This window comes from Lissotriton vulgaris, chromosome 6 (genome assembly GCF_964263255.1).
Source record: "Lissotriton vulgaris chromosome 6, aLisVul1.2, whole genome shotgun sequence".
Lineage (NCBI taxonomy): Eukaryota > Metazoa > Chordata > Amphibia > Caudata > Salamandridae > Lissotriton > Lissotriton vulgaris.
In genome coordinates this window covers 1,063,608,595-1,063,680,683 of record NC_141694.1, presented here as the reverse complement: position 1 = coordinate 1,063,680,683, position 72,089 = coordinate 1,063,608,595, and positions in this window count along the sequence as shown.

The following is a 72,089-nucleotide window of genomic DNA, read 5'->3' as shown; positions in this document are numbered from 1 at the left end:
ATGCCATTCCATGACTAACTGTGAAGGCTTGCTGCCCTGCCATACCAGACCTTGTGGCAGCTAACATAGCACCTTTGTCTAAAAAAGGCTATGATGGGCATTCCAGTGTTGGCGTCATATGGGTACAATGTCCTTCATTGCAAAATTGACAGGGGTTGGAGAGTTATAAATGTTGTGGTGTCAATAGAATTGGTTGCCCGGGTGCCAGAGAAGGGAGATGAGTTAACTAATTGGAGTTGGGCAAAAGGTACATTGAATGATGCTGGCAACATCACAAAGTATCCGGTTCTGCTGAGGTAACCCTTGGGGCAATCTAGTATCTTAGAATATGGCAGGCCTTGGACAAGCTGACTTGAAATTGAATTCTGTAATGCATCTTAGCGCTATAATCTTATATTTTCAGGAAACGTGGGTCTGCACTGACTTTGCATATGATACATAGAGATGTTGAATGAGATTTATGGCACATTTTCCTGTTCTTAAAAAATGTTTGATACACAAAACTAAAACACTTCTAAGCACTTTTCTTTTTTTAAAGATCTTTATTAGGGTGTTAGACATAGATATAATATGACAAAAAAGAGAAAAAAGCGTAAAATAAACAACGATGCCTTAAGTCCTGTTTTTCATTATATACCCCCCCCCCCCCAGGTGGATCCTCTCAGGGTACAGAGGAAAGCATAAAATCTGAAAAAAGCGAATAAGTGCATAAGCCCAGTCAAACTAAACATTCTTCCTGGTTCAACCAATTAGTTAAAGATCCCCATATCTTTTCTCCCTCCCTCCGAGCCCTATTTCCTCTTCTCCTGGACACAGAAATCTCCCAGTGGTACACAAATAAAAGTTTACTAAACCATACATGTATCGAAGGGGGGGGGTTGGGTCAAGCCATAACGTGGCTAAGCAAAGCCGCAATACAGGCATTGGAACAAAAACCATCTTACGGTCTGGTTCAGCCATGCTTTGATTCGAAACTCCTAACATAATAACCTGAGGGGTCAATGATACTGAGTATCCCAGAACTTGTTCTAAGGGCTGTTCAATTCTACTTAGCAATTGAAACAAACTATGGCAGGTGGCAAACATATGCGTACTGTCCGCAGCGAGCAACCCACATCGTGAGCAGTTTATCCCGGAAGTCCCCCCCATTTATAAATTCGAGCAGGAGTTATATAAAGATTTAGCCAGGTCTTAAGGCATTGTACCTGTAAATTTGCATATATACACACTGTTTGACTATACAAAAGAGAATCTTCATACTCACCTTGTCCTGCTTGTAAAGCCGATTGCCACCTGTCAAAGTGCTTAGCTAAATCATCGCTCCTTTTCTCGTTTACAAGTTTATATAAAGAAGATATTGACGATTGAACCCATTAATCAAATCAACTAACGGATGTGTGTCCAGGTAACAGTTCTTTTACAGAGGAAATACCTAATCTGTAGATATTTAAAAAATTGTTTGTTCTCAATCCCATATTTCTGTTTAATGGCCACAAAGGTCATTATATTGGTATCGGGTATAATATCCCCTATACACTGAACCCCTTTGTCTACCCACTCTTTAAAATAGACATCCCGAAGTATTTCTGGAAATAAGGTGTTCCTGGCAAAGGGAGAGTAAACATGAAGTCGCCCAATTCCGAACCTTTTGCGGACCACCGTCCAAACTCTATAGGCACTTAGCAAAACCTTAAATTTCACCCTTTTGAAATATGAAAAATCTATATGACGCAAAAAAAAGTCCCCTAGCCTCTGCCCCATAAATTAAATAATATATCGATTTGTCCGGGCTATCCGAGATTCCTCTATCCAATAATTCCCCTATTTGTTTCAATGTGATAGACCAGTAGTACATTTGAAAATTAGGTACTGCCCATCCTCCCCTATCTCTAGGCAGAGTGATAAATTTGAGGGCCCTTCTTGGGCGTTTCCCAGACCATAAAAACCATGATACGATCTGATCCCATTTTTTAAACCATGAGTTATCTATCAGCAAGGGAATTGCTCTAAAACAATATAAAATTTTGGGGAGGAATATCATTTTGACAACATTACATCTGCCAATCAATGTCAGATGTAAATTTTTCATTTGACGGGCATCCACGCCTAGTTTTTGTATAAGTGGCTTAAGATTGATCTCCACGATTTCTTCAGGTTTGGAGCTAATTTCTATGCCCAGATATTTGGCGTTTTCTACTATCCGGTGTTCCGCTAAATTAACTTTGTCATGACAAATTATTTGAGTTTTACTCTCATTTAGATGGTAACCAGAAATCTTGCCAAACTGTGAAGTTAAAATATTAATTTCTAATAGGGACGGCTGTGGGGAGCAAGTCAAAATAGCTAAATCATCAGCGTAGCCTAGAATTTTTACATCTCCACCCTTAGCCTGCGCAGGTTGAATTATTGGGTCATCCAGTATTTTCCTAATTAAGGGATCAATATAGATGGCAAATAGAAAGGGGGAACACGGGCACCCCTGTCTTGTTCCTCGCAGTATATTTATTATTCCTGATTGAGCCCCCATCACCGACACTTTGGCAATAGGCTGTTCATACATGCTCTGAATATCTCAAATACATTTTTTTCCCTAGACCATAATGCTTCAGAGTGGCCCATGAAAAAGGCCAGGAGACCCTAGCAAAAGCTTTTTCCGCATCTAGCAGAATTAAAGCCATAGAGTCTCCTGTAACCTTGGTGTAATTGAACAAGGTAATTGTTCAACGTATGTGATCAATAGTGTCTCGCCCTGGGACACAGCCATGTTGTTGAGGGGAGACAATTTTTTTAATAATCAATGCCAGCCTGTTAGTGAATATCTTTGAGTACATTTTAATATCACTATTGATCAACGTGATGGGTCTATATGAGCCTGTATCTGTCGCTATCTTGCCGTTCTTTAAAAACGTAACTATCCTTGCCATCCGCCAGGATTCTGGGTGTTTATCCCCACTCTGAACTGCTCTAAACATCTCAAACATAATAGGTGTAAGCTGGAGTTGAAAAATCTTATAAAATTCTCCAGGACCCACAGCTTTTCCAGATGTTAGAGAATCTATAGCAAGAGATAATTTTCCCAAATTAATCAGAGCATCGAGCATATCCTGGTCATCAAGTGACAATGAATCAACTTCAATTTCACTGAGATACGTTTGTATTTCCGCCTGTGTCTCATTATTATCCCTAAGGTCCTCTGAATAAAGTTTTTGATAACATTTCTGAAAGGCCAACAAAATTGCCCCTTCCTCGGATGACCAAACACACATCCGGGTCAATTATATTAACAATCTGTGAAGCAACCACTTTTTCCTTGGTCCTTATTGCTAACATATGGCCCACCCTTTCATTGCTCTCATATAATTTGGATCGCTAGGCTAGATATTTACCTGCAGATTTTGCTAAAGATATTTCGGCTATGGCAGATTTTGCAATTGTAATCCTAGTTTGTGCTATTCTGACCTCTCCACCCACCGATAAGACCTTGAAAAGATTAATCTCTGCATCTTCAAGTACTCTATATAGCTCCAAGATCTTTTCTTTCTCTTTTTTCTGAATCTCCCACCCATACTGCGTAGTCTCACCCCTAATCCCGGCTTTAAGGGTATCCCAAACATTTTGTATATCTGTGCTACCAATATTTTCCTTTAGAAATCTGGTTATCCAAATCACCATGTATTCTGTACATACATTATCTCTCAACAAACCCTGATTGAAAGTCCAACTATCTTGTTTTTTCCTAGCTTGGCTATTAACCTCTGATACAAGCGGATTGTGATCGGACATTACTCTGGGGTATTTAGTTATTTTGGCACCCTGTGTCAAGCATTGAGAGATAAAAAAATAATCTAATCTAGAATGAGTTCTATGTGGTGCAGAGAAATAGGTGAAACCAGGGTCATTGCTCATAGCTTGAGCCCACATATCGACCAGGCCGTGCAATTCTTTCATTTGAACCAGAGACTTCAAATCTTTAGGCTTCCGCCCTGGACACCCAATTTCTGGGTGATTAGCCACCCCACTAGCTATATTGATATTAAAATTGCCATATAGTATGATCGGGGAGGGCCAACCAACCAACTCTAAACGTAGCCAGTTATAAAGTTCGGGATCATCTAATACCGGGCCAATGATAGAACAGAGTGTAAACATATTATTATGAATATTGCATTGTATAATAACCCAACTACCATACCCAATAGCAGAGCAACGAACAATGTTAGCCAACCCCCGACGTACCAGTATTGCAACCCCTTTCGTCTTTGCTTCCTGCTTTGTCCAAGAAATTAATTGAAACCCCTCAAGTTCCAAGAGTTTATTACGACTGGCTTCGATATGCATCTCTTGGAGGCAGATAATGTCTGCCTTCAATAATCGGACATCTTCTCTCACCCTGCGCCTTTTCACTGGATCATTTAGCCCGCAAATATTAATAGAAGCTATCCTAATGCATCCCATTTTGTATAAACATCAGTTCCATGAAAGAAACCAGGACCGAAAAAGAAAAAAAAAAGGACCCCCATCCAAACTTCCCTCATGCCCCCAAAATGCACATCTATTATGACACCCCCCCCCTCCCTGACACAGATCCACCACCCCCACCCCCCCAACCCAACCCCCAACACCCTCCACTAAGGCAAAAAAGGCCCTCAGACCCTTGCAATGCCTCCTGCTTACCTGAGTGTAGCCCCTGCCACTCCCTGACCCTCATAAAAAAAGGAAAAAGAAAAAGGGAGAAAAAGGAGAAGCCCACCCTTGAGAAAAAAAATATCCCAACCCTATTAGGATTAACGAAGAACCCAAGAGAGGGACCCCTACCAAAAAAACACATCAATCATATCCGTCCTTTTCTTCTAAAATTCCCAATATCCAAACATAGTTACATAATAAGACGTGATCCACAGGCAGACCACAAGCAGACCACCGGTGTACCCCATTGGCTATAAACAGCTAAAGTCCATTAACCAACAGTTAGTTCTTTCAAATAGCTTTCGGCTTGGATCTCAGAAGTGAACACACAAATCCTCCCCTGGTATATGACCTTCAACCGCGCAGGATTCATCAGATACACCTCACATTCGTTTTTCTGAAAGGGGCTAATCATCTGGCGTAGCCGCCATCTCCTCTCCACTGTTGAGTGGCAGAAATCAAGCCGCACGAAAAAAGTCTGCCCCTCAGCTGATTTACCGGCGTCTGGCCTTGCCTTCTCGAATACAGCCTGTCTCAGCAAAAAGTTTCCCAAAAAAATTAGAATTGCTCGGGTTTGGAGTCGGAACCTGGATTGTTTTTCATCGTTAGGGGGAATCTGTGTGCTCGCTGGATCTCAGTTTCCCAATTCCAGTGCGATAATTCTGGGAATGCAGATTTAAACAATTGCAACACAAACCCCCTTACATCATCCCCCTCTGCTTTTTCTTCAATCCCTAATAGGCGTAGATTATTTCTACGCTGTCTATTTCCGGAATCTTCAACCTTCCACATAATGTCCGCCAATCTTGCTTCATTTGCAGTTGTCTTTAGTTCTGTATTTTCTAGCCCAGCCTCCAAGCCGACTATTCGTTCCTCAAGGGCAGTAGTTCTAGCTACAACTTCTGGGCAGACTTTGATGTTTTTACAAATAGCCTCTTGAATCTTCTTAGTTGCCACTTGCGCTCTTTTGTGCTCTTCACGAGCTTCTATTTGCATGGCTTTGAGTGTAGCATAGATCAGGCTGATTGAGGGAGGTGGATCCAATTTACTGCCGGGGGCCCTTTGATTGTCCTCTTGAAATCCCGGCTTGCCTGTCACTGCTAAATTAGTAGTAGCATAGTCCCATTGGAGGTTGTCACTAGCTTCAGAGTGAATGCTCTCTCGTCGTAAACTAGCAGAGGCTTTCTTCTTAGCTCTACTGTGCCGACGAGTGGCCCTTTTTAAAGTATCTGCGGTTGTTGGGGGGCTATCACTATCCTCTCCAGTTGTCTCATCAGTATTATCAAAGTCAGTACTATTGTCTGAATCGGACTCCTCTGCAAGCGAAAAGAAGTTCTCTCCATCTGGAGTATCTAGCGTGTCCCCCCCACCCCCCACCCCGGTATCCGGTAGACCCCCAGCAGAATCTTGAAGAGAAGAAATAGCGGCAGAATCTGTCTCTTCCTCTTGTACTCGTTTTCTAATATCTCCCTCAGCCCCCCTTGCTGCAACTTTTGGGGGGGTTCACAATCTCAGAGCTCCCTAAAGTCACAGCCATGCTGATAGAATCTATCTCTGTAACACCCGCTACAGTGTTGCCAGCATTGTTGCCAGCATTGATGCAGCTTTGCTTAATGCATTTCGTCTGAGCCCCAGAAACATTAGTTGTATTGGCAAGAAGTTTAGCCACCAGTTTAGCGCTAGTGGGCTTACCAGAAAACATTCCTGGGACGATTAGCGTTTTCCCTCGCCCAACACCGTCAGGTTGTTGCAATGCTTATTGCCTGCAGTTTCATCTCTCTCCTGAGAGGGGAAGTGTACCACGTCCGTGCCCTTAACCGTGCTTGCTCTGATTTTCCTAGAACTTGCCGCTGTCGCTTTCAAGCAGAGCTTATCCCCAGCCTTCTCGTCTTTCTCATCGCAGGGAGACAGCGTAGCATCTACGTCCTTGCCCAGCGGCATTTTCTTTACCACTCCAGCCACCGTAGCCGCCTTGGTGCCGAGCACAGCTTGACTTGGATTCCTCTGAGGCGGCATACCGTGCTTCTGACTCCAGTTCTCGTAGAGCCGTGCTTTCCCCGCAGACCACGCCCGCCAAGTCCATAGGTGAGTGCGGCTTCTGAGAACCGCTATACTGAGCCACGCTGCCCGGAGCCACGGTTTTTGTCTTTCCAGAAGCCCGATCATCCGGCTCGCTTCCTCTTTTTCACCCGCAGATTCACCGTAATTCCCCATGGTTGTACCGTGGTTCAAACTTGAGGGATGTATGACGTTACACGCATACCTTTACCACGCATGCCTTTACAACGCGGTTTTTACAACGCATGCATTTACAACGCATAGCGCTTTGGGGTGCTGGATAGTGAAAAGTTTAATTTACTATTCCAACTCCAGTCCCCGTGGACACTAGGGAAGGTGTTGGATAGTAAATTAAACGTATTCCCTATCCTAGAGCGCCCCCCAGCACAATGCGTTGTAATGGTTTGCGTTGTAATGACTGCGTTGTAATGGTAGTGCATTGTAAAAGTTTCGTTGTAAAGGTTGTATACCAAACTTGAGATCACACAGGCATTTCATCTCCCAAAATCATTTTGGAGATAGCAGCTGTCGGGGAGTGACACCCGCTCAGGTCACACAGCCGCCATCTTGCCTCTTCTAAGCACTTTTCATACGAATTCTATACCACTTGATTATGGTAATGTAGCTCCTTTTCCTCACCATGGCTTGTCTATTTTTGGCTTCTTTATTCCCAGAATCTGCCTCCTGTTTTTAAGAGATCCCTATGTCCAAGCTGCTCAAAGTCAGATATGCTATCAGTGCCTCTGGCTTGGCAAGGGGAAGTTGAGCCTGTCATGCAAAACGATGTCTTATAAAGATGGAACTGTTCTCTCGTTTCTGCTTGCCATTTCTGTACATCTTTTTTTTATTTGCTTTAAAGAAAAGGTTCTTTACATACTCAGAAATTTCATGTTATAAGTTAAATAAAATAAACCTTTAACCCTGGCAAAACAGACTCTACCCTCCATCTTTCCGAGTCCTGTAGAGCCATCTGTTATTTTCAGTGCTTTACCAACATGCGTTATAAAGTACAATATTATGGCATATCATTTTTATTCTTAAATCAATACCTATTCATAAGCTGCAGTTCATTTTGATGGGCAACAACAATGGAGGCAACCGAGAATGGAAACTTATTACCGTAAAGGAGAACTGCGGATACTGTGGAGATTTGATCTCTGACATCTCCTTCTGAAGTTATGAGGCTTGCCTGCAGTTCATAATCAGCATGTATACAACTAAAATACTGGCTCTTATTCCACTATCTGTCAGGACTTTGAACAAAACAATTTACACATACCGAAATTCAATTAAAGGAAGTCTGCTTTCAATGTTGATCTCCAGATCGTCCTGGAAAGCCATTCATTATATCTGCGGCTAATCAGAAGCTCAATGGTCTGAGATCACTTACAGCTGCTCTATTTATGTGTAAATGAGCTTGTTAGTCAAATCTATGCATCAAGCTCACAGCAGCACTCTATAAAGTAATGGCAAAAAATTTGAAAATAAAGATCCCATTCTAGAGCGCCATTCAGTCTTCAAATTTTGAACCGCCAGGGTGCACACACAAATGCTAAACCTTTGCTTCACCCGCCACCCCCCCCCCCCCCCCCCGCCTATTGGATGTGTGGCGGTCACACAGCCGTAAGGGCAACAATTTCACTTTCTTTTCAGCTCCCCACTCAAGTTTCTCTCGTTTTGATTATCTCCTTGTAGAAGCCTTACTCCTTAGAGCTGCTTCTGACCCAAATAAGCACCCCATTCTAGTCTCGGACCATGCTGCCATCTGCGTATCTACCTTTAATGGCCCAGATATAGGTGAGGACTAGATTTGGTGGTTAAATTCTGACATTTTAGAAAATAAAACTGATGTTGCTAATTAAAGAAGGAAATAGAGCTCTTTTTCACCAAGGTAAACATTCAGTTTCTTCTCCTGTGACACTTTGGGACCCATTCAGATGTGTAATTAGAGGCCAAATCATTAAACGAATGTCTAAGAAAATAGCTCCAACACACAATTCATACAAACCCTAGGAGCTGAAATTAAGAACATAGAGGAAGCCTTCAGATCAACTATACAAATAATAACATTGTTAGTAAATGAGCATATTCATAAGTAGAGACCCAAAAAGCTAAACAACTCCTCTTTCACAACAGAGCAGGCAAAGATCTCAAAAACACCCTCAAATTCAAGAATTTTAATAACCAAATTACAAGTATTATGGCGCATGATGGTCCTCAAAAAGTTCAAACAAAAGAGATACTCAAAGTGTTTGAGGATTTTTCTGAAAAGCTTTACACCCCTCAAACAATATACGATAAGACAAAATGCTTTGAGCTTCTAAATTCACTTCCTAAATACTTGGTCTCAGACTCAGGCAGAGCACAATTAAATGAGTCAATAACCACAGAAGATATTATGAAGGCCATGAAATCAATCCGCTCAGATCAGATTATATCAGACATCTTACGAATACCATTGATCACTTTGTTACTAGTGGAATGGATTGCTTTGATCAATGCGCCGAGGGATATCGCTGCCTCTGACTTGTGGGAGTGCTGTGCTGTTCGTTTGGCCCCCTGGTCTCCAGCCCACTTCTCGCGGCCCTGCTCCGCGGGCGCCGCTCGAGAGAGGAGACATTGCTGCAAGGAGACTCACCCTGGACCCCTGCGGGACTGCGAGGACCAGCGGGCAGTGCGTGGCTCAATCTGCCGCAGCTGGTCCTCTTCCCGCCCCCATCTCCCGGATCAACTAAAGCGCCGTGTAGACCGCACTTCGGCGGATTGCTTTGATCAACGCGCCGAGGGATATCGCTGCCTCTGACTTGTGGGAGTGCTGTGCTGTTCGTTTTGCCCCCTGGTCTCCAGCCCACTTCTCGCGCCCTCCGCTCCGCGGGCGCCGCTCGAGAGAGGAGACATTGCTGCAAGGAGACTCACCCCGGACCCCTGCGGGACTGCGAGGACCAACGGGCAGTGCGTGGCTCAATCTGCCACAGCTGGTCCTCTTCCCGCCCCCATCTCCTAACCCTATTTCATTGCTCAGAGCTGCGCGAACGCGCGACGCGTGCGGGCAAGCCGGGCTAAGCCTGGGCAAAGGGCGGGCCCTCCTAGGCCCTCACAGGCCAGAGGAGGCCGGGCTAGGCCCCCACCCTTTGATGTGCTAACCACGGTGAGGATAGACTGACTGTTATTACGCGTACCTGTTTCCAGTAACCTGATCTATTTACGCCTTCTCATGGTATATTTGATCAATTTGAGTATTGTGTACTGTGTGTTTACTGCTTGGTCTGTGATTACATTATAGCCTAAGTGTGTTTTGGCGAGGTATTCACAGTATCAAGTTGGCATAATGACTGCACCTGTCCCCATAGTAACATCCTCAGTAGGCGGAGGAGAAAAACAAGGGACATTAGACAATTATTTTACCAGGGCTGCTACAGAAACTGATAGGGACATCGCACTCGCTGAACGACGGGCCGAGATACGTCGCTCTGTTGAGCTAATTAAGAACAAACACTCATCTCTGGGCCCGCTACAGCTAGCCATGTCTCCGCTTCCCGGTGTGCAATGTGAAAGCGAGGGTCCTGATATATCACCTGGAGATAACATTCCATTACTATTTCAAGATATAACCCCCCCTCCCGATCTAAATAATGATTTGCTCATAAACCTCTCTGTCTCTTCAGGTAACATGACGTGAGCGGCAGAAGCCTTGGTAGATATATCGTTACCATTGATAGAACCTGTTAAAAAACGTAATAAACCTTCTAAAAACCCACGACCACAAGGTCCTCCCCCGAAAAGAAGGAGAAAGGGGGGTAGTAGATCCCAGACAAATAAGAACAGTCTCATTGATTCTGCCAAATCCAAGAGCTCTTCATCTAATGCACCTATATTATCTGTACCAGTTATCGAATCACCCTTCCCATGATTAGATCCTTCCAGTATTGACTTAATGGGAAGCATTGAAAAACTAGTTAGATCTTTCATATTGCCTTTAGTAGCGAGATTACAAAAAATAGCCCAACAGCTGGAGAACTTAGAACAGGCAATCGATTAAATCAAAGAAGGAATTAAGGGAGTCCCAGTGCCCCCACCAGTGCCCACAAGTACCGTACCACCCCTAAACGCTACTGATCATTGGTGGCTAAAACTACAAACCAAATTAACTCGAAAACCCCAAAATCAAGGCCCTCCAAAACATCCCGGCAAAAGGCGAAAAATAGTGATAAAGTGGCTCAGGTGGGTGGAAAACCTAATCCTCCTGGAAAACTTACTCCTCCTGGAAATCTTCATCAAACTATCGACCATGAACATTCTGTGAGGCCATCCTTTTCTAAGAGGCACAATGTGGAACTACCTCCGGAAGCAGCTCCGCTTGTGGTGGTCCTTACTGTAGTCCCGGTTTTGGAGGATGGTAAAAATGAAAACCAAAACCAGTTAAAAAATAAAGTCATATTTTGGCTCAGGAAGAACTGACCACTTTTTCCGAACGTGAATGGTGAAATTCTATGCGCCAGGCGCCTTTCCTGGCTAGGTCCTAGTATAAAGAATACCACGGGGGACATCATTATAATACATTTTAGAGATACAAGGGCAGTTAGACATATTTTAGATTGGTTTCCTCACAATGGCAGTAATGCAATCACAGCCCGTGATCTGACCTACTTTTATCCAAGAAATCTGATAACCCCTGCTAATAATTCCAGGCCGCCAGTCCACCGCCAGGATGATTACATTAGACCATTATTCCAACATGAGGTCGATCGCTTTAGGCCTCAATTTAATCATCGAGGTCATTACCAGAGCCCTTCCTATGCTAGAAACATGTCTACATTTGGATTCCTCTGCAGACCAGATTTTGACTAGTTTTATTAACATTACCAAGGTAATTAGCAAGGAGTTGCATCGGAAACAAAAGCAGAATTTTTCGCATGAAAAAGGGTGGTTTAATTCTGAATGTCGTAAGGCCCTTTGGACCCTAAAAATAGCCTTACGCAAACCCGAGAGAGATCAACTTGAAGTTAGGAAGCTGAGAAAGCTTTATAATTTGGCCAAAAAAGAATGTAGGCAAGAAAGGAAAAAAGATCTGTGGGTGAAGCTCTATGAGAGCTGTAATAGAAAGGATAGTTTAATGTTTTGGAAAGTGGTAAACTCACCCTTCTTGAATGATGGGAACTCTGGCCCCAGCATTGAGGTAGCAATTACAGCTGAGGGATGGGTCTCCCACTTCTCAAAAATATTCTTAGCTGAAGGTGCCAATCCAAATGAAAGTGGGGAGGGAGTTATTACATATTCATCACCTTATCCTATTGAACTGTCCTTCAGTCACGATGAAGTAATTAATGCCCTGTCATCCTCGAAGTCTGGCAAAGCCCCCGGGCCGGACGGCGTACCCCTGGATATTTACACTCATACTCAGGAGCTCTGGTCACCAGCACTGACCAGAGTAATTGAACCAGCTCTAAAAGGGGGTCTTGTAAAATCTTGGTCAAGCTCTATCCTGTTGCCCATTTTCAAGAAGGGTGATCGCAACAACCCCGCATGCTACAGGCCCATTTCCCTCCTGGATTCTCTTGGTAAAGTCGCTGGACGCTTGATCCTAGATAGATTGCGGGCCTGGTCTGAGGACAACAACATCATGACAGACCTGCAATACGGCTTCCGGGAGGGCCTGGGCACTGTGGAACAGGTGCTGAATCTCTTCCTTCTTATCGGGAAATATGCCCAGGCTAAGAAAGGTAATCTCCACTTAGTCTATGTTGACTTGACCTCAGCCTTTGACTGTGTCTCACATTCAAAGCTGTGGTCAATCTTAACAGAACTGGGCGTAGACCCACCGATAATATCCTTCCTACGTGAGTTGTATTCGGAAGCATCAGCCAGGGTGAGATTTAGGGTGAATGGTGAGCTTACTCCCCCTTTCGCAGTCACCAAGGGAGTTAGACAGGGGTGTGTCCTGGCTCCTTTTCTATTTAACCTCTATACCAACGGTCTTGAGAAGGCCATGCTAGAGGGGAGTCAAGACCTGCCAGCAGTCGCCCGTCGTCCCTTTCCTGCGTTACTTTACGCGGACGACGCAGTGATTATGGCGCGTACCCCATTACAACTTCAGAAACAGTTAAACTCCTACTGTAAATTTATGGCCTCACTGGGCCTAATGGTCAATATTAAAAAAACCTTTGCTATGCATTTTGGTAAAAAGATAGCCAAGAAAAAATCGATACTTATTGAAGAAGCCAAGCTGGACTGCACTAAGACCTACCCACATTTAGGTATTCTATTTGATAACTCTTCTTCTTGGAAACCGGCCAATGTTAGTAGAAACCTCTTATTCCTGAGAGCTACTTCTGCCCTTATTGCCTTTGCGCGTAAAATAGGGAAGCCTCCCCCAAAAGACCTTATACAAATATATTATGCAAAGTGTCACAGCGTAGCTGTTTACGGTGCTGGGGTGTGGGGCCACGTACCCGTGGACATGTTACAGAGGGTAGAGAACAATTTCATTCGTTTTTTGTTGCCCGTTCCACAGTCTTCTCCAACGTTTGCTTGTCATGTCGAATTGGGCATGGATTACATTGCTGATTATATTAAAATTCAGCCAATATTATTATGGCACCGTATTTGGTCTACGGAGCAGTGTAGTCTAACACGAGTGTTCATTTTAGACTGTTTGGGCCTAGACAACTGGTCAGATATTCCGTGGCTGTCCTTTGTACACAACTTTCTTAAGGATTTGGATCTTTCTATTTATTTTAAAAAACCTGCTATTTTATCCACTATTACAAGAAAGACCTTGAGGATATTATGTATGTCACATTTAAGGGAACTACGCATAGCCCATGAAATTAATAAAGTTTCAAACCGACAAATTTTAACTATTCAATGTACTCAGGGCATTCAACCATATCTCACCTTTTGTCTGACCAGCTATGAAAAATATTTGTTGACATGGTTTAGGCTCAATATGTTTTTCCGTTTGGTTACATTCCCAAAGAGACAAGATTGGTCCTCTTCAATTACCCGGTGTCCTTGTGATGGTATATCTGAACAGACCAGTAGTCACGTACTATTGTTCTGTAAATTTTATGAATCTCCACGCAAGCGTTGGATTATTCCAATATTGTTATCCCAGGGTTTGCGTAGATACCGCCCTGCCCTTATGGCATTACAACATCTAGAATCAGTATCAAATGCTAAAAGCATAGCTATGTTTCTTAAAAACTGCTTGAAAATTCATCGCAAACATGATCAACTGTAGTTCCAGTGTTTTACTAACTTTTATGGCTGAAAACTGAAATGTGTATAGCAATTCTGTCTGGCATTATACAAGTATTCGGCGGAAACAAAATTTTTATCTAGCAACTGTAGTTATGAAAGACTTTACTCTGCTAACGTAAACTCTATGTTTAATACTATTTTATTGTATTTTTATGATTGTGTATGAAATTGTTCATTATGATTGTTGCTTTTATGATTTTATCCTGTTTTAAAATCGAATATAGCTTTCTACTACTAGTACTAGTAGAAGTCTCACTTTTGAATATGGAGGCCAAAATATTTGCCAAAATTCTTGCCAAAAGACTAGAACCCTATATCCCCAAACATATTCACAAATCTCAATCAGACTTCCTTAAAGATGACTTACTACAGACAATATTCGTACTTTTTGCCAAATCATTGAAAAGGCTTTCCTGTCCACATCTCCGACTGCTGTAATCGCCCTAGATGCTGAAAAGGCCTTCAACAAGGTCTTGTGACTTTTCTACAAGCAGTGCTTGAGTCCCATAACCTTGGAAGTGCATTCATTCACATGGTTATGGCTCTGTGTGCCAATCCCAGAGCAAACATTAGAATTAATGGCTCCACTTCCACTTCTTTCAGTCGTCAACAAGGGACAAGACATGGTTGTCCCCTTTCCCCATTGCTCTTTGTCCTCACCATTTATTCCTTACTAAGATTGCTCAACTTATCCCCCCACATTAAGGTTCTACAATATGGCGCTAAATCCTGGAAAAACTGCAGCATATGTGGATAACATTCTCATTTTCACAGAAGACATTGAGAATGCGATCCCAAAGATCATTAACATAATTCAGGAATTCTCTTGGTGTCTGGATATACTCTGAACAAAGATAAAATTGAGGGTTTCTTGCTGAACTCTTACCGCTTCTTCTCACTTTTAGGCGACTCAGGACTTAAGCGGCAACCTAAACATCTTAAATATCTTGGGATTTGATTTTGAAATGATTTATCTTAAACTCTACAATATAATGAATCCCAAACAGTTCTAAGTTAAAGATTTGCTACCCTTCTGGTCACCTAAACATATTAAGTGGTGGGGTAGGCTTCAAATTCTCAAAATGGTGACTACTCCAGTTGTGAATTACATTTCTGTCATGCTGCCAATTAAACTCTCTTCTTCTTTCTTTCAAGAAATGTATAAAATGACATCAAAATTCTTATGGACTGCAAAAGGGTGAGAATGTTATAGAAAACCCGTAGAAAGGGCTTTCCACTAAGGGGCTGCAATTTCCCAGATTGGAGCTTATACCAATCTGCCTTTCTGGGGGCACAGGGTGCTCTATGTTAATACCTGATTCCCTGAATGCTCCTTGTTGGATCGAGATAAAAGAAGACCTCTGTTCTTCCCTCCATCTATCCTTCATCATTACTATGCCAAGATTCAAAGCTCTGCACTCTCTTTGTATACTTTCAGACCGTGGCTGCACTAAAGCTCCTGGACAAACACATCCTGGTATCTTTCCAAAACTCTAAGATGGTTTCTCTTTAGCACAACCGTAAAAGTATGGCAGATGTATCAGCGACCATCCCTTTCTCTTGAGCCTCCAAAAGGCATCAGTCGGATCAAATACTTGTATGGTACTAATAACACCCAATTTTCATTCTCCCAACTATCACAGTTAAATAACTAGACTTCTACAGTTTCTTAAAGATCAAAGTCAAATTGTCCAAGTTTAGCCAATCAGACCATCCATCCCTTCCAGGATGGTTAACTACATGACTACATGCAGGCCATATTGCCTCAAAAATGTATAACTTCTTATCGAATTTTTTGCAAACACAAACTTCGGTCCTTCACACAAAAAGGGCCAAGCATCTTGGTACTGAAATATTTTATAACATCCCTGACGAGACCTGGCAAAAGATTAGCAAGCTCTCATTTTGTAATAAAATTGCTCCGTCGCCCCTACAATCTAAATTCTATACAATAAACCTACTTCATTGGATGCCAGCCGGACTTCATAAGCTAAATAGCGAGACAATGACACCTGTTGGAACTGTAATTGGGAGACTGGTTCACATCAGCACATGTTCTTCCAATACTCCCTCCTGGACCATTATCGGGGCCCACTTAAGAAGCAGCTCCTGATATTTTTAGGATACCTGTTGTCTTTGACTTCCCCACTGTATTTCTAGGTCCCTGGGCCTCTAGATATACATTAAACCTAAATGCCAATGATATGGCATTACTTGACATTCTATTGGCAATTGCAGTGAAAATTATTCTGAGTGGAAATCTTTTAATAATCTTTCACACCCCACCTGGTGGGCATGGGTTTCATTCCTCGGGTGTGCGCACATCTCTCAGTGTACCCATCTGGTTTACCCCAAATATCCAAGGTGATCTGGTGCTCATTGGACTAATACATTACTTCGCTGGCACCCCAGTTGCCTCGAATCCTTGTTTCTATCAGTTGCTTCCATTGTCCCCCTCGTCTTGAACAACCCTCCCCTTCTATTTCCTGTCTCTCTCCACTTTGTTGACAGGACTCCTTCTCTTCTTTCAGTGTGCAGGGCAGAGACATCAGCCGCACCCAGGAGGTGGAGCCAGCATTGTGGGAGGCAGGCACAGCCCTATTCAAGGTTCAGGTGCAACTCCTCCCTCCCATCTAGATGCAGATCTCTCTATTCACCACTGGGCTGACTCATCCTGTCTCTTGGAATCCCCCAGCCCTGTCACTCACAAACTCCAGACAAGGAATACACAACCTAGCAGAGGCAGGCTTGAAAGGTTAGACAAGAAAATACCTACTTTCTAAAAGTGTTATTTTCAAACACAGAATGTTAAAACCAACGTCACTAAAAGATGTATTTTATCATTCTGAGTTCAGGCATATTAAACTCGAATTTCTACCATGTTCCCTGAGTCAGTTAGGATTATAAGATGTAATAATCTAACTGTCCATTCTGGCCTATGGAGAACAGGTAGCCTTGCAATAGTGAAAAACAAAAATGGCATTTTTTCACTATTAGGACATGCCACACACACCAGGGCATGTAAATGTAAATGTAAATGTAGAGTATTTATATAGCGCACTTCTACCCAGAGGCCTCGTAGCGCTGTATTCATACCGCTGTGGAACCCATCCTGGCTTTCCTGTGAAAATGTTCACTCCTGGGCACCCCTAAGGTGAAGCCAGGCATCCACAGCGCTGCTGGGGCCGTTGTCCTACCTTATACTTACAATGTACCCTGCCCTTGGGCCTACCATATGGGTGTCTAATATGAAGAAAAGGGAAGGTTTATGGACTGGCAAGTGGGTGCACTTGCCCAGTCAGCATGGCAGTACCAGACTGCACACAGGCTCTGCAATGGTAGACCTTAGATACACTTTTACAGGCTGCTTCTGTGGGTGGCACAACCAGTGCTGCAAGCCCACTAGCAGCATTTGGTTTACAAGCCCTGGGCACACTCACTGCACTGCACTAGGGTCTGACCAGTAAACCAAATTAGCCAATCATGGAATCACTTATTCATACATTAATTTACAAGAGGGAGAGCATATGCACTTTAGCACTGATTAGCAGTGGTAAAGTGCCCAGAGTCATAAAACAGCCAACAACAGGTCAGAAAAAATATAGGAGGAAGGCAAAAAGTTCAGGGATGACCCTGCAAAAAGGGCCAAGTCCAACACCTTACTTTACTTGCATTCCAAACTCTAAGTGAAGTTGCTGTTGGTTACGCTACAGTGGTGACTGGTTGAAATCATCACCAGTGGTCAGTTGACATTCAACAGTGGCATAGGAAAGAGTCAAAATTGCTCTTGCACTTAATCTAGAAATAGTTCTGAAAAACAGAAAGGGAATCCTTCCTGCAAATTCATTGGTCTAGGGCCACAATTGATACTCTATACTGCCTCCCAGGTACTGCCTGAGGGGCCAAACAGGCTGTTCAGACCAATCACAATGCTGCTCGTGCAGCGTCTTCATTGGCTGGGAGAGTCCGGGAGCCTGGGTGCTTCCAGTGGCAAAGCGAGGACGGAGGAGAGATGTGCGGCGGCGGCGAAGAAGATACTTTTATTTTTCATGCCTCCCCCGCCTCACCACCCACACACAGAGGCAGCTGTCCAAGGTGCATACTGGCATCAATCATGCTCAACCTCTATTGAGTATAGAGGGATCTAAGTCAGAATCTGTAGAAAGCAGCAATTGATGTGCCACGGTTGAAGGGGTGTTTTGTGCTGGGTTTTGCTGTTTGTCAATGATGTCGTTCTGGTGTTGCCAGTATGCCTTAAGAAAAATGCTCAGGTCTAGGGTGTCTCTAATCGTCGTGTTGCCGTGAGTGCGCTTAAATTCCTTTTTGAAACTCAAAGACAATGTCTTTTTTATGCCTGAGGGTTTTTTTGAATGTTGGTTTTTGACTCTTTAATTTGCCCATCATTAATGACCCCTGAGTAAATATGCTATCCAAGTGCAATTAAGTAGCTTGAACTCGATTTCTTGAGTGACAGAATTATTAGTATTTACCATTTCGTGGTGAAGTGCTCGCATAAACATTCAGTAACCTTTTTCTGGCATCTTCTATACTTTCAAAGTGTGTGTTTGGGGATTTATAACAGCACGAGCACAACCAAGAGCAACGGAGCGCTGTTCAGTCCCAAAGGAATACTAACAGAAAGTGTTTCGGGGAGGGGGTGGGGCTGCTGAGTCCTGGGAACCACCTGAAGGCCTTTTCTAAATCCTAGGGGGCTGCGGGGACCTGTTTTGGCAAACAGCAGGCCTCTGATAATCTGGAAGCATATGCGAACATCTTTGCGTAACGAAAGGTACTGTTCCCAGGAAGGCTTCGGCCAAATGAAAGTTGTGAGAATTGGCGACTGTCAATAGGAGGCCCTCATCAATCATTTCCAGCACAAGCATCTTCCAATTACATCTGCGCCAGCCCTACTCGGGACCTCGAAAAATGGCCGGCAGGACAATCAAGCCCTCCTGACCCGGGCACAGCAGCTGCCAGGTCTCCCTCATTCTTTTCTCTGCCCCGCAATCTTTCCCATTACCTCGAATCCATCAAATTGTAAGCTTCTCTGTTTTTTGTTATTTTGCTTAGAGGTCCACCAACTATAAATTGTTTGGATGGCTCAGTGAGTTAATGCATACATTAGCGGGATGAAGCAACAAGAAAACGGGTATCACTATGCTTAACTCCTTAATACATAAATGATAAACAGATATACATCTGCTTGTCATCTCGTGGTTAAAGGTTCGAATCCAAGTGATTGAGGTCCATTCTTTACTCCTCACAGGCGTTTTAAAAAAATATATTTGTAGGAGTTTGTAAATGCTTTTTGTAAAAATTACAAAAGTTGATTTCATTCATAATAAATGGGATTAGGCTTTTCAAGATGGCTACATCGAGAGGCGGACTCCACATATGCACTTCAGGCAGCATAGTGCTACATGAACATATGCGAAGTTCCATTGCATGAAAAGTTAACAGTTGCGCATCTCCAAATTTGCAAAGATTATGCTGTTGGCAGTGCAGAGATGACAATTTTAGCGCGATGCTAAGGCTCGTTCTAAGGTGCAAAGGTGAGTTAGGCTGGTTTACCCTTATGAGACATGTATACTCGAGATAAACCCCCCTCTACAAATTTCTATGCGGCGACAACCGCCCATAGGTACGTCCAGGCGCGCAACACCCATTGGACACCCCCCCCCTTCCCCCCCCCCCCCCCTCGTGTGTGGCAGCCCGGGATGAGACAGATCCCGGGCACACACAGAGCCACACCCGAACGTTTCACAGGTCTTTAAAAGACCATTTGAATGTTAATGAGGCCTTGCAGTTGTTTCACCCCTTCTAAGAGCCCCTGCAGCTCCACTCTGCCTACTGATTAAAGGTTCAGCCCCCCCCACCTCGAAATTTTTTCTTAGACCCACCCCCGAAATTTGGCTCTAGTTGCGCCTCTGGGTACGTCGCATAAACTGATTTTTTTTGTATTACAAATGTTACAAGCGTGAATACTAAGCAAAAAGTCGCTTGCCTGTAGTTAGTTTCCTCAGCACTAGGGTTTCAGGGAAAACCATGTCATGGTACTTTAGTAGATGTGCCTTTGCATAGAATCCTATGAGTCTGCAGTGTTTCCTCCCCGTTACACTGCAGTTTAATTCATTATTAGGGTGGGGGGAGGGGGTGGCGCTACGCGACGTTTAGCCATTTGGCGCTGTGCCAACTTTCTGAGGCAAAATGTATTTTGCGCGGGAAGGTTGACAAATCCTACTGGTTGCACTCTTTTTCGTCAGGAGTCTACACTTAAAAGCACAGAAACCCTGTGCTCCAGCCTGTGTCTGACCAGAAGATTCTTAGAAGGCAGGTTATGATGAATGATAGCGTGAGCACCCACGTACGAAATCAAAACCATAAAATACCACAGTCCCAAGCAGAAGCAAAGCGCACCGGTGTACCTTTTATGGCACAGCAGATGACGCCGCATTGCTGCATTTTCCTGAGGATGATGGCAAGCGATTGCTGTATATAAAAAAATTGCCCCACTCTTTGGCTGCAGGCCCGGCTCTGGAATGTTTTCGTTGGGAGGGCCATAAAGAAGCATCGGTGGGCCATGAAGATGAATGTGTACTCGCTAACTTCAAACCTCTCCCCAGACCTGATGAAGGAAGTGACCCAATTAGGGCCACCCAGGTCACTTGCGACCACCTCTCGGCCTTCCAAAGAAATGACGAGTCGGTTGTACAGTAGAGAATACAAACCAAGTTATTTATTAGTATTGCGCTGCAGCGGAGCCCAATCCGACCAGCCTCCTAAGGTGACTGACTGCTGAGGGACTGACTTTCCCCAACATAATATCAGATATTATACATTTCCAATTCCCCAATAACACTCCCAGACTGGAAACTTCCGGACCGGGCAACAGTGAACAAAAGGGGCAAGGAAGGATGAACTATGGCCCTGGGGCCGGGTGCATGTTATCTCTACTCTAAGGTTGCTCTGTCCGTGCCCGCCATTCTAGAAGGTGGGAATGGGTCTATCTAACAGCAAAGGTATGCAACAATAGAAAGGGCATTCATTAGTGCAGCGAAACTCAGCCTTGGAGAGATATCAACTAAGGAGACATTGAAGCAGTTTTCTTTTGAGGCAAGCGATGTGAGACAAAAGATCAGCTCCGATCATGGAACAAAATGGCGTCAATTAATAAAATGGCGTAATGAATGCTAACTTAATACAGAATTAAGTATGAGCAATAAGACAATTACATTTTCAGTTCTAACACTGATAGTATCCTTTGTCAATGGTGCTAGTTATTACAATAACTGATAAGGGAGAGCCCACCGGCCTGCACTCCTGTGAAACATTAAGGTGAAAAAAAACGTTTTTTTTTCAGATCTGAACGGCCTTGGGTGGGCCACAGTATTCCTTGGGTGGGCCTGGCCCACCTGTCCCACCCTCTAGAACGGGGCCTGTTTGGCTCTCAACATATAGCTCAGTGAGTTAAACAGTCTGCAGATGTTTACTGTGAGCTACAGATTGTTAGTTCAAATTCCAGCAACACCAGCAAGATCTTACATGCTTTGTACGTAGGTAGCTTTAGCGTCACTAAATTGAATGTTGGCACCACCTGTTACACGCAGCATGTAGTGACTGAAAAGCTCTAATATGAAAAATTAATCTACACTATCCAAATAATTGAAAATAAATTTGATCTCAAAATGAATAAGTGTGTCTTTTCTGCAATCTGCATACATAACAGGAATCTCAAGTCTTGTACGCCCCGCCTTAACGAATGATGAGTGGCTGCACGTGGGTCATTAAGAATTAGAGAGCGACAATCTTCTTGATTCTGCCCAGTGTTTTTGTGAACGACAGACATACGTTTTTTTTTGTGCAGATTTATACAGCGCAAGCTCGACCCAAAGGTGTACCCGAAGGTATACCCGAAGGTATTGGAGCGCTTTACATGAGCACCAGTTATATTACAGAAGGACACATTCATTTTTTTTGGTAGGCACTGGGAGATTAAGTGAATTGGTCAGAATCACAGGATATGGACACGACCCAAAGGCTTGAACCTGGGTTTCCAAGCTCCAAAGTCGGCAGCTTTATCCTTCAGACCACATCCTTTGCCGGACATAGGCTTCTGTCAGCAGAGATGAATATTCAAAATGCACGTATAGATGCACAATCGGGTCGTGAACTGCACCTGATTATAAAGCCAAGCTGTGGCTTCGCTTAACCTATAGGAACCACCTATGTCTCTTGAGGGCTCGGCCATAAATTACAGAAAAAACTAAATGCAAAACACCAGCCTCACGGGGAGGTGAAGTTCCCATGTTGGTGCATTTGCAGGATAAGAAAAAGCCTTTTCCTCAACGAATAAGGACATTTGTAAAAAAAAAAAAAACCTTAAAAAAGGGGATAAGAAAACAAATAATGAGAACAAGCATTGGCAATGCCAATAGGTAAGGTCTTAAAGTAGTGTTGTACGTTAATGTGAAACATTACAAATAAATAGCATGGCAATGGATAGGTAATTGTGTGGAAGCAAAGAACTGTCCAATAAGGTTAAAAGGTCCTGTGACAGTTGAACTTTCAAGACAAACCTAAACAACCTAGTAGGTTAATGGCTACCTAACTCCCATCCATGTTTCTGCCAAGGGAAAGAACTTTATTACTTTTCTAGTTATCTAAGGCACTTTAAAAGCTTTACAATGTCATGTGACAACGACCCCCAACAACACCAACTCTGCCAACCTCTGGAAAGCATGAGCAACATCAGACTCACGCAATTAGTCACCGGCCCACACACTGTGCAGGACACCGACACACCTCAACCCAATCTTCACAGCTAGCGACAGAATGAAATTCAGACACATTTCTGAACCCACCTGGACAGACCACACCATCGTCCACTTCACCATACCAGGTTTACCATGAGCCACCCCAACTCCTGCCCGCTGCAGAGGGAACAAAATCACAGAGACCTCAACACCACCAGACCCATCAACACCAGGAACATGGAGCTAGCCATCAAAGACGTCTCCGACTGGATCTCCAAATGTGCCAAAACCATCGCCATCGCCCCTTGGAAATTGCCAGCACCGGCAGAACCATCAAACATACCAGCTGGGTCACCCCTGAACTCCTGACCTTCATTTGTTAGAGTAAGCAAGTGGCACAACACTGGCTCTCCTACAGGATTCCATCAGTCCTCACCACCTTGAAATCTGCCCTCAGAAAATACCACCACCACCTCAAAGAAGCCAAGAAGGATGCCCTAACCATCCGCATCCGCTAGCGCCAATCACACAAAATAACTCTTCAGCATCATCAGAGAATTCTCCTGCCCCTCTGCCACCAAGACCACAATACAACCCTCCCAAGCTGTAGTGTAGCTGCTATATCAATGATAGGCTCTGCGCATTGGAATAATATACAATATAGTTTTGGCGTAGGACTGAGGTCAGTATGCCTCTATCAAGTACATTAAACGTAATTACTTGTGTGCGCCAGATAACTCAGAGGTCATTAGAAACTTCTCGAAAGAACAAGAAGGGATTCGTTTCTGACAACCGCATAAACATAACAACTTTGTTTCCCTTAGAATCGGAACAAACTCAGAATCGTGGAAACAATAGATAACCGTTTCACTCAGTCATCGTGCATGCTTCGTTTCTACAGAGTTACACAGAAATAGATATACGGGCGTTTCAATAAAAAGTGTTTATTCAACAGTCTTATTTCTCATGCAAGAGATATGAGCTGCTACAATCGTAAGACAGAATGCGAAGTATAATACGTACAGCGCCAGCCGTAAGATTAGATAATACTGCAAGTATGGTTTGTAGCTATGACATATATTCATAAAAATAAATACATAAATAACACAGTTAAAATACTCATCTGGTGCTTCTAAAATAATCCTACCCCAGTGTACCTAAACTGAGTGTAGTACGAGGGAAGAAGTAGGTACTGTTTAGCTATAGTCTAGTTTAGCTATAGTGCGAAGATTTGCCAAAAGTCCCTCTAGGTTTTAGTCCGCTCCATACCTTAGAATGAGTGAGGTTGGAATCTCTTTCCGAGTCTCGATCTCTAAGACCCTGCAAGGGGATTCAGAAACACTGGAGCTGGATTCTCTTCTGGGAGGATGACAGCGTCTGGTCGGAGCGTCAGGCGGGGACTCGACTTCCTTCCGAACTTGCCATGCCGAACCGCGTTGTGGAAGTAGGCAGCTGAACCATGGACCGTACCGTGGTTTGACATGGCAAGTGAAGGTATATTTATACCTTGAAGGTGTTTAGGAATGCCAGTATTTACGTAAAAGTCGAGCACAAGAACGTCATGAATGAACCCCTAAGGAATAGATGTTCGTGCATAATAAATGAGATCGTGGAGAAATCAATATCCAAGAAAGAGTCTGGTTTTCCAAGTACTAGTTGTGAAGTAGATGAACGGATGTAGGTGGCCATGCCTGTATTTGGTTAGCATGGAGAATGCCTGAATAAGAGGTGGATTTCTATGCCTAAATATGGGCAATGCGAATTGTGCTTATATAAGGTCATAAATCGGGAAACCTATACACGGTATCTAAACCGACACACAACACCCACTCCACTTTTGTATGAACAACATTACTAAATTATAAACATGCTAAACATATCTAAAATATAGCTACATATGGATGGCTAAGAACATGTCTAAAAATACATTGTAAAATGCATAAAAACTGTTGCCATACATAAAAATGCATTGGTCTGTACATATTAAAGCAATGTTTCATTCTAAGCATATATTTACATTGAATGCTAAATGAATTAACCTATATATATGTATATGTATATATATAAATATATATATATATATATATATATATATATATATATATATGTATATGTATATGTATATATATATATATATATATATATATATATATATATATATATATATATATATATATATATATATATATCAAGTCAAACAAAGGTTGCCCCTTGGTTGTCCCCTTGGAATAATGCCACACAGCAGGTAAGTTTGTTCTTCGCTTTACTGTAAGAGCTGCAGTTCCAGATACAGAAAACGGCATTCAAATAAACATAGTCCAAAATGCCGACGCGTTTCGTGCGCTGAGCGCACTTCTTCATAGGCGGACACTGAAATGCGTTAAGCAGTCCACAGCACCTGAAATACTTGGGACACTCATTAGAATGGGCGGGAATAACCATGCTGCCTTCTGGTCCTTCGAGTGCCGTGATATCTAATGCAAGTGAATTGCTGTTGCGCCTTCAGAATAAAACAAAAGTGTTGTCTCCAGTGGATTGATGCACGCTTTGTATATGAGGGGCTGCACCATCTGACTCTCACACAGCTCCTACCTGCCCCAACAGCTGGCGTCGTTTGGCGCCCTCCAGGACTGTGCAAGCACAGCACGCATTTCAGTGTCCGCCTATGAACTTTTGAAAAGCTCACCAGAATCTGCTTGTAAGGGTAAAAGGAGAGATATTGAGCTGTGACATAATTCTGAGAAATGACTCGAACAAAACAAAAACACGACAGCAAAGATAATCAGGTGCGAGAAACAGAAACCATACTCACAGTCAAGATTGAGAAAAGTGCTATACTACCTCCGAGTGGGCATGACAAGCTGAAGCACAAGGCAGGTGCTTACAGAAAGTGCAGATTCAAGTGCACAGCAAAAGCCGTCGGAACAGCACGCCAGCAGAAGGGAATCTGAAATACACTGCAGCTGCATTCCTGAAACCACCGCTACCATTTAAATGGCGAAAAAGCTGAATATTGGTGCCAGGTGAACAACAGGATGTGGGAGCACACCGCTGACCTCTCAGGCAAGGTTCGTCCCTGTCATCCTGGTAAATGCAGTCTCTTGTAGCTCGCTCCGATATTTTCGAGTATTTCGCCAAGGTTGGCGCAGATAGTGCTGATCTATAGACACGTGTTTCTGGTTTATTAACTGTCATCAGTAGAGAATACAGTCTTTATTTTGGGGTTTGCTGAGTAGGTTGCCAAACATTATATCAGGTTGGTACCTCTCACTGGCGCGCAGGTGCTTCATCCACAAGCTCGTCAGCTCAATGACTCATGGGAGTACTTTAAATAGACAACAGGATTTGGTAGCACACCGCTGACCTCTCAGGCAAGGTCGCAGTCTCTTGTAGCTCGCTCCAATATTTTTGAGTATTTCGCCAAGGTTGGCGCAGATAGTGCTGATCTCTAGGCACGTGTTTCTGGTTTATTAACCGTCATCAGTAGAGAAAAGGTTCTGGTGTTAACCTGGGCTGCTATGGGAATTCCCAAGGGCATATTATCAAGCCCATTATCGCCGTTTTAGCTGCAGTTTCCTGCCGCTAAAGCGACGATAAAGTTATCGTAGTTCTTGATAATATGCCCCATAGTCTTTATTTTGGGGTTTGCTGAGTAGGCTGCCAAACATTATATCGGTCCAGTACCTCTCACTGGCGCGCAGGTGCTTCATCCACAAGCTTTTCAGCTCAGTGACTCACGGGAGTACTTTAAAAAGACAACAAGATGTGGGGGCACATCGCTGACCTCTCAGGCAAGGTTTGCCCCTAGCATTCTGGTAAATGCAGTCTCTTGTAGCTCGCTCCAATATTTTCGAGTATTTCGCCAAGGTTGGCGCAGATAGTGCTGATCTCTAGACACGTGTTTCTGGTTTATTAACCGTCATCAGTAGAGAATACAGTCTTTATTTTGGGGTTTGCTGAGTAGGCTGCCAAACATTATGGGCCATATGTAGGTAAATTATATTTACTGATTCCTAAATACCGAATTCTACCGATTCGGTATTCAGAAATCGGTAAATGAGATACAGGTTAAATTTCGGTAACATTTACTGATTCGGAAAAATTCGAAAAATGTGTACCGAAATGGTATTTTCCAAATCGGGAAATACCGAATCGGAGATTCAGAAAACAAGCAATTGAGGATTCAACCAATCCTGTGCACCCACCCCACAACCAGGAAGTGGCCACACCCATGCATGTACAGACAATCAGAACCTTCTGGAGAGCTGGGAGCAACTGAGCCACTGGCTGAACATTGCTGAGGTGAACTGCAGGATGGCATCCAATGAATCAGAGAGGGAAGGAGCAGAAAGGAAAAGGAAAATGAAATTCAGTGCAAGTAAGCTTCAGGTCCTTGTGGAGGAGGTGGTGAAACACCACGCACATCTTTTTGGAAAACAGTCCCTGCAGGTATCTGAAGCTGTAAAAAGGAAGATCTGGCTGGCAATCCAGACAAAGGTCAATGCTATTGGGGTGAGCCCACAGGACAAAGTTGACCTCAAGAAAAGGTGGTATGACCTTCGGATCATCACCAAGAGGAAGCTGGCTGCACATAGGAAAGAGGCCAGTCTCACAGGGGGAGAAAGGAGCAGGGCACCTGCCCTCACTAACCTGGAGCAGCTGGTTGAGTCAACCCTGGAGCCCGAGAGTGTGTCTGGAAATGGAGATGCAGACAGCTTAGCCAGAACTGCCACAAAACAAGGTAAGACGCATGTACTGCAATCCCCCCCTTCCCTATTCCCATTCCCCAATGTGGCTGTGTGACTCACTCTCCAGTACTGGTTTTAGTATGCAACTGCAATGCATTATGGGAGATGTAGTCAGTGAAACACCCATCATGACAGTCATCACACTAAACAACAAGGCATGCCACACACATCAGTCAGAAGCAGCAGAGGACATTGAGATAGTGTGACACAAATCTAATTTAATATTGAAATGCAGGGCTGGAGGAGCACTGAGCTAATGTCCAAATCTGTCCACAGGAGAGTCATTGTGCAGGACTGGCCAGGAGAAGGAGGGAAGGGCACCCCATAAGAGAAGAACTGAGGATGCCAGCACTAGTGCAGGTCACAGCACTCCACCACCACTGGCACCAACACCACAGGCGGCTGCACCAGCAGAGCCAGCCGCAACAGCAGAGCCAGCATCGACACTGCTGATTGACTCACCACCACAGCAAGCCTCACAAGAACTCTTAGCCTCACGAGCAGCAACACCACCTGTAGTGGTAAGGCCCAGGAGGCATGCTGTTGCCACTCTCCATGTCATGGAGTCGTCCTCTGAGGAAACAAGGGGAGGGTGACACACCAACTTGTCCACTGGAGTTAACAAATGCTGGGCTGAAGTCCACCTCCAAGGGTGCGCACACAGGTGCGAGACGCCGCAGGGCCCAGGAGCACAGCACAACTCGGCAGGGTGATGGGGTCTTCGGAGGGCTGGAGGCCAATATGGTCAAGGTGCAGCGCCTGAAGGCGAAGGCGATTCAATCAGTTCAGAGACAAATGCGGCACCTAAACCACAACATGGTTTACATTGACAGGGGCATCAGCTCTATGATGGAGGGCATCAAGGAGATGGCTGAGGGCATGCAGGACAAACTGGACAAGGTCAGGGCAAGAAGGTGCAGGGCGAGGCAGTATATGGAGCAGCACACCAGGGCAGTGAACCGCCTGGCAACTGCCACTTCCCTGTTCTGCAGGCGCTCCATGGCAATGCAGGAGGGGCTTGTGCACTGCTGCACTGATGTCACCAGGGGGATGGGGACGGTGAGATCTGCACTGGAAGTGCTGCTGACCACCCATTCAGCCAACGCTCGTGCACTAGGTTTGGGGGAGAGTGATTAGACCACCAGCAGGAGCAGCATTACCCCCCCCCCCATCCCAGACACCCGGAGGAGCAGCAGGCGGCATGCTGCGGGCCCTGGCTCAGCAGACAGTGAGGAAAGCCAGCTGCAGGCATTCGGCACTGTTGTGCGTGGGCGCAGATGTTAATGCTGCCCACACATTTATGAACATATTTAGGGTGAAGTAACCAATTACTACCTATTAAGGTTGTCACCATTTGGACTGGCATGGTGTGCCATTTGTTCATTGTCGTAGTGCCCAGTTATTAAACTACGTCATGTACATGCAACGCCTGGCTGTGTCTCCTTACTTACTTAGAAATAGTTGCGTGTGATCTCTGCCCGTCTCTGTCTCCCATCTGTTGCTGGTGCCACTCCTGCTGTGTTGGGCTCAGGCTGTGCATCTTCATCATCCTTATCCTAAATATCTCTTAATTCTACTGCTGTTCCTTTCCTAGTGGCAAGGTTGTGCAGCATTGCGCAAGTTGCAATGATTTTACAGTAGATGAGGGGTGAGTACTGACGTGCGCCTCCGCTTTTGTGGAGGCAGTGGAACCTGCTTTTTAACAGCCCAAAGGTGCGCTTCACAACTTGCGTGTAGATTTGTGTGCCACGTTTAAACGTCTCTCACTCGGGGTTGATGGGTTCAGGTAGCGAGTGAGGATGAATGAGCGGACGGCATATGTGCTGTCGCCTATGTGGAAAAGAGAGAGCCATTACTCACATGCACAACAACACCTACATCTGCAATATCTATCAGGGTATGTCACAGTGTTTTACCTAGCAGGTATCCTTCTCCAAATTCCCCCGCTGCCAGGCGTGTGTAGATCCCACTGTTCTGGAAGATGTAGGAGTCTTGGGTGCTTCCTGGGAATTTGGCCACGATGTCTGTGATTATGTTGGCAGCATCACATATTACCTGCACATTTATTGAGTGGGTGGACTTTCTGTTCCTGTAGATGTACTCAGTAGCTGCAGGTGGGCAGATTGGGATATGTGTGCCATCTATGCAGCCGATGACATGTGGGAACTGTGCCATTTGGTAAAAGTCAGTCTTGGTCTTCAGCAGTTCCGCATGTGTGTCAGGGAAGCTGATGTAATGGAGCATTCTCTGCATCATGGCCTCCACGAAATTCCTGAAGAAACGGAACAGGCAGCTCTGGGACACCCCACCTATCGCAGCTATCACCCCCTGGTAACTGCCAGATGCAAGCAGGTGTAGACTACAGAGCACCTGCACATGTGGTGGTATGGCGTGCGCCCTTGATGTTGGGTGCTCCAGGAGTGGGTGCAGGTCCCTTATCAAGTCCAGGATGGTGTGGAGGTGTAGCCTGTATCTTTCATGGATCTCTGCTTCAGTATGTTGGAAGAGTGTGATCCGCTGTCTGTAGAGTTGCTCCTCCCATCTCCAGTTCCTCTCTCCTGCTGCCTGTAGCCATAGCCGCCTTGCTATCACATACAAAGCCGCCATTCTGATCACACTGTTGCATTTTGGGGCCTGTTTTATGGCCTGCACCTGGTTACCACCTGCTTTCAATCCATGGTGATTACCGACTCTTAAATATGGAATTTCATGAAATTCTGTATTTTTGAAGTTACCTACATCTCTATTCTCATTTTTACCGATTCTTAATTACCGATTGGGTAAATAAGGATTCGGTAAATACCGATTCGGTAATTTAGAATTCGGTAATGATGAATCGGTATTTACCGATTCATATATACCGAATCCTTACTTTTGGCCTCCTACATCTCAAATGTCTAAATACCGGTCTGTAACGGCAAATTTACCGAATTTCGGCCGTTATCGACCGGTATTTAGCTACCTACATATGGCCCTAAATCAGGTCCGGTACCTCTCACTGGCATGCATGTGCTTCATCCATGAGCTCGTCAGCTCAATGACTCACGGGAGTACTTTAAAAAGACAACAAGATGTTGGAGCACATCGCTGACCTCTCAGGCAAGGTTCGCTCCTGGCATTCTGGTAAATGCAGTCTCTTGTAGCTCGCTCTGATATTTTCGAGTATTTCGCCAAGGTTGGCGCAGATAGTGCTGATCTCTAGACACGTGTTTCTGGTTTATTAACCGTCATCAGTAGAGAATACAGTCTTTATTTTGGGGTTTGCTGAGTAGGCTGCCAAACATTATGGGCCATATGTAGGTAAATTATATTTACCGATTCCTAAATACCGAATTCTACCGATTCGGTATTCAGAAATTGGTAAATGAGATGTAGGTTAAATTTCGGTAACATTTACTGATTCTGAAAAATTCGAAAAATGTGTACCGAAACGGTATTTTCCGAATCAGTATTTTCCGAATCGGGAAATACCGAATCGGAGATTCAGAAAACAAGCAATTGAGGATTCAACCAATCCTGTGCACCCACCCCACAACCAGGAAGTGGCCACACCCATGCATGTACAGACAATCAGAACCTTCTGGAGAGCTGGGAGCAACTGAGCCACTGGCTGAACATTGCTGAGGTGAACTGCAGGATGGCATCCAATGAATCAGAGAGGGAAGGAGCAGAAAGGAAAAGGAAAATGAAATTCAGTGCAAGTGAGCTTCAGGTCCTTGTGGAGGAGGTGGTGAAACACCACGCACATCTTTTTGGAAAACAGTCCCTGTAGGTATCTGAAGCTGTAAAAAGGAAGATCTGGCTGGCAATCCAGACAAAGGTCAATGCTATTTAGGTGAGCCCACAGGACATAGTTGACCTCAAGAAAAGGTGGTATGACCTTCGGATCATCACCAAGAGGAAGCTGGCTGCACATAGGAAAGAGGCCAGTCTCACAGGGGGAGGAAGGAGCAGGGCACCTGCCCTCACTAACCTGGAGCAGCTGGTTGAGTCAACCCTGGAGCCGGAGAGTGTGTCTGGAAATGGAGATGCAGACTGCTTAACCAGATCTGCCACAAAACAAGGTAAGACGCATGTACAGCAATCCCCCCCTTCCCTATTCCCATTCCCCAATGTGGCTGTGTGACTCACACTCCAGTACAGGTTTTAGTATGCAACTGCAATGCATTATGGGAGATGTAGTCAGTGAAACACCCATCATGACAGTCATCACACTAAACAACAAGGCATGCCACACACATCAGTCAGAAGCAGCAGAGGACATTGAAATAGTGTGACACGAATCTAATTTAATATTGAAATGCAGGGCTGGAGGAGCACTGAGCTAATGTCCAAATCTGTCCACAGGAGAGTCATCGTGCAGGACTGCGCAGGAGAAGGAGGGAAGGGCACCCCGTAAGGGAAGAACTGAGGATGCCTGCACTAGTGCAGGTCACAGCACTTCACCACCACTGGCACCAACACCACAGGCAGCTGCATCAACAGAGCCAGCCCCAACAGCAGAGCCAGCATCGACACTGCTGATTGACTCACCACCACAGCAAGCCTCACAAGAACTCTCAGCCATCAGATAGTGCTGATCTCTAGACACGTGTTTTTGGTTTATTAACCGGCATCAGTAGAGAATACAGTCTTTATTCTGGGGTTTAGTGAGTAGGCTGCCAAACATTATATCAGGTCCGGTACCTCTCACTGGCGCGCAGGTGCTTATCCACGAGCTCGTCAGCTCAATGACTCACGGAAGTACTTTAAATAGACAACACGATGTGGGAGCACACCGCTGACCTCTCAGGCAAGGTTTGCCCCTGGCATTCTGGTAAATGCAGTCTCTTGTAGCTTGCTCGGATATTTTTGAGTATTTCGCCAAGGTTGGCGCAGATAGTGCTGATCTCTAGACACCTGTTTCTGGTTTATTAACTGTCATCAGTACAGAATACAGTCTTTATTTTGGGGTTTTCTGAGTAGGCTGCCAAACATTATATGATGTTGGCACCCTACTCAGAAAACCCCAAATTTCAAACACTTTAATCTCTACTGATGATGGTTAAAGAACCAGAAACACGTGTCTAGAGATCAGAACTATCTGTGCCAACTGTGGCAAAACACTCGAACACTCTTGAAGCAAGCAAGGAACCGAAACTGCATTTACCACAATGTCAGGGGCGAACCTTGCTGGGTGGTGAAGCGGTGTGCTACCACCCCTGTTCCTATTGGTGCCAGGTGGACTGCATGGATCGAGAAGTTCAATGACTTCATAGATTCCCTGGAAGAAGTAGATAATAAAACAATCATTAAATACTTAAAGAACCTTGCTGTTGACGGAGTAAAACTAAGTGCTGAAGAAAATCTTGCAGACTGTTGCAATGTCGTACCATCAGCTAAAAGGAGCATTAAGAACCAAATTCAGTTTGTTGCTGAATGTTGACTATGAAAGTACATTTTCAATCAAACGAGACAGCAAGATGGTGAAACGATGGACAAGTTTGTTGAAAGATTTTAAATGCTAACCAAACACTGCAAGTTTAGTGGTGATGAAGCCATACACCTCAGAGTCCTCGATGACTGTCTTTTAGACTCATTCAGAAGACGCATGTTGTGAGAGACGCTCAGTCTGGAGAAAGTACTAATGACTGCAAAGGCCGATGAAAAAGAAGGTTAAAAAGCTGCGGATATGGAAGCTGGAACACTGGAACAGCAAAAAAAGTGAATTAGCATTAGTAATGACAAGCAAGCAAAAATACAAGGTAGATGCACGCAAGTCGATGTCTTCAAAATAGAAAAAGTTGTTTCCAAAGTGGGGTTTCATTTCCCCATGAAGGTAAATGCCCAGCAATGGGACAGATGTGCAAAAGTTGTGTGAACGAAAACCAAATCATAACAGTTTGCAAGGTAAAAGAGAAACCAATTACATAACAGTGAGAATAGAAAATGGATGCCAGAAGGTTCCAGAAGCATTTTAGCTGAGCCCACAAGGCCAAAAGGCAACATCAGTTACAGCAAGTAGAAACCAGACAAAGTCAATTGACATCAAGTTTATCCTACAAAGGCTCTTCAAGGTCATTGTCAAGCACCAGTGAAGAAGACGGATGTGCGATTATGGTATCGACTGAAGAATTACATGCACATGTAGGTTTGCCTGCTTGCAGAGAAAAACACAGGAAAAAGACAAACCAACAAACCAAAAAACATAATTCATTTGGACACTGCCCCAAGATTCCCCAGATTTACGAGCACATGTAAACCTGTGGAAGCACCAAAACCTTACGCCTCCTGAGAAGAGGAATAACGAGGAGAAATAACTTGGGCCCTCATTGGCCCTCAGCGCATGGTGAAAGGACAGGAATGCCCTGTCTTGCATAAATAAGGTGCAAAAGTGGACTTGCTGCGCTGCCATACACCAAATCCCCAGAAATGAGGGCCATAGAATACCAATACTCTCTCTGCCTGTCTTCTGACAGAGACTGGTTGAATTTGGCGCTGAAACCAATGGGGCGTTTGCAGTGAGCGGTGGAAAGACAGACTGGAATCTCTGCCTGGAAAGCAGAGGCTGCGTCATGGGTGAAATGCTAGCTTCAAGGAAGGCCGCACATTCCTCTGGATGGATTAGGAATGCGACCTGCTGAAAAGCTTGGGTCCCGTGAAAACAAATTTGCTGTTGTGAAAGCACCAATCATGAAAGTGTGCTATGCCTGAAGTGATAAGTAGGCCCATTTGCAAAGCAAATCACAAATAAATGACAGGCTACGTCTCGATTGTACCACTTCTGAGGTAACAGGAGCAGGCCCGTGTGTGAAGGGGTATAATGGAACATCAAAGAATGAAGTAAGAATAGTGCCCGGGTAGCACAGTGCGGCACTCTCTCCTTTCCCTCCCATTGTGCACAGAGAATTTCAAATCCATCCACCAGAGCTCGTGTTTTTCTTATTTGAGATAAGTGTATTAGACACGAATGTGGCAGACGGTGCCTCTAACTTTATATTACCAGAGGACTCCAGGTCACCAAAGCGATACCAAAGGGGACCAACAACACAGTACTCCAGTCGTGGGATTGTCACTTAATAAGCCAATGCGTTCTTGGCGATAAAGTCCAGATTGACTTCTGTTGACCCAGCCAAGTAAAATAACTCGCTTTTTTACAAAACACCTCACCGTACGCTTTTGCTGCTTCTAAGCACTATAAATAAAAGATGTTACTATTACTAGTCATGTTACTCTATTTGTCAGGAGACCTTCCTTAAGTACAGTCAAGCTTTTGACCTTGGAAAGGCACAGGCTGGAGCATTACCCCCCAGTGGCATGTAGTCACCTGCCGATCTTATTTATTAGGTCGTCGTGGGCATCATTTGTCACTTGATGTTATTTTCCAATAAGGCACACAGAATCTGAAGCTGCAAACAATAATGGTGATTCACACTACTTGTCAAAACCTCACTCAAGATGTATACACTTTTAATGAGAAGTTTTTTCAAAGCTTATCCTAAAACTTCACTGTAGAAGAAATAGTGTGTTCCCACGATGCCTCCCAGCATCCAGCGCCGGAATGTTCTCCAGTTCTCCTGTCACTTCCTGGCCACTTTGTCAAGAAACGGAAGTGATGTCAGTTTTCTGGGACAAGGCCTGCAAAGCCCAGCTGTCCTTCGTTGCTAGGACAGAGCATCCGCTCATGTACTTTGAAGCTGTTATTCACTGATACACGGATCATTTTTTCAGATCTGCATCTCAAGGCTTTAGAGTTCTTGCTGCTTTATCTGTTCAGTCTAAACAGGCAGGCTTATGTTCTCCTGAATTTCTGAGAAGCCCAACTTCTTCTCTTCTCTCTTGGATCTGTCACTGAAGTATGATGCTGCTGGTTTGAACTTTGTGTTACCCAGCCGCGGTCGGTAGTGGGATGACCTGCAGGGCGGTGACGTGGGGAGGGTGAGGGGCCCTGCAGGTCATCCCACTACCGACCGCGGCTGGTCAATCAATCAATCTATCAGTGACACTTATAAAGCGCGCTACATACCCGTAGGGTCTCAAGGCGCTGGGGGGGGGTGCCGCTACTGCTCGAACAGCCAGGTCTTCAGCTTCTTCCTGAAGGAGAGGTGGTCTTGGGTCAGGCGCAGGTCGGACGGGAGGGAGTTCCAGGTCTTGGCGGCCAGGTAGGAGAAGGACCTTCCTCCTGTAGTCGCTCTTCGGATGCGGGGGACGGCGGCGAGGGCGTGGTTGGCTGACCGGAGGTGGCGTTTGGGAGCGTAGAAGTTGACTCGGCTGTTGAGGTAGCTCGGGCCTTGGTCGTGTAGGGCTTTGTGTGCGTGGGTGAGGAGGCGGAAGGTGATTCTCTTGTTGATGGGGAGCCAGTGAAGGTCTCTCAGATGTCCGGAGATGTGGCTGGATCGTGGGATGTCGAGGATGAGTCTGGCTGAGGCGTTTTGGATCCGCTGGAGTCTCTTCTGGAGCTTGGCGGTGGTCCCGGCGTAGAGGGCGTTGCCGTAGTCCAGTCGGCTGGTGACGAGGGCCTGGGTGACGGTCTTCCTGGTCTCTGTGGGGATCCACCAGAAGATCTTCCGTAGCATGCGTAGGATGTTGAAGCACGCCGAGGAGACGCTGTTGACTTGCCTGGTCATGGAGAGGGAGGAGTCCAGGATGAAGCCCAGGTTTCGTGCATGGTCTGTCGGTTTGGGTGCGGTGCCCAGGGCGGGAGGCCACCAGGAGTCGTCCCAGGCGGAGGGTGAGGAGCCCAGGATGAGGACCTCCGTCTTGTCCGAGTTCAGTTTCAGGCGGCTGGTCGTCATCCACTCGGCTACCTCTTTCATCCCTTCGTGCAGGTTGGCTCTGGCGGCGGCGGGGTCGTTGGTCAGGGAGAGGATCAGCTGGGTGTCGTCGGCGTAGGAGATGATGCTGAGGTGGTGTTTGCGTACGATGGCCGCGAGGGGGCTCATGTAGACGTTGAAGAGGGTGGGGCTCAGGGATGATCCTTGGGGGACGCCGCAGATGACTTCGGAGGCCTCTGACTTGTACGGTGGTAGGCGGACTCGCTGTGTTCTTCCGTCGAGGAAGGAGATGATCCATTCCAGCGCCTTGTCCTGGATTCCGATGTTGCTGAGGCGCCGTATTAGGGTGCGGTGGCAGACCGTGTCGAATGCCGCGGAGAGGTCTAGGAGGATGAGGGCCGCTGTTTCTCCATTGTCCATCAGGGCTCGGATGTCATCGGTGGCGGCGATGAGGGCGGTCTCGGTGCTGTGTTTGGCTCGGAAGCCGGACTGTGAGGGGTCGAGGGATCCGTTCGTCTCGAGGAAGGCGGCCATCTGCTTGTTGACGGTCTTCTCGATGACTTTGGCTGGAAACGGGAGAAGCGAGATGGGGCGGTAATTCTTGAGGTCGGTGGGGTCCGCTGTTGGTTTCTTGAGTAGAGCGCTGAGTTCGGCGTGTTTCCAGCTTTCAGGGAAGATGGCGGTGTCGAAGGATGTGTTGATGATGTCTCGCAGGTGGGGTGCGATGACAGCGTCGGCCTTGTTGAAGACGTGGTGAGGGCAGGGGTCGGTTGGTGATCCGGAGTGGATGGAGTTCATCGTGCGGATGGTGTCTTCGGTGCTGATCGGGGTCCAGGCGTGGAGGGTGGTGGTGGGGGGGGTGGCTGGTCGGTCGTGGTGTGCGTTGGTTGGTTGTTGAAACTGCTGTGTATGTCCGTGATCTTGTTGTGGAAGTATGAGGCGAGGGAGTTGCAGAGGTCTTGCGATGGGGTGATGTCGTTGTTTCCTGCGCTGGGGTTGGAAAGCTCTTTCACGATGTTGAAGAGTTCCTTGCTGTTGTGTGCGTTGTTGTCCAACCGGTCCTTGAATGCTGTTCTCTTGGCGGCGCGGATCAGCTGGTGGTGTTTCCGGGTGGCAAGTTTGTAGGAGGTCCTGTTGTCCGGTGTCGGTTCCCTTTTCCAGACTTTCTCGAGGGCTCGGCAGTTCTTCTTGGAGCTCTTGAGTTCGTCGGTGAACCATGGGGCCTTCTTGCTGCCGGGTCTGCTAGGCGGGGTCCTCAGCGGGGCGAGTTCGTCCGCGCAGTTGCTGATCCACTTCGTGATGTTATCGGCGGCCTGGCTGGGGTTCGCTGAGCTGGCAGGAGGGTGTTGGCTCAGGGAGGTGGCGAGCTGGTCTGCTGTGATCTTGTTCCAGCTTCTGCGGGCGGTGTGTTGCTGGTGTTGGTGGGTCGTCGTTCTCTTGAAGGTGAAGTGGACGCAGCTGTGGTCCGTCCATTGAAGCTCTGTGGCGTGGCTGAAGTCGATGTCTGTGCTGGATGAGAAGACGGCGTCGAGTGTGTGTCCGGCGAGGTGGGTGGGGGTGGACACCAGTTGCTTGAGTCCCAGGTTGGCGAGGTTGTCGAGCAGGGTGCTGGTGTTGTGGTCGTTGTTGTTCTCCAGATGGAAGTTGAGGTCTCCCAGGAGGATGTAGTCAGCGGAGGGGAGGGCATGCGGGCTGACGAAGTCGGCGATGTCCTCGCTGAATTGCGTGCGTGGTCCAGGGGGTCGGTAGATCAGGGTGCCTCTGAGGGTGGTGTTCGGGTTGGTGTGGATCTGGAAATGCAGGTGTTCGGCGCTGGTCAGGGTGTTGTCGGTGCTGGTCGTGAGACGGATGGTGTTCCTGTGGATGATGGCTGGTGTTACCCCAATCATTGAAAACCTGTGCAGGTGCAAGCCTTGACAGCACCACTGCTTATTTTGTGCCTGTAGTTGCAGGTGGTGGGCATCAGCACTCATTTTTAGGAAACGGGGGGGTTTATTTTTCATTCTTAGACTTTAATTCACAGAGAGAGAAAGGCAGAAAAGGGCCCAAGGAGCAGGGAGGGAACTGTGGTGACCGTAGGGGCAGTGGTACGCCTAGGCCACGTAGTGGGGCCTACCTAGACTTGGGACACAATAAACCACACACTCTGGCTACTTGCTATGGGCTGAAGACCCCGAGCGGTCTCGCGCCCCTTTATTTATACTCAGGGGCGAAGCACGCCCCTGAGGTGTATGCGTGCGTGTGTGCGTGCATGGACGGGCCGGGTGGCTCCGTCACTACATACCTCCAAACTCACAGATCAATAGTCCAGGTCATGAGACCTTTTTGCGGGAGTCCAGTTTGCAGGCGTAGTCTTTCAGTCTCTGGCTAGGACCCGGGTTGGGTCTTAGATGGTACCTCTGGCTCCGTTGACTCTCCGTCGCTCCGTCACCTCTGGGTTGCTCTGCCTGGTCCCGGGCCTCTCCTGGGGTGCTGTTCGGGATGTCTCTCATTTCCGGTTCGGGTCTCGGCAAGGGTGTTTCCACATCCCGCTGGCTTGTCGGATCTCGTTGACCTCTTGCTCGTTACCCATGGGCCCCGCCTCCTCCGATGGTTGACTGGCCTCCTCGCGCCTGCGGGGAACGCGCTTGAACCATGACACATTCCGTGTCACTGCTCTCGTGCCTCTGGTTGCGGATATCATGGTGCCTTGGATGTTAACAATTTCCCACACCTCGGGTTCATAGGCGGTGTCGTACTTCCAATTTGGGTGTCTATGTTTGAGGACAACCTTATCGCCAACCACCAGAGACCTGGGCTGGGCTCTCCGAGCCCGGCTGGCCCTTTCGTTGTTGCGTCTTCTCCTTTCTTGCGTGGCATTTTGGTCGAGTTCTGGTGAGCACCATGACGGTACCATCAGCACACAGTCTCTTGGCGCTTTCTTAAACAATAGGTGCGCCAGAGCACACCTGGTGGTGGAGTGTGGTGTTTGTCGGTATGCACTCAGAAACTGGGACATGCATTCCTCCGCGTCTCCTCCTTTCTCAACACCGATTTGGAGAGCGCGGTTCAAAGTCCTCATAAATCGCTCGACCTCGCCATTTGCCTGTGGCCATTGTGGGGTGACTTTCCGGTGGTGTATTCCTCTCGCCGTCAGATACGTCTGGAAATCCTTTCCCTGAAACGGTGGACCATTGTCTGACTTGATTTCCTCCGGTAGGCCCATCATGGCGAAGATCTTCTCCATCGCCTTTTTCACGTGCGCAAATGCCGTGGAGGGTACTACCTCCACTACCGGGAATCGTGAGTACGAGTCTATCACCATGAGGGTGTGGCTTCCATCTGGGAACGACCCAAAATCTACACTGAGCTTTGACCACGGCACTTGACAAGGGTTTTCCGTGATCACCGGATGAGGGACCGGGTCTTGACTTGTGATGGTGCACGAGTGGCAGCTACTGATTTCTTCTTCTACTGCCGAGTCCATGCCGGGAAACCATACTTTACTGTGCAGTCGCGCTTTAGTCTTTGATATCCCTTGGTGGCCCTGGTGGGCCAGGCTGTCTACTTCTCTCTGTAGACTGTGCGGGATCACAATCGCTGTGCCCCGGAGGACGATCCCATGTGGCCCCACACTGAGCTCACTCTGAGCTCTCCACATTTGCTGTCTTGACTGCTGTTCGGTGGTCGTGAGGGCACTGACCCCATCTAGGAAGTGCTTCCAGGTCGATTTGTTAAGGTGGCTTTCACTCGGGTAAGGCATTCATCTTCATTTGTGGCCCTCCCGATGGTTTCTAGCATGAGGGCCGCGGGGCACGCCTCCTGCGACAGCATCTTTACGAATTCCTCGGCCTCTTTCATGTCTTCCACCCCACGGTCTGTGGTGTCTGAGCCGGGGTGCCTTGACAAGAAATTCGCAGGGTTGTCCGCCCGGGGCGGTAGATGACCTCGAACCGATAAGTCTGTAACTGCACGGCCCACCTCTCTAAGCGGGGAGGGGCGAGTCTGGCTGTCCCCGCAAACAGTGGCACCAAAGGCTTGTGATCCGTGACAACCTTGAACTCTTGTCCATATAGGTATAGGTGAAAGTGTTGACACGCTCACTTGATTTCCAGGGCCTCCCGTTCGATCTGTGCATACCTCATCTCGGTCGCAGTCAACGCCCGACTGGCATACGCCATGGGCACCCATTCATGTGCCTCCGTTTCCTGCATGAGGACGGCCCCCAGACCAACCGGGCTGGCATCCACAACAACCTCCGTGCGCCGATGTGGTCGGAAGTAGGCCATTACCTTGTCGTCAATCAGCGCATCCTTGACGGCTGTGAATGCTTCATCCTCCTCCAGGTAGGGTATGAAACGGCCACAGTACGTGGCCATCCCTAAAAAACTTCTGACCTCCGTTGCTGAAGTCGGTTTTGGTGCCGACCTGATTGCTTCTGCCTTTTTCGGGTCCACTTGAAGTCCCTCCCTCGAGAATATGTACCCGAAGAATTCCACCGATTCTTTGTAAAAGGAGCATTTGGCCCGGTGCAGTGTAAGGCCGTCGTCAGCTAGGGTGGTGCGGAGGTGTATATGATGCTCTTCGAGCACCTTAGAGAAGACTAGGATGTCGTCACTCAGGTTTATTACTCCCGGCAACCCTGACAGAGTCTCTCTAATCGCGTTCTGGAAAACCTCCGCGGCTGACGACACGCCGAAGCTTAATCGCTTGTACCTTCGAAGGCCGACATGCGTAGAGAATGTGGTTATGTTTCGACTATCGGGTGTAGCTCGAGCTGATGGTACCCGGCATTCAGATCCAATTTTGAAAACCACCGAGCTTCGTTTAGGTCTGCTACGATGTCGTCCATCGTGGGCGTCAGGTGTCTCTCCCTCTTCACCGCTTTATTGGGCAGGCGCATGTCCACGCATAGGCGTATGGCCCCAGGTTGGTTTCGGTGCGACCACGAGGGGCGAAACCCAGGGCGTCGGGCCCAACACCTTTTCTATAACTCCTAATTCCTCAAGCTTCCTCAGCTCCTCCTCCACTTGTGGCCGCAGGTGGAAGGGCACGCGTCGGTGCCTCAACGCGGTTGGTTTCACTGTGTGGTCCACATGGAGCTTGAACGTCTTCCCTTTCAGGTGGCCAAGTCCTTGAAATAGGGTGGGGAAGTCCTTTAGCATCGCGTCCGGGTGCAGCTCGTGCACTTGTCGTGCAAAGAATACTAGTTGGAGATCCTCCGCTGTATGGCAGCTGAGTAGCGTGCCGCGTCTCCCTCCAGTCACGTGGAACTTAGTCTTCACCTCCTGGTCATTGCGTGCGGCCACTACTTCTATCACCCCTCGCAGGGGAAGCGGGTTGTCACTGTTGTAGGTATAGATCTTGGCCTTTGAAGGCATTAGCGTCGGGCGTGGAATCAGTTTTTCGTACTGGGCGCTATCCATTACGTTTACCGACGCCCCCGTGTCGATCAGCGCTTGTACTGGGGAGTCTGCTATGGTGATCTCGCACATGGGGGGCGGCCTCCTCCTGGACCCCTCTCTTCCTGCGAATGATACGAAGAAAACGTTGTCGTCATCGTCATCCAGTTGGAAAGCTGACCGTGCGGTGTCACTGCAGGGGCCTGGGTCTTCCAGCGACAACTGTCGCGCGGCCTGTGTGGGGCCTCTTGCACCTGATCCTGGGTGTCGACGGCCGCTGCTGCGGCACACTTTCGTGAAGTGATTTGGCTTCCCGCAGTTCGAACATATCTTGCCTTTCGCGAAGCGCCCCCTTCCTGCCAAGTGATCCATTCGCAGTTTCCACACGTGTTCGCGCGCGGTGTTGATGGGGTGTTCCCTCTCTGGGTTGACGGCGGTCGGCGGCAGATCACGCCCACCTGTTCTTCCGTGATGGTTGGGGCCTTTGCCACCATTCCCGGGCGGTGCAGAGCCACCTGCATCTCATCTGCCCTGGAGTTGGAGAGCTCGTGCGACCTTGCTAAGACGAGGATTCCATCAAGGGATATCCGCGGTTGCCTGAGGATGAGGCGTCTGAGTTGTACCGACCTGCAACCTTGAATAAGTTGTGCGCGTATCTCCAGTCGTTGGTCCGGCAGTTCGCAGGCTGTCGCGAGTTTCATCAGCCTAGCGTAGAAGGTGTCGATGGATTCTGATTCACCTTGGCGTGCTTGGCGCAGCTTAAACCACTCGTAGTCAGGGTTCACCCTCGGGTAAAAGTATTTGTTCAGCGCGGTAACTGCCGCGTTGTAGTCGTTGGCTTCGCCTCTGTCCGGCAGCATCTCGAATAATTAGTAGAGTTCATCGCCTCCATAGCACATTAGCAATGAGCGCTTGACCTTTCCATCCGTCTCCCTGACCCCGATGAAATAGTGTTCAAGTTTCCCTATCCATAAGCGCCAACGTGCCACCGCAGTGAATGGGTCGGAAAGTTCGCTGAAAGGCGGAAGGGGGGCTGCCAGTCCATGTCATAGAGGGGCTGGCGTGGCGGCCGTGGCTGGCCCTGCTGCATTGGCGCCAGCTTGAGGCGGTGCGGCGGCTTGAAGCCCTGCCTGTTGTGGTGCCTGTTGAACTGCGGGCACCGCTGCAGCTCCTCCATTATCCCCCTGTTGTACGTTCATGTTGTTTGACGGGGTATTAGGTGTTGGGTGTCGGTCGTGCCGAGATATGCCTCACTCTGAGGCAGGTATGTGGGCCTCCCTGCCATGTGTCACGCTTCAGCTTGCACCGCGTGGCGTGGTGCGTGGTCTCCGGGTCCTCTGTGTCGTGGCTGGTGCCGGTCGTGATGTATGGCCTGTGTGGGGCAAAACCGGGCTGGGGTGCCGAGGAAATGTTCCTGTGGGTGCAGCAGCTCACTTGCTGTGTTGGGCGTGGTACGCGCCTCCCAGAGGCACGGTCCTGACGTTCCCGGTTGTGGCAGGTCAGGGGCAGTGCGTGTTGATGCCTCCTAGACCCCTCTGCAGGCACTGCCTCACACGTGCTGTTAGTATTAGCATGACTTCTACTTCCCTCGCTGGGCCTGGGGCCGGTTTCCCTGTGTGGGGGGCGGAGTAGGCCGTCTGACGCTCCCTTCTTTCTTCCAGGGCCACCAGGCGTGTGGGAGCGTGCTTTGGTGCGGGGGCCAATCCGTCCCCCCGAAGCGCGGAAGGCTTGAAAGGCGGCTGGTGGACACAGGAGAAGCACGGGGGCCGAAACCCTCCCCCGATGCGCTGACGACGTCATGTGCGCAGCAGCCAGCGCGGGCTCGATGTAGCTCGCTCCTGGGTGCGGTCGCAGTGCAGCGGGCACGGAGCGTCAGCGAAGGTAGGGCTGCACGCATGCGGGCAGCACACCCTCCGGGCTCACCTTGGCGCCACGGCCTGGCGCAGACTTCCCTGAGCGCTTGGCAGCGTGTGCGGCAGTCGGCCATGGGATGGGCACCCGCGGTGCCCGGCCTAACGCCGAGGGCTCAAGTGCAGCAGGCGCGAGCCCTCCACGCTGGCACACGTCCGTGAGGCGAGGCGTGGGATGGGACCCGCCTGGTCGCCAGTGTGGTGACCATAGGGGCAGTGGTACGCCTAGGCCACGTAGTGGGGCCTACCTAGACTTGGGACACAATAAACCACACACTCTGGCTACTTGCTACGGGCCGAAGACCCCGAGCGGTCTCGCGCTCCTTTATTTATACTCAGGGGCTAAGCCCGCCCCTGAGGTGTATGCGTGCATGTGTGCGTGCACGGACGGGGCGGGTGACTCCGTCACTACAGGAACGATAGGGAATTAGTGGCAAAAGGAGAACTTAGTAATAAAAAGAACCTGTAAAAGAACCCAAAAAGTGAGATAAAGAGATAGGAAGTGTAGGGTGGAGGAAGAAAGATTCTCGGCATAAAATCTAAACTAGGAAGCCTTGGTAATGAGCAAGCAGTGAGGTCCTAAGAAACATTTTAGACCATGTTTTTTTAATGTATTTTTACAAATAAAGCTCTGTGTGGATTGCCACTTGAATTGTGGTGCATTTCTGTTAACAGCATTACCTCTGCTATGTGCAGTAGGTGCATATATCCAAATAGGAGCAATAGCACCATTGACTAGGGGGTCTCCATGATCATTGGTACTCCGTTTTATCCTTTACACAGGGGCCCCGTTCGTTTCCCAAAGTCAGTCTGAATGTTTTTACAGGCTGGTGTGCGACTATCACTGTGATGTTTTTGCTTGACAACAGCAAAATGAAAAGGCTATCTTCCCAGCATGAAAAATCTGGGTTTTCGAGGGGTAACTTTATGATCCGGCATGGAGGGAGCATTTGGGACTGAAAACGGATGTGGACTCGTGGTATCATGATCCACTGTGATCCTTTTGCTATTGCTTTCCATGATCTGATGAGAAACCTTAATGATTGGTCTCCTTGATTTATTTTCTTGGTTTGTGGTTGTATATGAGGTTTAGCGTCACCTTACCTGAGGTGTAACAATATTGTTTAGGACTAACATTGGGATAGAGGACCTGCTAGAGTGCCATGTTCTGATAGACCTGCTCCTGGGCCTGTAAACTGCTCGTACATCACATTTCAACTAGAAAGTGTTTATTCCAGCATAGCCTGCTTTGTTCTGGAGCTTCAACTGCCATAGCCTGGCCTAATCATGCTGCTAAAGTAACCAAAAGGGGGTACAAGGGGTGAATAGAGGTCCAACATATACGCTCCTGTTAGAAATGGGATTTTTGGTTGGCTATGGCATGTGCAAAAGTCGGGAAGAAACCACCACTCTAGTCAGGATAAGGGAGTTACATTCCTAAAATAACCCCTGCTCACCCCCTTGGTAGCTTGGCACGAGCAGTCAGGCTTATCTTAGAGGCAGTGTGTAAAGCATTTGCACATAACCAATAGTAATACAGTGTAAGTACTACAAAAGGACACCACACCAGTTTAGAAAAATATCCAATATTTTTATATACTTACGACAAGACCAAAAACTATAAAAATTCACAATACAGTACTTAAAAATCTTCGGTTATCAAAATATGCTTGAAAAAAAGTTCCTTGATGTAGATAGCTCCCTCCGGGGCTATCACGGCGTTGTGAGCAAACAAATCCCAACAGTTCCGGCTGACCGCGGCATCGTGGGCCAGCTACGCTGTCTGGAAGACCCGCAAATAGTACCTTTTAGAAATGCAGAGCATCAGCGACCTCTCATTGAGCTTCCGAAAGCACGGCGTCTGCAGGCGTCGGTTCCGGAGGTCGGTACAGGAGTCGTTGGGGCCCTCAAAGTCACACGCATTGCAGATCGATCTCCTCTCTGTCGAAGTCAGGAGCGCTGGCGTCGGCAAGCATCGGGTGCTACGGTGCGAAGTGCAGTGGTGCGGCGTGCGGTGACCTTAGGTCATGGTGCGAGCAGCGGCTTGGTGGCAGCGTCAGATGTCGTTGTCTGTGAGACCAGGGTCGCGGTGAAAAGTGGATGTGTTGCAAGTTGCGGTGCTGGCAGGTCGCGGTGCAAGCAGCAGCTTCGTCGTTGCTGAAGCACTGTCGTCAGCTGACAAACTGGAGTCGATTGCACCTGCGTCGGTAGGCCAAGGCTGCAGTGTGGGATGAGGGCAGTGCGTTGTGTAACTTTACGAGGAGTGCCCTCCAACCACGGTGCAAGCAGCGGTGTAGATTTCGGCATGGAGCGGCATCGCCGGGAATACCAAGGCATCGTCGTGAAGCGCGGCAGTGTGGAGTGCGATGCCCATAGGTTGGGGTGCGAGCAGCGGCTTGGTGGCACCGTCAGCAGGTGGCGTTGGTGAGACCAGGGTCGCAGTGCGGCATTGTGGCGGTGCCCTCTGCGGTGCCTTCAGGACACGGAGTCGGCAGTGGTGTCGTAGACGTCGTCGGATTGCTTTTCTTCTGTTACAGCACAAAACACACAGTCCCCAGTGCTGATGGCAGAAGAGCTTGAAGTATTTGCTGTTCCTGAAACTTCTTGAACAGGGGGCAAGCTCTACCTCAAGCCCTTGGAGAAACTCACAAAAGTAGGTTGCAGAAAGTTTGGTCCAGTCCTTTCACTGCCCAAGACAGAAGCAGCCACTGCAGGCCAACACAGCAAAGCACACACAAAGTGGTAGTTCCTCCTCACAGCTTCTCCAGCTCTTCTTCTTGACAGTCTTCTTGATCCAAAAGAGTTCTAAAGTTCAGGGATCTGGGCCCCAATATTTATATCCCCAAATCCTTTGATCTATTAGGCAGAAAGTGTCTGTGCCCAGCCAGAACCAGTCCTGCCTTCTCTGTTGTGACTTCCTCGCAGGAGGTGGAGACGGCATGGTCAGAGGCAGACCAGGCCCTTTGAGGTGAAAGGAAATCTCCTCTCCTTTCCCCAATTGCAGCCCAGGCCTATTCAGCCCTTTCCTGACCCACCTAGACTATCTGGAGCCACTCCTGCTCCTCTGCCTTCTGCCATCCAAATCCAAGACCGGCAATCCACATTCCAGCAGAGGCACACAGGATGACTGAGCAAGAAAATACCTACTTTCTAAAAGTTGTATTTTCAAACACAGAATGTAAAAATCACCTTCACGAAAAGATGCATCTTTAGATTCTGAGTTCAGGCATACTAAACTTTATTTTCCTACCTAATTCCCCAGGTCAGTTATGTTTATTAGATGTTATAAACAAACTACCCATTCTGTCCTATGGGAACAGGTAACCTTGCAATGGCGAAAAACGAAATTAGCCGTAATTCGATATCAGGACATGCCACACACAGCAGGGCATGTCCTACCTTTAACAAAACACACAAAAAAGGTAGGTTAGGGTCAGAGGCCAAAGTTTAAAGACCAACTGGAATATGCAGCCCCAAACTGACATGTAAATACAAATTATATTCCAGCGTCTAAATGATGAGAGAACAAAAGAAGAAAGTTCTTAACAAGAATCAAAATTGTGATATGGCAAAGTGACATAAAAATGTATGTGTGTGGATTCCCATCATTCACCAAGCCTGGTGATCAGCTTCATCATTTGGGTATCCTTTTGTGTAAAATGACAAACCAGCTCTATAGCTATCAGAGCTTTCGAGTGTCAGGAAGGTATAGTTACCAAGATGAGCACAATAGAATATGTGGGAACAGATTTTAAGTGCAGTGCAAATTGTGAAGTGCAAAGATATAAAATTGATGCGTGAACAGACTGTGAATTTTATTAGTGTCAGTCACGATCAAAGGTTTAAAACGTGAACTCTAGGACCAGTTTTAACAAATAGCTGTCCTAAACAGAAGTGGTCAACATGTTTCAGCACTTAAAGGCAAGAGATTAAGCCATGTGCTTTCGCCAGGACCTCTAAAGGCAAAAAAGCTACTGCTATTTACAATTAATCACAAAGGATATAGTGTGAGTTTGACGTCTCACAATCCAGAATTCCTTGTGGTATCTTCAGTTTTCTGAAAAAATAAAAAATAAAAATAGCACAAAACACAAATGATTCTTGAAAAAGAATGACTAAATAGTACTCTTATTACATGTGGCCATAAAGTGTTATACCATCATATATACACCCACTCAATGGGGCAACACTCCATCTTACCTTTATAGTATGGAGGACAAAACCTCACCCCACCTGGCAACAGCTCAGGATAAAGGAGGCACCGCTCTAAAAAGAAAAAGAGTACACCAAACTAGAATTCTTGTGGTGTACCATACTTTAACGTTAAAAACAGAGGCAATTGCCTAAAGCACGCGATATAGCAAAACCAACATGGCGTCAAATACACTCTCATCATTTATGTATCACTAATGATAGAAGGCAAAAGCAAACCCTACAAGTTCCCAGAGATGCTTTGATGCAGTATACACAATTCAATATGTCACAGCTATACAAGTAGACCCTGATTTAGAATGCTGTATTACCCCGCACCCCCAGTCGAGTCTTAATGTTCAAGAAGGCTGAACTGTGCTGGCCCCCTATTTCTGAACGGCATGTGCACTATGGGACTGTACCAGTAAGTCATGGTGTGACCTACTGTGTTTAAATACACTCCTAGTCGAGTCTAGATGTTAAAAAGACCAAACTGCACTAGCCCCGTATATCTAAAGGGCATAGCGTTTAGGATCGCATCCCCCAGCGCAAGGACGCTCACTTACCTTTCCGTCGGTACCTCTGACGGTCTTCAAAGCCGTCGGGGAGGTACCGGGCGGGAAGTCAAGCGCAGTTAAATGTCTTCGCGTATGCAGCCACAGTCTTCCGGGTTCCAGAACGAAATCCCGGAAGGCAACCTGTATCGCGAGACTACGCTTTGGACTACAAAATAGATGGGATATGTAGTTCGTGAGGTACCCGCGGATCTAAAGCTGGGAAAGTATAAACTAAATATAAGCTATTGTGTTCATCAAGTAGAAACATGGGAATTATTAGTTAGCTATCTTCCAATTTATCCGGAAAAGATCTCGAAATGTCCCGAATTTGCGTAACCACATTCAGAACTACCACAAAGCCTGGGATATGTAGTTCATCAACGAATGCGAGCCAATACAGAATTCTACAACTCAAACAATGTACAACATTTTACTACATCAAATGCCTCTTTACATTGCACTCATATTCATAAGTTAAGTGAATTATGACCATGAGCTGAGTAGCTGCCCCATTGAGTGGGTGTATATATGATGGTAAAACACTTTATGGCCACATGTAATGAGAGTACAATTTAGTCATTCTTTTTCAAGAATCATTTGTGTTTTGTGCTATTTTTATTTTTTATTTTCTCAGAAAACTGAAGATACCACGAGGAATTCTGGATTGTGAGACGTCAAACTCACACTATATCCTTTGTGATTAATTGTAAATAGCAGTAGCTTTTTTGTCTTTAGAGGTCCTGACAAAAGCACATGGCTTAATCTCTTGCCTTTAAGTGCTGAAACATGTTAAACACTTCTGTTTAGGACAGCTATTTGTTAAAACTGGTCCTAGAGTTCACGTTTTTAACCTTTGATTGTGACTGACACTAATAAAATTCACAGTCTGTTCACGCATCAATTTTATATCTTTGCACTACACAATTTGCACTGCACTTAAAATCTGTTGCCACATATTCTATCTTGCTCATCTTGGTAACTATACCTTCCTGACACTCGAAAGCTCTGATATCTATAGAGCTGGTTTGTCATTTTACATAAAAGGATACCCAAATGATGAAGTTGATCACCAGGCTTGGTGAATGATGGGAATCCACACACATAAATTTTTATGTCACTTTGCCATATCACAATTTTGATTCTTGTTAAGAACTTTCTTCTTTTGTTCTCTCATCATTTAGACGCTGGAATATAATTTGTATTTACATGTCCTACCTTTCACATACACTACACCCGGCCCATGGGGGTACCTTGGGCCTACTTTAGGGGTGGCTGACATGTAAGAAAAGGGAAGGTTAGGGACTGGCAAGTGGGTGCACTGGCCAAGTCGACATGGCAGTTACAAACTGCGAGCAGACTCCACAATGGCGGATCTGAGTTACCTTTTCAGGGCTACTCATGTGTGCGGCATAATCAGTGCTGCAGGCCCACTAGTAGCATTTGATTCACAGGCCCTGGAACACAATCAAATATCCAATCATGGAAACACCAATCCATAACACAATTTACCACAGGAGCACTTGTACTTCACCACTGATCAGCAGTGAGAAAAGTGCGCAGACACACTATGTCAGCAAAAACAGAGTCAAAACCGGGAGGTCAGAAAGCAAAAACCCAGGGGAAACACACCAAAAGATGCCGGGCCTCATTTATGAGCCCTTACGTCACTTTTACGCCGCCGTGCGTCACTTTTTGTGACGCACCAGTGGCGTTAAAAATGCGCCTTGTTGCGCCATATTTACAAAGTGACGCATCTAGGTAGATGCGTCACTTTGTAAACCCCTGCGCCACATTATACCTGCGCCAGGCATATTGTATGCAAGGGGGGCGTATTGACGCAAGAAAGGATCGTAGAAGTGACGCAGTGAAATCTATGAGATTTCACTGCGTCACTTCCAGGTTGCTGTTGCGTCAAAATCTTGCGCCTGCCTCACAGCAGGTGTAAGACTGACGCAGGCCCTTTCACATGGGGCTTGCCCCATGTGAAAGGACTCATTGCTGGAGTTGCGTCACTTTTGTGACACACTCCAGCAATGCATCACTTTTGTGCTTACAGATACGTCAGAAATACTGACGTATCTGTAACTCCTTGCGCAATGATGCGTCATAATGTAAATATGACGCATCATTGGTGTCACAAGGAGGGCACAATGAAAAGTGACACATCGCTGTTTTCACGCAGCGATGCGTCACTTTTCATAAATGAGGCCCACCAAGTCTAACACATGTCCCCTCCAGCTAAAAGTAGGGAGAACTACCCACCCTCCTGGGAGTTCTCTTCACTAAGGCAGAAGAACCTGGACAGACCATCTGCATTGGCGTATTCTGTGCTAGGACGGTGTTCCACCGTAAAGTGCATTCCCTGTAGGGAGATGGACCACCTCAGCAGTTTTGGATTCTCACTCCTCATTTGCATCAACCATCTGAGGGCCCTGTGGTCTGTCTGAACCCGGAACTGAGTCCCAAACAGGTATGGTCTCAGCTTCTTCAGTGCTCAGACCACAGCGAAAGCTTCCCTTTTTATGGCACTCCACCTCTGTTCCCTGGGGAGTAGTCTCAGGCTAAGGAAGACTACAGGCCGGTCTAGGCCCTCTTCGTTCAGTTGTGAGAGCACCGCTCCAACTCCATGCTCTGTAGTGTCAGTCTGCACGACTAATTCCATGGAGAAGTCGGGTGTCTTGAGCACGGGTGCCGCACACATGGCTGCCTTCAGGGTATCAAAAGCATTCTGGCAGGACTCAGTCCAGATCACCTTCTTGGACTGCTTCCTGGAAGTCAGCTCTGTTAAGGGGGCAACAATGGTGCCATACCACTTAACAAACCTCCTGTAGTACCCGGTGAGTCCTAAGAAGGCCCTCACCTCTGTGTGAGTCTTGGCGGGCTCCCAACCCAGAATGGTGTCAATCTTGGATTGCAGGGGTACCACCTGGCCGCCTCCTACCTGGTGTCCCAAGTACACCACGAACCCTGCCCAATCTGGCACTTACTGGCCTTGATCCTGAGGCCTGCCCTCTGCAGCGCCTTCAACACTTCACTGAGGTGCTGCAAGTGTTCCTCCCAGCTGGAATTGAACACTGCGATGTCATCCAGGTAGGCGGCACTGAAATCCTCCAGCCCAGCCAACACCTGGTTGACCAACCTCTGAAAGGTGGCAGGGGCATTCTTCAACCCAAAGGGCATCACCCGGAACTGGTAATGTCCTTCTGGGGTTGAAAATGCTGACCTCTCCTTGGCCCCATCGGTTAAGGCAATCTGCCAGTACCCAGGTGTTAAATCAAGCGTGCTGAGGAACTTGGCAGCTCCCAACCGATCAATGAGCTCATCAGCTCTGGAGATGGGGTGTGCGTCAGTCCTGGTGATGGCATTGAGCCCACGGTAGCCCACACTAAACCACAGTTCTGGAGTGGCCCCGGTTGCAGCAGCCTTTGGGACCAAGACCATGGGGCTGGCCCAAGGACTTTTGGAAGGCTCAATCACCCCTAACATCAACATCTTAGAGACCTCCTCCTCTTTAATGCTGGCCTTGACCCGGTTAGTCAATCGGTAAATCATGTGCTTCACAGGAGGGCAGTCACCGGTGTACACATCATGGGGACACCAGTGAGCAACACCTGGGGTAAGAAAGAACAGTGGGGCCAACCGTTCCAACAATTGGTGACAATCGCTCTGCTGTTCTGGGCTCAGTGTTGGGGGGAGGATCACACCTTCCACTGATCCATCGTGCTCCTTGGTAGACAGGAGCCAGGGAGAGGTTCACTCTCCTCTTCCGTGCCATCATCTGTCGCCAAGAGCATGCTCACTTCGGCTCTCTCGAAGTGGGGTTTGAGGCAGTTCACATGGAGGACCCTCAAAGGGTTCTTGGGAGCCCGCAAATCTACCAGATAGCTGACATCAATTTTGAACTCCACCACCTCAAACGGCCCAGTCCAGTTTCCCTTGTCAAAGCCCAGCTCACCTGAGTTTCTGTTCAGTTCTGATGGAGGTTGAAGACAGTCTGACCGCAGCCTGAAACTGCTTGTTCCAGCACACTAGTTTTAAAACAGTGCACTAAGAACCAGAAGCTCAAGGGAAGGGGGAAGAGGATAAAATAAAAAAAGAGAGACAACACCGTTCTTGCGTTTCCACTGTAGAAGAGCTGCTAAAATCTGCGGCCCTTTCTGAGTTCTGTAGAAACTGGTGCCTAATGAAACATAAACAAAGAACAGATAAGTGCAACCTATTCCTAAATGGTTCCTTACTAAACCTTAATATTATTAGAAATTCTCTTCTAAAATTACCTCTTGGATCCTGGTCTCAAGCTTCCAGGTTTGGAATGTGTTACTGTTCTGGGATGTGCTTTCTATTACTGTAAAACTTCTGTAAAATCAAACGAATATCATAAATTCTTAATAGCAAACTCACTTTTCACACATTTTCAGACTTTTTATAAAACAAATACTGTACTTTTACATCAAAATACAGCAGGTAATTTGTGCAAGTCCTTGATTTACTGTTTGCCTTGCTGTCAATGGTTTCCTCTGTTCGATTCTTTAAAAAGTTCTGTAGGAGGGTGGATACCTGACTATGGTTACCCCAGATTTTTTGCCTTGTGTTTAGCTGGTTTTCGACTTAGTTGGCCTGGTTCCCTGCTAATCAAGGCCCAGGCTATTTGCTCTCTCTTTAAAATGGGCTCCATGCACCCTAGGTGCATAACCAATCTGGTACTGGACACCTTATCAGCCCCTGTACAGTGCACTATAGGTGCCCAGGGCATAGGTGCATCCAAGGCCTACCTGGGGTTGCAGCATATCTTTTGCCACCTCTGGCTGGTCCTTAAATTGACACAACTGGCTGATCACTCAGCTGGGGCAAGGTGGTGTAATCACCCCTTGCTTAGATATAGTATACCTATATCTAAACCTATATCACATATATACCTATAAATCACTCCTATGGCAGGCCTTAACAATCCTGGAGGCAGAGTGCTTGGTTTTATGTGAGATGGTGCTCTATAATGAGCTGAGCCTGTCTGCAGCTGTCGGGACCAACTCCCTTAGCTGTTCCGGGATATTGCCATACCATATACTCTTAAGTGCATTATGATCTATCGCGGTTATGTGCTAACTTTGGTTTGGCTTTATCAAACATGTCGTGTAAGGTGTCATACGCTTTGGAATACTACCCCCTCGACAGTCCTGGCAACGGGGGTAGCATTCCACCCTTCTAGAGAGAGAAGACATGTTACTTTGCTAAAACGCGGTTAATCCTAACCAGAGCCTCAGAATCACAAAATGGATGTTGCTGCCCCGACACGAGTCTGACCTCCTGCTGCTGACCGAAACTTGGCAGAGGAGGCCTGGACAAAGGGTTTCCTGTCGCGGGGAGGTGCTACACCACCCCAGACAGGAGATAGTGGATTGGAGCAGGGAGGGCTGAAAGAAACTAGACACTACATGGGGAGCACAAGGCTTCCCCTTGCATAATCCAGTCAAACCGTTTCTGGGGCTCTCCAGCCCCAGTCCTGGCGTGAAAATGGACAAAGGGAAAGGGGTGTAACCACCCCCTTCCCTGGTCCCACCCATAGGAGGGACCTTACAGGTAATCCAGCCTACTAGATTGGAATAAAGGTGGGAGCAGTGCCAGCGCACAGCAGATTATCCTGAACAAAACTTTGATACAGAACTCTGGACCCTTCGACATCCCACTCGACGTGGAAGACTGAAGAATCTCCCTTGTGGTCAAGGAGTGACAACCCTGTGCAAACAGGCACCATCCAGTGCTTCACCGTTTGCTTTGTTGCAGTTCCCGCCAGAACTCGAGCAACAGAGATCGACAAGACCAGCTTCCCTTGACTTCCAGCAGCCCGATGCACAGTCCCAGCGAATCTGAGACCCGTGGAGGCGACGTGGAGCGTGGAGCCAGCCATCTTGGAAAAACTATGAAGTGCTAACTGTGCAGCTGCCAAGGCTCCCTCGAAGCTGTGCATTGGGGTTTGAGAAGCCCCAGCCCCGAGCAGCTTTTGCACCGAAGCTCACTCCTCCACACTCACCGAGTACTGCGTGGGGCCCTTCTGCACTTTTCTGCTCGACGCGTTGGTCCGGTCGCTTGCCCGTTGGCTAGTGGCCCCAGAACCGACGAACCTCGAAATCTAACTTGTGAGTCTGGTTGCTCCAGAATTGCCCTCACTCCCCTGAAAAGGAGCCACCGCTCTGACCTTGGTGGTCCGAGTAAGAAGCGATCTTCGAATCCTGCTTGGGTTGCGCTTGCCAAGGTCTGTTTGCTCCAATCCGGAAGCCGACACCGCCGACAGCAAGAGCCTTTGTGGGACAGCTCGTGATCCACTCTGGACATCCTCGGTGCCCCAGAGTCCACGTGGCAGCGGAGACAAGCTTCACGACAACCACCTGATTGCGCCCGACATTGCCTGGTTCCTTCCTGGCTCCACCCTGGTCACTGCTGAGTGACCCAGACTCTGTCCCCTCTGCTTTCAGGTACTCTACATCTTCGATCCACCCTTGGATCCAACCGGACACTTCTCTACTGGACGCCTGCAGCATCTTCATCTCCAGGCACCATCAGACTGCATGACGAAACCCGACACACTTTGGTACCTATGCACCCGCTTCCTGTGGGTGAGGTAACTCATGAATGCCATTGCTCCTGTATTGGTATATACCTCTAGTGTCTAGGTCTAAAGTTTTGTACTTCTAGTCCAGTCGGAAGGCTCTTAAAACAGTAACTCGATAACTTTTATGCACCATTGACTTTGCATTGGTGCATGTGTGTGCTTTCAGCGCTGCACCCGATTCCCGCTGGCTTTTCCTGACTTCAGCATTGCTAGTCCCGATTGGTCCCAGCGATTCCCCAGGCCCTAGGCCTGACCACTGTTCGATTAGTGATACTTATACCACTATTTTAGTATATGGTTTGAGTGGCCCCCGGCCTCATTCATAATTGTGCAACTTTCATATGTTTTACTGTGCTTTTGTTTAAACGCTTGTGCTTCTAGACTCATAAAGAGTATAGAGGATTATTCTGAGAATAAATACATGTATTTTTATAATATATAACTTGTGTGGTGTCCTTTCATTTGATATTACAGGATTGTGATTGGTAAAACAGCTGGCTTCACATGCCCTCTTGAGTTAAGCCTTTAAGGCTGCTTAGTCCATGCTACCCTTAGGATAGCTTGTCTATAAGGTTGACTTACAACCAACACCATAAGGGATTGTTTGGACTGATACAAGGTGCCCCCAGAATTGGAGACATCATATATCAGGCCAACTTCTCACAAGTTCCATGTAAAACAATGTTTATTTCACAAAGTTCCACAAAGTATTCTTGTAACAAAGGGTTTGAACCACAAAGTTTGTGGGAGATATCTTGTTCCAAATTGTCTTTACATGAATCCAGAAATCGCCGATAAAGTTCTTTCAGGTAATAAAAGGTTGTGCACTTACTTGTTGCTGAAAAGGGATACTGATCAGTCTAACCTTGACCTCTTTCTCTTTTGCAGGTCGATTGCAGTGGACAGAAGAGGGGCTGAGGCAAGAAGTAGCCGGAAACCAGAAGAAGGAAGAGCCAGAAGCCGCGCCCGTTGAAGTCAATGAAGGTCTGGAGAGAGCAGGAGTGTCAGCGCCGAAGGATCTGTTCTTAGGTAAGTGGGAGGTAGACGAGCACAAGCACTGGGTGAGGCTCAGGAGCTGCCTTTTATAGACAGGGATGGGTGTGGTTCGAAGAGCTGGGTGTGGTTCGAAGAACTGGGTGTGGTTCTCACAAGCAGGTGTGCAGAGCTTCAGTTATTATGCTAATGAGTTGAAGTAACACATGGCCTAGGGAGGAGTGTTCTAAATAAGCCTTGGTAAAAGCAAGGTCCAATGTTTTCTAACAAAGCCTTGGTAAAAGCAAGGTCCAATGTGCAAACAAGACAGCAATGTCCAAACTTGTGAATACATTAAGCAACATACACAGAAGTCTTAGGGAGGGGCTGAGATAACAAGAAAGGCTTTCAGTAGTATGTTTAAAGAGAGCTATTACAGAGACCACTAGTGCAATGAGAGGGGACATGCTCTTTGCTGTGCACAAACCCTAACAGTCCTGAAAGGCACAAGGTTCCACTGTGGCCATGACTCACACTTTTTGCCCAGGTTGAAATTTGACCAGAGTGGCATTGTGGTCATACCACTTCTTCATTTCTTCCTGGCTTGCTTCCAGGTTTGCCTGAGCAAGTTTCCTGAAGCGGGCAGTTTGGTTTCTGAAGGCCAGCATGTAACTAAATATGTCCTGGGGAATTTTCCTGGGAGCTGCCTTCCAGCCTTCCTTCACTAAATTCAGAGGTCCTCTCACAGGGTGCCCATACAGAAGATCAAAGGGACTGAACCCAAGAGACTTATGTGGTAACTCCCTGTAAGCAAAGAGAAGGCACAGCAAGAGGACATCCCACTTACGCCTCATGGTTTCTGTTAGACCCTTAATCTTGCCCTTCAAAGTCCGGTTGAATCTTTCCACCAGACCTTTACCTTGTGGGTGGTAAGGGGTAGTGAACTTGTAGGTTACAGTAGCCAATAACAAGAACAATCTCCCTATTTATAACTTTTTCAAAAGGGTAATATATCCACATAATTACATGTCCCACAGACAGGTAGTTTTTTCTACAATATAAAGTTTATTACATTTTCTAATATGATATAAAACGTTAAGATAAATAACATGTAGAAATCACATAAAAAATGACCAATAACTATGGAGCCCCCTAATCTAAGTCAATAGACCAATAGGCAGTGTCCAGTAACAAACTTGAAAGCATGACACATAACAGTAAATCAATTACATAAAAACATAACAAAACAAAAATAATGCTATCATACACATATCATACACATACTATACAATACAAATATTTACAGAAACACAAGTATTGCGACAACGTGCATTTCGGAGGTGAGAAGTATTATAGCCAATTCCTTCATCAGTGTGCTGAAGAATCAAGTAGGGTGGTGGCCAACAGCCATCCTGGATACAAGCACTATTCCTCAATGTGCAATGAGAGAGGCTCAATAAAAATACATATTACATACCTGTCATGGTAGTAATGTCAACTGGTAATGGAAAATACTGAAGCTATAACAGGCCGGTGATGTCGGAACCTCTCCTCATGTAGCTGATTGCTAGGGGTAGCTATGCCTTAGAATAGAAGAAGCCGACCAACATGAATAACGTTTCACATATGGCGGTATCAATGTGGGATGAAAGCATCGCAAAGTTTAAATGGCTGAATGCGGGCAACACCTCAGAGGGGTTTGGGTGCCTATAAGGAATACAGCAACTCATAAGACCTGGAATAGGGAGTGGGGAGTTTCAAAGAAGTCGGCTCCTCCTCGAATCGCTCTAGGCGGTGGGCTATGCTGTCTTGACGGCAGAGTATCTTGTAGGTTACACCACACTCCTTCCACAGGGATGTCATATACTTGGATATGAAATTGGTTCCCCTGTCAGAAACCACCTATCTGGGGAACCACACTTGGAAAAAGATCGCCATTAACGTCGTTGAAGTCCTGAGAGGGATGGCCTCTGGGTACTGGGCGGCATGGTCCACCAAGACCAGGATTTACCTGTTGCCCATGGCTATCTTGGGATCCAGTGGCCCCACAATGTCCATCCCTACCCTTTCATAGGGCGTTCCAACCACTAGAAAAGGCTGGAGAGGAGCTTTGACCTTCCTCCCACTCTTACTGCTTGCCTGGCAAGTTGGGCAAGACCTGCAATGTCCATCTGACTGCCTTCGCATTTGGGGCCAGAAGAAGTGGGTGACAAGCCTGTCAAAGGTCTTGTCCTGCCCCAAATGTCTTGCCAAAGGCATGTCATGAGCCAGACCCAGTAGAAAGTTCTTGAAGTGCTGGGGTACCACCAGCACACAGCTGACCCAGGCTCAGCGACCTTAGGCTCACTGTATAGGAGATCGTTCTCCCAGTAGAACCAATGTGATCCGGACTGATCACCAGCTGCCTGGGCTGCAGCCTGCCACTGCAGACCCTCCAGAGAAGGGCACTCCTTCTGCTGCTTGCAGAATTCCTCCCTGATGGGACTCCCTTCTTGTTGCCTATGGGTCAGCTCAGATATGTCCCCGAGTTCAGCTACCTGCTCCCCTGTAGGTGTCAGGCTCCAGGTCCACTAGATCAAACTCTCTGGCCACCATTGACCGAGTGGACACACATGCCCACTCTGGCAACCCAAGCATCGCCAAATGAGAACTGAGCTCAACATCCTTCCATAAGGACTGCTCCAGGTCATTACCTAGCAGACAATCTACAGGCATAGAAGGGCTCACAACCACCCTCAAGGGATCCTGCACCATCAGACACTGGTGCTCTGAATTGTCCGCCGCAATTACTTGGTGTAATGTCCCTGGGACTGCCTGATTCTCAGAGACCAGGTGACGCCGGACTGAGGTCACACTGGCTCCATTATCTCTGAGAGCCTCTACCCTTTTCCCATTGATGGTCGCCCAGGTGCTGTATTTCTTTGTGTTAGGGGGTACCAGGTTTCCTGGGACCATCTCACTGTCCCCTAGTGAGACGAGGGTCATTTCTGCCGGATCCACACCCTCCTGTGGGTAATCCTCCTCCCCAAGCGCTACACTAGCCAACACCTTGGACTGCCCACCAGTGGGTGGCTATGCCCCCTTAGGGCACTTGGGGCCCCCTTCATGTGACCCACCTGGTCACATGAAAACACTTGTGGGGCTGGTCTCAGCAGACTTTTCTGATGAGGCCCCTTGTTTCTTAACTCCGGGGGGTGGGAACCTTTACCCTGGGAGTTAGTTTGGGGCCCTTTAGAGAACTCATGTGCTTTACCCTTGTCCCCCCACTTTCTGCTGGAAACCCTGCCCACCTTTGGCTGAGTCTCCCCCAAACGCTTTCTTGTAGACCCTGGTACTCACCCAACGGTCCGCCTCCATAGCAAGCTTCCCGGGGTCAGTCAGCTTACTATCAATAGGTGCTGGCGTAGATCTGCAAAACATAGACTAGACAAGTGATCCCATGCAATCAAATTGTAGAGCCCCTGAAAATCTGTCACATTACTGCCCTTCACCCAGCCATCTAGTGACCGGCAAACACATCCACACATTTCAACGAAGTGTTGGCATCAGACTTCTTACTGGACCTGAACTGATCCCTCTACTTTTCGGGAGTAAGATCATACTTTGTGAGAAGAGCGTCCCTCATGTCAGGATAGGTGAGGTTATACCCCTTACCCAAAGCTATTAAAATATCCCAGGCTTCTTCCGGAAAGATTGGCCACAATCCTGCTCCCCAATTCTCCTCAGGGACCCCATTCATGTGTATCGCTGTCTCGCAACCCTGAAACCACCTTTGTATGTGATGCCCCTTCTTGAATTCCTTGCCTACATTCTTAGGGATGTGTACAATTCTCTCTGCCTGTCTTGACGAGTTGCTGCCACCATCTGAGCTGGCTCTATTCCTTAGCTCCAGCTCCTTAAGACTTTGTTCATGATCTAAGATCGTCTTCCTTTCCTCCATGGCTAGCCTTTTTTCTTCCCTTTCACTTTCTATCCTGAGTTTCTCCAACTTGAACTTCCTTGCTTCCTGCCTGTCTCCAGCTCCTCTGGGAACAGGCCTCTGCTGCTTGGCCTGGAGGGTTCTCCCGTCCCAAAAGCACATCCACCCTAGGACTAGGCTCCTCCACCTCTCCACTGAGATCACCAGACTGCTCGCTGGCATGTCTGGCTGCTACCCAGGCTGTCAGGGCCTTTTGTAGCTCCTCCTTCCTCGCGAGGCCTCTGACTTGGACTTGTAGGTTTTTGCAAATTGATTTTAATTCCCTAACATTGTAGGATTCCAACCTATCCTCCTCAAAGGCAATTTCCAGGGATGGAACAGATGATGCTCTTGATTCAGGCATGATGAAGTAGCAAGTTCAAACTGGCAAGATCAAAAATAGATTACACATAACTCAACTCCCGGGGAGGGAGAGAGAGGGGGTCCTAGGGAGAATATTTAGAGACCCATCCAGTTTCAATCCCCAATCCTACACATAAACAACAAAAGGAAACTGGGAGTCTAATCAGAAAAAAATCACACAGAACTGCGACTTTGTGTCAGAAGAAACCCTGAGGAGGGCAGAAAAGAAAGGATTCCCATCAACTGCCCTTGGTGGCCAGTGTCATCATATGGAAAACCAAAGTAAACCCTGTCACCTCAGCTCTTCTGGCACCGAGCCAAACGCTGGTGGACTAGGCGTGTTGAGGACAAGGATAGAAAAATGCAGTGTGGTATGAACATGAGTACCATCTGAGTGCATAGATGGGTCATGTGCATATGACTTTTAGATTTTGGTTTTCATCTAATATAAGATCCAGAAAGGCTGTTCTTTAGAGGAATAGACAAGAGAGCTCTAAACCAGTGAGGCCCCTGTTTTTATGTTGATGCTCACTGCTATTTTTAAATACATGTAATGATAGGACCCCCGAATTTAATCCCTCAAGAATCCCCTTGTGGAAACCTTATTTAGTCTCTACATAGTTGATGCTGTGAACTGATTAACTATCTGAATCAAGTGCTAACAAGACTTGAGTTCTCTGGGTCCTTTCATTGTATGTACTAAATACTCCGTTTATTCTGGCACACACTGTCATTTCCGGACTACAATTTAGAGCTTGATGATGACATTCTGTAGTTTTGACCTGTGATTGGTCTTACATCGGTGACGTCATGCGCCATGTGACCCATCGGGACCGAGACTTAATTCAAAATGGCTGGCTATTCGGGACTATAGTCTTGAGCCCGATGATGTCATCCTGTAGTCGTAGCCTACCATTGGGAGAGCAAGGGTGACGTCACGCGACATGTGATCCATCCAGGCCGGCACTAATGGCGGCGAGCTGCAGTGGAACGCTACCTCCCCCTGCCTCAGGATACACACCTGAGGTATCGACGGAGAGGTAAGCGTGGTTAGGACTACTGCAAATACTTTGTAGATTGCTTTTCCAATTTGGCTATTTCTTTGCTATGTGGTATGAGTACGCATAGAGAAGCTGACAGGACTCTGCGCTCTTCTACACAGTGGGGAGCCACAATTGTATTAGGTATTGGAACATCAATATTGGATTTTTAATTTACAAATACGGGGTAGATCTCGCTGTGGCTTTACAAAAAACAACTAGATATGCTACCCAATGCGCTAAGCATGACTCGCATCGGACCTCTTATTAACATCCTGAGGATATTAGTGTACTTAGTTTTTAAACTACTGATCCTATGACTCCGTATTGTCGGGGTAAAGCAATACATAGACTCTATTTTAACTAGAAGGACGAATGGAATCCCCCCTTTTGGCAATCTTTTTGATAGTAACATGTTGTCCATAACATATTTGACCTTAGGTATACTCACTGGTCTATTCTGTACTTGTTACTGTCATTTTATAGGGCGATGCCTCTTCCTCAAACCTGAGTCAGAGCCAGGTGAGGTGAGGTTTGTTACCTCACACAGGCAAGGTGAGTGTATTATTTTGGAAATTTCCCCTTGAAACACAGAACGATAAGGAGGCAATGTAACTATGCTTTTTATTGTAATCTTGATGCCCCCTTCTTTTTCTCTGCAGATATGATTTATCATCTTTCCTGTATAGAGGTATTGTGATTGGTCACATGTATTGAAACTGTGATTTTTTGCTGTTTTGTCACCACTGTTTTTTCAAAATTGCACTTTATGCAGTAGCTACACTAACAAGGTCCTGAAGAAAGCCGGGGTTCTATAACCCGCCACGGCTGAAACTAGTAGACCATTTCGGTTGATTAATTCACAACCGACACTGTGTATATATATTTTTAATAAGTCCACCAGTGGTCATCAATAAAGGTATCTGGGACCACTGATGTATCTTTTTTAATTCACATACACCTTTCACTTTTGCACTGCATTTTTCTATCCTTGTCCTCAACACGCCTAGTCCACCAGCGTTTGGCTCGGTGCCAGAAGAGCTGAGGTGACAGGGTTTACTTTGGTTTTCCATATGATGACACTGGCCACCAAGGGCAGTTGATGGGAATCCTTTCTTTTCTGCCCTCCTCAGGGTTTCTTCTGACACAAAGTCGCAGTTCTGTGTGATTTTTTTCTGATTAGACTCCCAGTTTCCTTTTGTTGTTTATGTTTAAGATCAAAAATAGGCCAAAAAGAAAAAGAACCAGTATGTGGCACGTAATAGTCTGCAATATGGTAGTGGTGCACTACAATCACTGTAAGTCAAGTGCAAATGCAAGTCCTATCCTCACCACTGACAACCAATGTTAGAAATGGGATTTTTGGTCGGCTAGGGCATGTGCCAAAGTCGGGCAGATACCACCTCTCTAGTCAGGATAAGGGAGTTACACTCCTAAAATTACCCCTACTCACCCCCTTGGTAGCTTGGCACGAGCAGTCAGGCTTATCTTAGAGGCAGTGTGTAAAGCATTTGAACAAAACCAACAGTAATACAGTGTAAGCACTATGAAAGGACACCACACCAGTTTAGAAAAATATCCAATATTTTTATATGTTTAAGACAAGACCAAAAACGATAAAAATCCACAATACAGTACTTAGAAATCTTCAGTTATCAGAATATGCTTGAAAAATAGTTCCTTGATGTCAATAGCTCCGTCAGGGGCTATCATGGCGTCCTGAGCAAACAAATCCAAACCGTTCTGGCTGACCAAGGAGTTGCGTGCAAGCTACGGTGTCGGGAAGACCTGCAAACAGTACCTTTTAGAAATGCAGTGCATTGGCGACCTCTCGTTGAGCTTCCGAAAGCACAGCATCCACAGGCGTCGGTTCCAAAGGTCGGTGCAGGAGTCGTCGGGGCCCTCGAAGTCACAAGCATTACAGATCGATCTCCTCTCTGTTGAAGTCAGGAACGCTGGCGTCAGCAGGCGTTGGCAGGCATTGGGTGCTGGTTACGAAGTGCAGCATTGCGGCGTGCGGTGCCTTCAGGTCACGGTGCAAGCAGTGGCTCGGTGGCGGAGTCAGATGGCGTCGTTGGTGAGACCAGGATCGCGGTGCGAAGTGAATGCGGTATGCGTCGCGGTGCTGGCAGGTAGGGGTGCAAGCAGCAGCGGCGTCGTTGCTGAAGCGCCGCGTCGGATGAGGAACTGGAGTCAATGGCACCGGCGGCGGTAGGCCAAGGCTGCGGTGTGGGATGAGTGTGGTGCGTTATGTAACTTTACGAGCGGTGCCCTTGAACCACGGTGCAAGTAGAGGCACAGATTTAGGCGTGGAGCGGCGTCATCTGGGATACCAAGGCGTTGCCGTGAAGCGGTGTGGATTAAGATACCCAGAGGTCGCGTTGCGAGCAGTGGCTCGGTGGCGGCGTCAACAGGTGGTGTCGGTGAGACCAGGGTCGCGGTGCCCCTTGCCAATCAGCCTGTAAAACCTTTTGTGGTTTTGTTTTTCTGGCGATGGGATAGTCATCATCTGTGGCTCAGCTTGTACAGTGGCAGATATCGAATATTACTTCAGAAAGTTGGCAATATTCTAAATTAAAGAACACACAGTAGAGCAGACCAGGTCTGGAAAGAGTGTGTAGCTGTACTGGCCAAGGTGCAATGGTGGATGCATGCATGAACGTCCGGTGCTGTAAAACACTGGCTAGATAAATCCCATCAGACCACCCTTTATGGTGGAGTTTGCGTCATGTGGGATGTTGCTGATCATTCCAAATCACAAACGACCTTATAGTGCCGATATTGAAATGGATGTCAAGAATCTAGCCGTGATGTCCATCATGAAGTGATATTTGCTAAAGTGCAGTGCTTAGGTGAAATAAAATTGACTACACGGGCATTGTAAAGTATTCAAAGTGCACTACATGTGTCAAAAGTTAAAAACACGCCGAGTAGTAAGACTACCCCATGGCGTTTTGTGCAAATCGGTCGACATGTTTCAGCCCATGGGGCATTGCCCCGGCTTTCTTCAGGACCATAAACAGGAAGGCTACTGCAACTATAAATCATGTATTAAATCAAAAACAGAGAATGTACTGAAAAAAGGTACATATCTACCAGGAACCTTCATATTTGACTGCCCACTAGAAGGAGAGAAGAACATCTTCTTCCTAGAAAACAAGAATTGTTTCACAAACAAACACCATATTACACACATGCATTCACAAAAGTGCACAAAGACCGCACAGACACAACACACCTGCATGAATGATTTGCATTCAGCATTATATGAAAAGCAAAATAGCTTTACCACCACGAGGCATTTCCTCATGGTGCTACTCACCCAGCTTTGTGTGGGTGAAGACCTCACCTCACCCGGCGACCGCTCGGGAGTATGAGACCCCGCTCTATAGTGTAGAAAAAGGAAACCATGAGTGCATGACTCTATAGTATCCAAGCCAATTGCTCTACACAAAAAACAGCACCGGACGTTCATGCATGCATCCACCATTGCACCTTGGCCAGTACAGCTACACACTCTTTCCAGACCTGGTCTGCTCTACTGTGTGTTCTATATCTTAAAGTAGGGGAATGAGCAGACAGGTCAATAAATATTCCCCTTGACCCTCCACATACTTGTTTTGTTATAATTAAGAGCAACTTTTTAGTTGCGGGTCTGTTTTTGTACGGATGCAACGCATCTTTTGGTTGCACCCGCCAAGCTCACCGAACATAATTGTGTGTGCTTCCCTTCTGTTCATCCAGTCTGATACCTATTTTCTTTGACACTTGAGATAATAATAACTTCGTGAAATCACAAACATAATGATCTTTCATAAGGGCCATATTGCGCTCCTAACTATCAGTTTCCACTCGGAGGCTGAGTCCTCCCTTATAATAAGTTGTTTATAGTGGATGTCACACTCTACCTTAGAGTGACTCTGTATAGATTAATTTCTTTGGCTTCAGGGCCAAGTATTTCCACACAATGAGCACTCAAGACGAGATACCTTAGCTAAACAGTTCCTGTGCAAATAAGCATTGGGCGCATGATATGAATACAGTGTTTCCTAACCGGACATGCACATGTTTCCAGGGTTGTTCTGAGACCATAGAAACCACTAAAATCATTATACACTCTTCAATTTGAGCAGTATTTTCATTGGTTCCAGATCTTTTTACAACCATTAGGATGTAAGCTTTTATAAATCCCCTTGTATGCTCGTTAAACAGGTAGCAAAAAATACGCTCCATAAGTGATTTCTCGAGGACCAGTGTTACAGCGCATGTGCAGAAGAGCAGTGTCTCTTTTTTCACGCTGTTGCCCTCAATTTGCTTTAGGTAAACGCGCATGCGCGCAAGAGCAGTGTCTCGACTTTCACGCTGTCGGCCACAGTTTGGTGAATCTAACGCTCATTCAATTACCGGCGGCTACTAAAGGATGAAGGGCGTTTTGATTAAACACCTCCACTTCCGCTCGGTTTACTATCCGAGGCACCGACGGACAGGTGAGTCTCATGGTGGTGTTCTCTCTCGCTTTCAGTTAGCCCTTATTGAGTGGTGTAGTCGGGTGTACTCGTACAGATGAGCTTAGGACGGCCCCCTATGCCCCTTAGACACCGAGGACTTTGCAGCTCTTTGTCGCTGGGCATTTTATTAACCCTTAACTATGCACAGTCCCCATTACTATTTCTGGGGCATTCATGAGGACCTGTTACAATTAATTATACACTGTGATTCTAGGCAAGTTCTTTATGAGCTACTTATAACACACTCTGAGGTTAACCTGAGTACTTGTTCTGTGCTCTATGTTAAGAAGAGCACTACAGTATGTGTGTTCTCCAAGCGTCTCATGGACATTAATGTAGGTTTACTTAAGGTTGAACAGTTGGGGTACTATCACACGTCTGTTTGGTTTTTTGTGTAGAGCAATTGGCTTGAATACTATAGAGTCATGCACTCATGGTTTCCTTTTTCTACACTATAGAGCGGGGTCTCATACTCCCGAGCGGTCGCCGGGTGAGGTGAGGTCTTCACCCACACAAAGCTGGGTGAGTAGCACCATGAGGAAATGCCTCGTGGTGTTAAAGCTATTTTGCTTTTCATATAATGCTGAATGCAAATCATTCATGCAGGTGTGTTGTGTCTGTGCGGTCTTTGTGCACTTTTGTGAATGCATGTGTGTAATATGGTGTTTGTTTGTGAAACAATTCTTGTTTTCTAGGAAGAAGATGTTCTTCTCTCCATCCAGTGGGCAGTCAAATATGAAGGTTCCTGGTAGATATGTACCTTTTTTCAGTACATTCTCTGTTTTTGATTTAATACATGATTTATAGTTGCAGTAGCCTTCCTGTTTATGGTCCTGAAGAAAGCCGGGGCAATGCCCCATGGGCTGAAACATGTCGACCGATTTGCACAAAACGCCATGGGGTAGTCTTACTACTCGGCGTGTTTTTAACTTTTGACACATGTAGTGCACTTTGAATACTTTACAATGCCCGTGTAGTCAATTTTATTTCACCTAAGCACTACACTTTAGCAAATATCACTTCATGATGGACATCACGGCTAGATTCTTGACATCCATTTCAATATCGGCACTATAAGGTCGTTTGTGATTTGGAATGATCAGCAACATCCCACATGACGCAAACTCCACCATAAAGGGTGGTCTGATGGGATTTATCTAGCCAGTGTTTTACAGCACTGGACGTTCATGCATGCATCCACCATTGCACCTTGGCCAGTACAGCTACACACTCTTTCCAGACCTGGTCTGCTCTACTGTGTGTTCTATATCTTAAAGTAGGGGAGTGAGCAGACAGGTCAATAAATATTCCCCTTGACCCTCCACATACTTGTTTTGTTATAATGTTCTAAATTAAGCCTGAAGATGGCCAACATCAAAGTCTCTTTCAGCAAGTCCCTTAAGCATCAAAACATTCTTTTTAAGATCATCCATGACTGTTTTTTATATTTATAATTAAAATAAAGCAGTCCTAAATTAATGTGTTGATTGACATTTGTAACACCCCTACGATCCAGATATTGCAATTTTTCTATTTTTCACTATCACTGATTCATTAGTCAAACTATGAGAATAAACTCATCAGCTGTGGACCCTGCAGGTAAGAGCGGTGGGGCTGGGTTGAGGGGAGTGGGGGGGGTTCAACTTCGACAGACGACTATGAGGGAAATGTAATTATTTATTTAATTTCCCCCCGTGGTCGTCTTTTGAATCCCCCCTTCAACTCGGCCCCACTTTTCTTACCTGTACAGGCCGCGGCTGAAACTGATAAGCTGTGGTCAAGCAACAGACTTCAAATATATCACTAGAATGGAAGACGTATGTATTCAGCACACTATTCCCCAAACCTACAAATAAGAGTTTGTATATTCTTTCAATTTCTTAAAGAACTATTTCCAAGTTTTGGTTAAATGGGCTACATATTTTTATAGAAAAGATACATCAGAAACAACTACTCCTATCTATGCTGGCAAAATGTATCAGTGAGCTAATGCTTGGCACTGAAGTTAATGTGAAATCCAGGTAACAAGTTCAAATCCAGGCCTGGCTAATGTTAGTTTTGCATTGTTCCGCGATTGATAAACAGAGTACTGTTAAACATGTACTCACAAATCCCAGAAAAAGCAGACATACTGAGAGCCAGATGTACGACCATAATTTGCGGTCACAAACGGGAAATCAACCCGTTTGCGACCGAATATTTGGTCTGCCTGTGTACAAACCTTATTTTGCGAGTTGGTAAACTTTTTGCGACTCGCAGTGTGATGTAAGACTGATTTGCGACTGCAATTGCGGTCACAAAACACTCGCAGTTTACCAGCTACTTCCAGTAGATGGTAAACCACACACAAATAGGAGTGTGTGCGGAAATACGTTTTTTAAGGGCTGGCAGTTGTCTCACGGACCACTGCCTACTCTTAAAAAATTAAACTGAAACGTTTCATTTTTCTCTTTTAAATGCATCCCGTTTTCCTTTAAGGAAATAGGCTGCATTTAAAAAAACAAAAACTGGCTTTATTTAAAAAACAGTCACAGACATGGCCATCTTCCCTGGGAGTTCTAGCCATTCCTAATGGGGTCGCAAACAGCACCTGCCTCATGGATATTAATGAGGCAGGCAATTTGTGACCCCATTAGGAAACACAAACAGTGTCTGAGACACTGTTGTAAATTGCATTTTGCAAGTTGCAACGCAATGCAATTTGCGAGTCACAAAATGTAAGGGTCGTACATCTGGCCCTAAATGAAGAGCTAAATGAAAACCTATATATATTTAAAAATGTTACTTTGCTACTTTGATACCTTCCAAATGATTTGTTTTTTCTTGTGAATACATAGCACAAAAAATAGGGGAGGTTATCATTTCCGGGAATACAACGGAATCTCTCATCTTGATCAGAAAGGCATGCAGCACTGGGGGCATGAAGCCCAGCAAATATGTGGCTGCAACAATATCGGTTCCCTGACAGAATATCGACCTAAAAAATATAGATGAAAAAAATATCGAGGTAAAAATATAGAATGCAAAAATATCGACTCCCTATACTTAAACAGGTAAGTACTAAAATATATTGGAAACAAATTTGATGTAAAAAATATAGTTGTACACAATATAAAATACAATTATAAATATTAAATATATTAAATAGGAAAATGAATTTTAAAATATTAAATTAGATTTTATATACATTTTAACATCTAACAATTAAACGTAATAAAAAATATGTTAAACACACATACATAACAATTAATATCTATATATATTTACTTTAAAACATTTAATAAACCATTAATTTTAATGTATTGTATAATTATATAAAAATGTATATATATATATATATATATATATATATATATATATATATATATATATATATATATATATATATATATATATATATATATATACCAATAGCATAAAATCTAATTTTAAAAATCCTATTATAAACTAAAGCATTAAACTATTTAATAATCTTTAAACTTAAATTTCCTACTACACTTCGTGCAACAGTAGGGAAAGTGTTGGATGGTGGAGGGGTAAAACATTACTATTACCACTCCAGTGAGTGCTACAGTGGGAAAGTGTTGGATAGTGGAGGGATATAAATTACTATTCCCACTCCAGTCAGTGTAACAGTAGTGAAAGTGTTGGATAGAGGAGGGTTAAAACTTATTAATCCCACTCCAGTCAGTGCAGCAGTAGGGAAAGTGTTGGATAGGGGAGGGATAAAAATGACTATTCCCACTCTAGTGAGTGCAACAAGCAGAAAAGTGTTGGATAGCGGAGCGGTAAAAATTACTATTCCCACTCCAATAAGTGTAACAGTAGTCCAAGTGTTGGATTGCGGAGGGGTAATAATTAATATTCCCACTCCAGTCAGTTCAAGGTTCAAAGCAAACAAAATATTAACAACAACAACATTTTTAAAAACAAAATACCTACAAATATTATATTCACTAAACAAAAAAATAATTTCCAAACAAATCAATATTTTTTAATTTGAGAATATTTAAAACAAAAACATTAATTCTTATATAAATTTTGTTTTTCAATGTCCTACCCTATAACACCACACAAATCATAACCCACATCTAAATTATAAAATAAAAATAACTTCCATAATTAACATAATTAATTACCAATTAAAGAAATATTATTAATTAAAGAACAAATTAAAACTGATATATTAATTAACTTCCCACACTTTACCCCTAAAATCCCCACAACCCACAGCTAAAATTAAACTGTAAAAAAACATAATTACAGAATTAAAACTTTTTTCAATTAAAAAACTATTAATATTTAACAACTAATAATAAAGTAAGTAAAATATTTTTATTTCCTACCCTCTACTCCTATAGAAGTAAAACCCACAAACAAAAAATAAACAATTACCCTTATTAAATACCAATTAATTAACTAATGTTAAGTAACAGCTAATTATTAATTACTTGGAAATAAATGACTTCCCACCATCTACCCCTATAAACCCCACAACCCACACCTAATCTTAACCACATAATTACCATAATTAATTGTCCATTAATTAATTAAAGTTAAGTAACAACTATTAATTAATTAAAAATAAATTACTTCCCACCCTTTACCCCATAAACCCCACAACCCCCACCTAAACTTAATTACACAATTACAATAATTAATTATCAATTAATTAATTACCAACTAATTGTTAATTAATTAAAAATAAATTACTTCCCAGCCTTTACCCCTATAAACCTCACAACCCGCATCTAAAATTTACCCCCAAAAAATAAAAAAAACAATCCCAATTATACAATCTCAAATAAATAAAGATGAATTATTTAAAAATATTCATTAATTTATTATAATTAAATTACTTCCCACCCAATTCCCCAATGAACCCGCAACCCGCTATAGAAGGAAAAACCTCAAACGTTAGGTAAATTTATAATTGCTAAAAATTTGACACATATATTAAAAAACATAAACAATACTTATACAAAAAATACATCACATACATTTAACATATATACTAAAATACATAACACTAATTAAAAAATCAATATTTTAAACAACCATATTTTTGCAAACAATATTAATAACTTCTATATTTTTAAAATCGATATTACTTACCTTCAAATCGATATTCTTGACGATATTCTTGCACTTTATATTTACATTCCACAATATTTTTAACTCAATATTATGGTAGGTCAAATATGTCACCCTCAATATTCTGTCTCATTACCAACAATATCTTATGATAATCAGACTCAATTATACCCCCGCTAGGACCCTATGGTAGGCGTCAAAGAGATACTGGGGATGCAGATTTAGCCCACAATGTGGCTAATTGCCTGGATCTGGAGGTATCCTGGAAACTTGATTATAGCAAAATCACCCCACACCTAAACTTAATCACACAATCACCATAATTAATTGTCCATTAATTAATTAATGTTAATTAACAACTATTAATTCATTAAAAATAAATTACTTCGCACCCTTTAGAAGCTCAGTGTTATAAAAGCTCAAGGAAGTGAGCTCTATAATTCATTGTTCAAGTTGCTGAAGTGAGGGGAGTATCATAACCGTACCCATGATCCTTCATGTATTAAATTGGTTGGATTGCCAAGAGGTAAGCACAGAGCTCTGGAGAATGCTACGCAGACAGATTTACTTAGGGACTGTTCATTGGTAAAGGCAAATGAAAAATAAACTTCAAGCTTAGACGGACATATCACACACTAGTTCTTTGCAGAACTGGTATTCAAATTTGTATGTACTGTAATTGTAATTGTAAATTGTATTTGTATGGCACTTACTTTCTCTGACTAGGCGATGAAGTGCTTTCCTGCAAGTAGCATGCTACTCTGGAACCCAAGGTTAGAGGTGAAAAGGTAATGTTTTTGTAAAAGTGCTTCTTTTTTGTCTCCTTGTGAATTAGTTGTGGTAAGTGTGTAAAGTTTGTGCTCATGAGATTGTTTGGAAAGGGATAGATTGATTGAAGTGGAGTAGTAAAGGGACGTTGAAAGGTGATATTGGTAGTGGTGGACATGCACGCCTGTTAGTTGAATTAATTGTAAAAAGCAGAGAAGAGTTTGGAATGATGTTTGGGTGTCCATAGTAGTCAGAAGGATCAGACTCAGAGAGTAGAGGGACTGACAGGTTGAAAGTAAAAAATATGTCTTCACCCTCCATAAAGTAAACATGAATATATACTTGGGTAGAGACATACCCACACAAGAACATATATTGTGATATGTATACATACATACACACATAAACCAATTATATTTATTCAATCTTAGGTACAAGACAAAATCCCCACTATACATACCTACATTCATATGTACATATAT